General features: G+C 43.7%; 1 protein-coding gene across 1 annotated transcript; it reads left to right on the forward strand.

Moving 5' to 3' along the window:
* The first annotated feature begins 47,682 nt into the window (after window positions 1–47,682).
* On the forward strand, window positions 47,683–50,865 carry LOC148136445 (putative G protein-coupled receptor 139). The gene is made up of 2 exons (XM_087983200.1): window positions 47,683–47,752; window positions 49,958–50,865. Exons 1-2 carry the CDS (start codon window positions 47,683–47,685, stop codon window positions 50,863–50,865), a joined length of 978 nt encoding a protein of 325 aa, XP_087839326.1.
* The last annotated feature ends 21,224 nt before the right edge of the window (window positions 50,866–72,089 follow it).

The following is a 72,089-nucleotide window of genomic DNA, read 5'->3' on the forward strand; positions in this document are numbered from 1 at the left end:
GACCCCACTGCCCAGTTCTTCCGACCTTGGATTCAACTTCCTTGCATTTGTTTTCTGTGTCCCAGACCCCTGGGATCTTACCATGCCCGAATGAACTCAGAACAATAATCTGATGACATACACAAGATCCCCCGTTCCAGCCCCATGACTGAACCCCACACGGTTTTTCCCAGCAACCACCAGCAAAGGTCTCTCCACAGGCTTGACACATTAATGTGAATGTGCATGAGGCTCGCAGTGCAATCCGCAGAATGTAGCAGGAGAGGAGCTGAAGGCCATGGAACCAGCGATGCTCGCCACTGCAGGATTCAGCCAGGGAGAGCCCGTGGAGTGTTAACTCAGCGTAGGCAGGAATAGAGAGAGCACCAGCTGCATTTGCCATGTGGCTATGCACAGAGTGCACAATCAGCTTTGGTAACCTACAGCCGGTACTGCAGTAGCACCACAAAACAGGAAGATTGTCACTGAGGCAGCGGGGGAAGTCGGTGGAAATTGTGATCCCAAGATAACTCCAACCAGACAGAACAGCAGGTGACAGGGAGTATGGCCTGGGCTGGGGAGAAAGAAGTTCACGAATCTCTTCGTTTAATTTACTTTAGCATAGGAAAGGGATACGTATGTACCACAGGGCAAGAGTTAAAGCTGGGCAAAAGGCAATTACAATGTGATCAGGCAAGATTTGGGATGCATAGGGTGAGGAAGGAAACTGCAGGGGTTGGCACAATTGAAATATGCAGCTTATTCAAGGAACAGCTACTGCGTGTCCTGGATAAGTACGTACTGGTCAGGCAGGGAGAAAGTGGTCGAGTGTGGGAACTGTGGTTTACGAAGGAAATGGAATCTGTTGAGAAGGTGCAGAAAGTTAATGTTACGATGAGATGTGATTCCTCAGTTAGGGCGCTTGAGAGTTACAGATAAGACAGGCAAGACCTAAAGAGAGAGCTAAGAAGAGCCAAGAGGGGACATGAGATGTCATTGGCAGATCAAGGAAAACCCTAAGGCTTTCTATAGGTATATCAGGAATAAAAGAATGACGAGAGTAAGATTAGGGCCAATCAAGGATATTAGTGGAAAGTTGTGCATGGAGTCAGAGGAGATAGGGGAAGTGGTAACTGAATATTTTTCATTAGCATTCACATTGGAAAGAGACAATGTTGTCGAGGAGAACACTGTGATACAGGCTACGAGACTAATAGGATGGAGGTTCACAAGGTAAGGTGTTAGCAATTGTAGAAAGTGTAATAACAGACCAGTTCCCTGGGGTGGATGGAATTTATCCCAGGATTCTTTGGGACGCCAGGGAGGAGATTACCGAGCCTTTGCCTTTGATCTTTATGTCTGCAGGAATAGTGCCACAAGACTGGAGGACAGCAAATGTTGTTCCGTTATTCAAGAAGGGGAGTAGACACAATCCAGTGAGCCTTACTTTGGTAAAGTGTTGGAAAGCGTTATAATAGATAGGATTTATAATCATCTAGAAAGGAATAGGTTGCTTGGGGACAGTCAACACGATTTTGTGAAGTGGAGTTTGTGCCTCACAAATCTTACTGAGTTCTTTGAGAAGGTGGCCAAACATGTAGATGAGGTATTGCGGTTGGTGTGGTGAGTGTGGATTTCAGTGATGCGTTTGATAAAGTTCTCCATGGTAGGCTATTGTAGAAAATATAGAGGCATGGGATTGAGTGTGATTTAGTGGTTTGGATCAGACGTTGGCTAGCTAAAAGAAGATAGAGAGTGGTGGTTGATGGGAAATATTTATCCTGAAGTTCAGTTACGAGTGGTGTACCGCAAGGCTTGGGTTTGGGTCCACTGCTGTATGCTATTTTATAAATGACCTGGATGAGAAAAGCTCTCTTCCCACTCTCCCCATTAAGCACTACCAGAACAAGTCAAGCATGGGTGAGGACAGAATACAGCTTCCTTTTACATTGAAAATAAATCTCTCTCTGCTCAATTAAACCAGAAGTACAGCTCCCTCTACACTGTTGCTATCAAACGTTCCCAGGACAGGTACAACCAAGACTCAGAGACAGAGAAAGGCTCCCTCTACTGTTTTAAAGTGAAAATGATACTCCGTCAAGATTCTCCCTCAGAGATTCTCAGTGACAGGAGTGCAAAGTGACAATCCAGAGTTCGATGTGGAATAAAGCTCCCTGCACGCTGTCTCCATCAAACATTCCAAAGAAAGAGACACCACAGGGTTCGATCCAGAACAAAGCTCCCGCTACACTGGGAGGTTCGAATACTACCAGGACAGGGACAGCATGGGTCAAGATACTGAGAAAACTCGCTCTGCTCCTTTCAACTGAAAGTAAAGCTCCACTTACAGTGACCTGATCAAACACTCCCGGGGAGGTGCAGCATGAGGTAAATATGAGAGACAGCCCCTTTGTTCTGCACAAACCCTGTTTCCAAAACACCATTCTCAGACAATCTCTCTGTGGTTCTCACTGTCAGACTCCCCAGGTCAGGGTGGGCAGTAGCCAGCAGACACCCTCCTGGATCAATGAGCTGCATTTGATGATTGTAATCATGGGGCCTTCCCTATGAGATCTTGTGGAGCTCAATTCAGTCAGGTGAGAACACTGCAACTTACAGGCACTCCTATTATTCCAAATGAAATATACCCACCTGGGAGCAAACAGATTTGTTCATACATTGGTGGAATGTGTAGAGATTGGAGCTGGTTGATCGGTTCAATGTTGCTGCTTCTGGTCACATTTGTGCCAGGGGAGTTCGGGCTGTGTGTATTAAAGGAGCTGGTTGGAGACTGAGGGGACGGTTGAGTTGTTTGAAAACATGGGGGATTTTGTTCACCCCACACCCCACCCCCACCCCCACCGGTCGAGTTAGTTGGAGCTGGCTGTTGCTCTGAAATATGGTAGCAGTTTATGAGCCAGAGGTTTCCATGGGTAATAATGAGAGCCAGCCCTACTCCTGAGAGAGTCCCTCCTCACGGACGTCCCATTGGTTGTAGTGCCTGAGGGTGTGAGTGTGTCCCCACGACAGACTGTGATGGTGCAGTGTGGAGAGCACAGCCTGCTGGTCAGGGCCCAACTTGATTGATTTGGAACTGGGCACCTGTTTCAAGCTGCTGATCTGACCCTGGAGACAGCAGGTTATCAGCCAAGCAGGGTCTACCCTGAGAACCACACTGTCCTTTTTGACTATGGGCTGCGTGAGTGTGGCAGCAGATTGCAGCTAATGGGAGTTTTCCACACTTGCAGGAAGCTTGGGCTGTAGATTATTCCTGACTGTAACTCTGGCTGGGATGGCATTGATATTCAGGCAGGATGGTCTCATGCTTTATCAACCACTGACTGGGCTTTTGTAGTTAATTGAATTTTGCTTTAACTGCTCTCTGTCCCCAAACCTGTTCTGTAATCCTAACTATTCTAGAACCCTCCCTTTGGTGGCATTTGAGCTTTTTTTTTGCTTTGTGGGGATGGGTTCCATTCCCCTTGGTCTGATTCACTCAATGGAGGAGTGCAATCAGTCGAGGTCTCTCCCATGGTGGTGTGACTGGCAGATTCACAAAAAAACGCTTGAACTTATAGGTATTGGATTCCTGAAATTTCTCCTTTCCTTTCCATTTAAATAACTGTACCCCTGTGTTCAAACTTCTGTGGTAGATATCCAAAGATGTGCAGGTCAGGTGAATTGGCCATGCTAAATTGCCCATATTTTAGGTTATTAATCGGGGTAAATGTAGGGAATGGTTCTAGGTGGGTTACTCTTTGAAGGTCCAGTGTGGACTTGTTGGGCAGAAGAGCCTATTTCCACACTGTAGGGATTCTGATTCTAATCTTTAAAACGTACAGAGAATGGTCATTGGTTTATAAGTTATTGAACATAAAGCTGCCCTTTGATTGAGTTCCGTCCCCAAAAACGAATCATCTGCTCATCTCTTCCCCACTCAAATATACATCCAGCCCAGAAACATGGTACTGCCCTGTGAGCCAGTTCACTCTTTGGGAATAATGTTCCTAAACTGCTCAACAACATCCATGTTCCTGTCGCCTCAATAATTAATTATCTAAGTAGTCTGAGTGATTTCCAATGTGTTCTACTGTGCATTCCCAACTTTCTGGGATAGAGAATTTGAATGAACTATGACCTCTGGAATGATGCAGTTCCTTGACACATTGATCCTGTAATGACTAACCCCTGACTTGTGACCTATTGCCCCCTTATTGTGGTCCCTCCAGCTCTGGGTGGAAACAGCCTCCTTGCCCTGAGCCTGTCACACTCCCTAAAGAATTGTTCTAACGGGTTGATGTCATTTTGAACCCTCTGTAGACCCTTCTCAAATCAGACCAGTACCCCATTCCTTAACCTGGTGTCTTTCAAATCACTGGAGCTTTCCTGATCTACACCACCCACCTTACCCACACCCCAAACTATCCTGGATCTGTCATTGTGAGAACCAATGGGGCTGTTGTTCCCATTCAGTGTCGTTATTTGAGGTGAGAATCTTTACTTGATTGTCAATATGATCCCCAGCTGCTGATGTTGTCTGACCCTGTCCTAAAGTGGCTGCCCTGTCTCTCCCCAGGGAGGGCAATGTGAGCAGTAACCCCATCAATCCCACCTGGATCCCATTCAGCTCCACCAGGTCTGGAGAAGGCCATCTGTCATTCTCCCTACGCCTAATGAATGGTACGTGATGGGTGACTGGGGAGGGATCTCCTGGTGTCACTCACTGGGAGTTACACCCACTGTCACCAACCCTTGTCCTCCTGTACTACAGAAGACTGGCTTACAGAGCACCCGTCCACAGCCTACTCACTGGGAGACCTCATTCATATTGAGGCATCTGTTTCAATGGACAACCAGGTGCTCTGGACGCTGTACATTGATCACTGTGTAGCTACACTGAGCCCAGACAAGGAGATACAGCGTCATTGACAACAATGGGGAAGGAGCTCTCTGCTTTCTCCAGCTGCTCCATCCTCAATGGCTTCACTCGATTCACTTCATGGCTGTTCATCAATATGCACTTGCTTCCTGGACAGAAAAGCTGAGGACTCCTTTTCAACCTTTGTGTTGCCGAGAGACAGGCAGGAGCCACACAAGCTCTGGTGTGACCTGGATGCCTTCCGTTTCTATGGAGATGAGCGTTCCTTTGTAAGAGGAAGCTGCTGATTGGCTTCTCCATGGTGGGAGGGTGTCACTCAATACTGACTTGATCTGAATATGTCCCTCAGGGTTTCATCACGTGTCACCTGAAAGTTGCGGCAGTGGATCAGGAAGATTCCAGGAACAAAGCTTGTACTTTCCGGAAGCTACAGAATATGTAAGTTCCCTCTCTTTGTCCCTCAGGGACGTTGTTGTTGGGAGAGATGATGCACTGTTTGGTGGGCTGTCGTTGAGCTCTTTCTCTTGTTTATCTGGACTCCACTGGAGGAATTAAACAGTGACATTTGTGCCTGCTGCCATGTGGGGAACTGTGGGAGCACAAGGGAGATCCTGTTCCCCTCCAAAGGAAGGACGGGCCTTGGCCCTGAAGCTGGTAGGACATTGACCCTCTCGATGTTGGCGCTCCCCCTCTCCCCCATTCCTGACTGGGATGTTTGGTCTTGCAGAGAGTGAAGCTGGATTGAAGTGGGAGGGGGAACCCTCACTTTGCCCCCTGGTCATTCTGGATACTGGGCTGACCAACCTGGCAACTGAGCCCTGCCTGAGGTTGAGGGAAGGATACTGGAGGGGTCTCCATGTGGGGAGATGGCTGCCTGCTGGTTTCCCTTTCTGTCCCTGTTTTCCCTGGCTTCTCCTGGTTGTGTAGGTGTGGAGTCAGAACTGGATTCGATGGTATTCCTGACTGTGACAGCTGTCTGTCTGATCTCTGCTTCATTGCTGGCCTTGTTCCTGTACAGGATACGCAAGCATGCTCTATCCCACCCATGAAGCAATCCTTCATAAAGTTGTGCTTTCCCGTGTGTTGCATATTGTAACTGCTGTTCTTGTTTCTGCATTCACATGGAAATAATTCAAGGATTGTTTCCAAGGCTGGGTTTCCTGGGACTGCCTTCTATTACATCTGTACGCCCTCCCCCTGGAGCGAGCTTGCTGTGATGTTTGGTGTTTACTCCCTCCCTGAGTGTGAGGGTTACATTATGCTGCAAATGCAAACCAATGTGCAGAGACAATCTGGTGACCCAGTTCCCTTCACAAGTTGGGCACGATAGGAGCTGAGTCCCCCGGTCAGCATCAGACTGTGTATCAGGGAGCAGTTGCTGCTCAATATCATTCTTGTCGCTTTCAATCACTTTACTGATCAGGGATGGGTTGGATTTATCTTCTGTACAGGACATAAGGGAATTGTCCACTGTCAGGTAGATGAGTATCATAGCTCTAAAATGAAGGCTCCATTTGAAGTTACCCACTAACCAGGTCTATAGTTGGACAGAAGTTTCATATTCCCTGCACCTGAGCAGTGCTATGGTCACTGTCCCTAAAAGGTGCACCTGAACAGTGCTGTGGTCACCGTCCCTAAAAGGTGCATAGCTTTCCTTTTCGAAGATAACAATGTTGACACAAAATGCAATCATTATCGAGGAAGTAAATTCAGGTCTTTACACGATTGGAAATGTTCAGCCATGGGATGAATCAATTTGATGGGCCCATTGAGGACAGTCTGTGTTAAAGGCCTCAATGTGGCCTCTCTGGAGGAAGTACCAATCGGAAGAATCCTCAAACAGAGCTTCTGCGTTAGGATCGCCAAGCAACAGTTTTCAATTTCCTCAGCGGGATGGGGGTGGGAGTTGGTGGTTGCGGGGAGGCAATTGTTTAAAAGCTAACACAGTTGTGGTTCTTCTCCCAGTAACACATTTTTTCAGCAACAGTTTAAAGCAATGACTTCCACCTTTCTTTCTGGGTGACCTTATCGAGGCTAATAAAGCCATGAGAGGCATGGAGATGGGAAATAGTCAAGGTTTTTTCCTCAGCTGGGGGAGTGAGCAGATATATGTTTATGTTGAGAGCGGAAAGACTTAAAAAGGACCGAAAGGGCAACATTTTCATAGAGAGGAGGGTACATGTAGGAATGAGCCAAAGGAGGTGGTGATCTGGATGGGTATTTGAATTGGAAGGGTTTAGTGGGATATGGGCCAAATGCTGACAAATGGGAATGGATCAGTTTAGGATACCTGTTTGCTGCCCATGAGTTGGACTGAAGGATCTATTTCTATTCTATACAATTCTATGACTCTATAAACTATAATTATATGCACACAACTAAAAAGGCAGAGAGAACACAATTACTCATCCACAGGCAAACATACTAAATGCAAAAAGAATATATTTTATTTTAGATTAGATTACTTACAGTGTGGAAACAGGCCTTTCGGCCCAACAAGTCCACACCAACCCTACCAAGAGCAACCCACCCAGACCCATTCTCCTACATTTACCCCTTCACCTAACACTACGGGCAACTTACCATGGCCAATTCACCTGACCTGCACATCTTTGGACTGTGGGAGGAAACCAGAGCACCCGGAGGAAACTCACGCAGACACGGGGAGAATGTGCAAACTCCACACAGACAGTTTCTCGTTAATTTTTAAAAGGATATTAAATTCAATTCAAAGTGAATAGTATACCAATGTAAAGTTAATCAGTTATTATCAATCCAAAAGACACCTTCAGGTACCTCTACAGAATTACAATTTACAGAGTCTTAGCTTACGGGGTGGGCCGAGGGTGGGGGCATGTTGCACCGATGTCGTCACTAGACTATTAATCTAGAAACGCAGGTCATTTTCTGGGGACCCGGGATTGAATTCCACCAATTGGAATTCAAACCCAACTAACAAAGTGTATGAAATCAAAAGATAAACAACGATTCTTTTGGGAAAATATCAGTTTGGTTCATTAATGCTCTTTTGGGACAGAAACCATTGTCCTTATCTGGTCTGGCCGACGCGTGACTCCAAACACTTCGGGGCAATTAGGGATGGGCAATTAATCTCATATAAGCCAGTGTCGCCCATATCCAGTGAGGAATATAAAAAGGAGTTGGCTGTGCATCCCCTCGAGCCTGTTGGACCGTGGCATAACTCCACACACCAGCCGATATCCCTTTAACACCTTTGCATAACAAAATGTTATCTATCTCACATTTAACATGAACAACTGATCCAGCATCCACTGGCATTGTGGAAGAGAGTTCCAAACATCAACCTGTCTTTGTGTGTAGAAATGCTTCCTAATATCTCTCCAGTCCTTACCTGGTCTGGATCCAATTCTCAGTCAATGCTCCCTACTTCTTGAATCTCCAACCAGTGGAAATGGTTTACCTTTATCAACCCTGTCTTTTTATTTGGGTATTATGGATTCAAGCAATGTTGGTAGATACACCCAGTGAGGCATTTGCATCACGATCAGATCTGGTATCTGGGGAGTATGAGGTGAAAAGATCCGTCTTCAGTGTACATGAGCTAGTACCAGAAGTCTACAGACAACGTTTTAGGAATCTAAGGAGGGAACCTGGTCAAACATGCATTGAATGTGAAAGGATCAAACAAAGTAATTTTGATAGATGCATAATGGCATTGAAAACAGATCAAATATATAATGCTGAGAGACGTCTATTTTGGAGAATTTCAAAAATTCACTTCCTGAGGAGCTGAGAATGCAAGTGGAAGAACAGAAAGTTATCAATTGCAAGATGAGCAGCTGAAATGGCTGATGGTTATGAGTTGGTTCATGAATCAAAGATTGGTTTCCAAATTCAGTTTTAATCTGTGAGGGATAGAAATTTTTGAAAAGAGAAATCCTCGGGTGATAAGGGAACAGGAGACCTCATTAAAGATAGTAAAGATAATTTACCACAGGATAAAATGGAAAGTTCTGAGGGAGAAAGAGAATTAAAAAGCTCAGTTCCTTTCACTGTAATAAAGTAGACCACATGAAGTCACAGGATTGGTGGGTTCGAAAAAAAAGCTGTGGGGAAACAAGGTATGCCAATGAGTTTTGTTAAGTGGTAAAGGGAAGGACAGTGGAAGGTGAAAAGGACCAAAAGAATGCACAAGCTGGTCAGGGGCTGTTTGAGAAGGAAGTGCCAGATCTCTTTCAAGAATTTGCTTTTGTGGGTAAGGTAGGTCAGAAGGAGCAGTTAAAGAAATTAAATTTTAAATGTGTACGGAAGCAAGTTAGTCTTTGATGGTGAGAGATGAGAAAATAATTCAGAAGGAGTATTTTCAGAAAAAGACAGTAATATATGGAATTCATTGTGAGAGAGCAACGCTCTGTTATGTAAAGTGAGATTGGAGAGTCCGGGGAAAAGTGAAGTAGTGGTAGTAGTAATGGAGAAAAAACAGTTTATTCTTGTTAATGATAGAGCTGGATCACAGTTGAGTGTGATGGCTACTGACACCTTGATGAAGAATTTGAGAAAATTGTGTATTCATGCAGATGTGAAATGGGCAGAAGGTCACTAATTGTATTATTGGTGGGTTATAGAAAGGAAGGGTTCCAGGTAGCAGATGAACCATCAGTAGGAGGTCATTTGGGAGTAAGGAAAGCTCAATCCAAAATAAAAAAGCATCTTTATGAGCCCGAAAGTCATATGTAATTGGAAAACCTCAGGCAGTGATAATACCAGGACCCTTAATACCCATTCCCGCATTGCAGGAAATTTTCACAAGTGTCGTGAATTGGTTTTGTTGGGCCCCGACCCAAAACAAAAAGTGTGAGTCGGAATTTGATGATGACAATGGATGAATCCACGAGATTCCAGACAAAACAAAACAAACATTCACAATCCCATTAGCGGAGATAAAGTATTACTATTAGTCCTAGGGGTAGGGGAGGCTTTAAAAGCAAGCGTTAGTGGGCCTTATCAAATCGAAAGGAAACTGATTGAGGCAAGCTATTCAATAAGAATGCAAGATAGAACGAAATCTGATAAAGTATGTCATGTGAATGGGCTCAAAATTTATTTTGGTAGGATCTAAGATTCAGAAATAACCTTAGCCAAATGTAGCAGTATCTCATCGTCAGAATCCTCAATAATACCGACTCATAACATTTTTTACCAATTTAATAATGTGCATCTTCCATCTGCTTCCCCTAATTCCGTTTTAGTTGTGGATGATAGAATGCAAATGAAACTAATCATCCAATGAGATCATGGCTGATCTGTGGTCTGACCCCATACACTTGCCTTTGGCCCATATCCATGAATAACCGTGCTCACTAAAACAGTTATCTACAGTTATATTATGGCAGAAACAACTTGGTATTTAATCTACCACTATAAATTCTGAGAATCTGAACTTCAGACTTCCCAGTTCGTCTCATCCAAACATCGGCTCAAGGATATAAACAGGACACTAAATCTTTTGTAAGCAATTTCTTATGACAGTCAATTCGAAGAATTACTTCAAAAATATATCCCCTGCCTGTTGTGCCTTCGCAATGTACATTTGGAAAAAGATGCAGTGGTTGTTGCTGAGACTTACCCCGTGCAGCTCCATGCTGGAGGACTCTGAGCTCTACACTCTGCTCCTGGGAGATGAAGACAAAGACCAACCAGACTGAGAGGAGCATCAATTCAATGAAAGACGCTTTTTTGTCTGCCTGAAACTTGTTGGTCTTCCAGAACAAGAACTTGGGGGTGACTGAGTGTTGCAGGCTAGTAAATTCCAAGATCTTTGATTTAAAAAGGATGACACCTGCCTCATCAGCCTGTGCCAGAAGAAGGATATCACACGTGGGATGTGCTCTCCAAAATGGACTTTGGGAGGAGGGACTCCACACTTGGCTCTGACTGCTCTTCATGAAGAAGGGCTTGTGCCCGAAACGTCGATTCTCCTGTTCCTTGGATGCTGCCTGACCTGCTGTGCTTTTCCAGCAACACATTTTCAGATCTGATCTCCAGCATCTGCAGCCCTCACTTTCTCCTCTGACTGCTCTACACCAGCATTGTTTGTACAGTCTCACACAATGGATAGGAATCAGAAAAGCAGGCAGATCTGCCCACTTTTTCCTGCCTTGTTTAGGTACTATATAGAACCTTTTCCTAAATCCATCAGGAAAGATGTGACCCTGAACACGGTGACTATTCCAGGGAGGGAAGGGCTGCAGCTCCAAACAATCCTGTACATGGACAATGTCGATGTTTTCTATTCAGATCTTCCTTCATTGCACAAACTCATGAACATCTGTGACTAGTTCGACCGACCTCGGGAGCCAAGATAAATTGAGGCAAGAGCCATGGTCTCATGGTCAACATTAAAGTTATAATTCCAGATATTTATTACATTGACGTTCTGACATGGTAGGATTTGACCCAGCTCCACAATAAACTTCTGAAATGTCTTAATATGGAGCCGACTCAGTGTCTGGCTTCCTGGTTGATTCAGAGCAACTTGATATTTCTGTTCCACTTCCCTAAGAAATTTTGTTATTTATCATTGAATATGAATTTATCTCTATTGTTCCTGAGAAAATGGGAATACAGACAGAATAAGTGGTGGCTGTCAATGACATTATCTTGAATTGACTGGAAACAATAGTGAGACTGTGTAGTTTGCTTCTTATTGAGATGGGCTTGTGTAATTGTTTAGTGGGTGATTTGCAGGAACAATGGATGAGCAGAGTGAGTTGTTTTCTCATGCTAAGGAAAGTATGAAGTAGAAAGGCGGAAGAATAATTTACACGTGGATGACGTATACGTGAATGTGTGTAAAATGTATCAGACGTTCTTCCCCTTTATGAGTGTTTTAGTAAATCTCAGTTTGAAACGATATGTGATGTGTTAATTTGAGAAACTGGTTTTCAAAATCCATGGTTCAGGGAACATATTTTTCCCAGGCTCAGGAAGGATGGGAACAGGTTTGGGAAGGGATACCGCATAAATAAATAACCCTGCTTTCAGTCTCTCTTGAGCAGATTTATATGCGATGGGAGCAGGTATTGTAGGTTTGGTGGGCTTAAAGATGGACAAATATTGAGGTCTAGAGGAGTTGTAACCAAGGAACTGAAGGAGGAAATTACAGTGACTCTGAACCAAATGGTTAAATCCTCGCTGGCCACAGAGGATGTAATTCCACTTTACAAGAAAGGTGGCAGAGATAGACCAGGAGTAGTAGATCATTGAGTGTACCATCAGTGTTCGGGAACAAATTGGAGAAAGGTCTGAAGGAGAGAATGTTAATATCCATCTGGAAAAGCATAGTTCAATTATGAATAGTCAGAGTGGCCTTGACAGGAGACGGTCATGCCCAACAAACCTGGTGGAGTTTTTTGGGGGGAGATAACCAGGTCTATGGATGAGGGTAGGGCAAGTAAAGTTGTTTATATCCATTTCAGCAAAGCCTTTGACAAGGCCCCACATGGGAGATTGATAATGAAGGCACATGGCATCCAGAGCAAATTGGTCAGTTGGCTCCAATATTGGCCCAGTCATAAATGTTGGTAGAAGGCTGTTTGTGTAGTTAGAAGCTGGTGCCCAGTGGTGCACCACAGGGGTCAGTGCCAGATCCCTTCTTGGTTTTGATACTTATAAATGGTGTTGTAGTTTGAGTAGGTGTGTGTGTGTGGGAGAGAGAGAGAGACAGACAGACAGAGAGAGAAAGAGAGAGAGAGACTGTGTGTGTTTTAGAGTGTGTGCACATGTGTGCGTGAACATGTGTGTAAATATGTGTTAGTGTGTACATTGTATGCATACGTGTGTGCTTGTGTACATATACTGTATGATTGTGTGCACGTGTGTATATGTGATAATGTGTATGCATGTGTGTGAGAGAGAGTGTGTGTGTGTGCATGTGTGTGTGTGTGAGAGACAGAGTGTGTATCTGTGTTTGTGACGGGGTGTGTGTGTGTGAGAGAGAGAATATGTATGTTGGGGGACACAGGAGGGCATGTAGCTGGGGACGATTGGTAAGTTTGCAGGTGACACAGTGCTCAGTGAGGAATTAAGCCTGAAGTGACAGACAGATACAGACAGCTTGATTAGATGGACAGATCAGCGGGGGATGCAATTTAACCCTGATAAGTGTGAGTGATGAACGTTGCCAGAAGGAACAAGACAATGAATAGTAGGACACGAAGAAGCTCAGAAAACAGAAAGATCTTGAGGAGCTTGTTAACAGATCCCAGCAGGTGAAAAGACAGGTTAATACGGTAATTAGGAAGACAGATGGGGCAGTTGCCTTTACTAGTTGAGGTATAGATTGTAAGAGCAGGGAGGTGACGTTGGAGTTGTACAGATATTTGGTGAGGCCACAGTTGAAGTATTGTGTACAATTCTGGTCACTGCACCACAGGGTTTGTATTGGAGGATTCACCAGAACATTGCTTGGGCTGCGGGAGTTTAGCTATAAAGTGGGAGGCTGGATAAGCTCAGGCTGCTTTCTTTCGAGCAGAGGCAGGGGTATATAAAACTGGGAATGGCATGGACAGGGTGAATATAAAGCAGATGCACCACTTCGTCCAAAGGTCTATAACAAGGTGACATCATTTGAAGCTGATAGGCAGGAGGTTTTGAAGGGACCGGAGGCAAAATCTTCTCACCTGGAGGATGGTAGTGGTCTGTAATTCAGATGGAAAAGCTCAGAAAAGTACTTGGATGAATACTTGAAATGTTATGACACTGAAGGCTATGGCCCAAGTGCTGGAAAGTGGGACTGATGGAAATTCAGAGTCATTTTGGCTGGAAAAACACAATGGGCCTCAGTGCCTCTTGTGTCCTATATGATTCTATCATTCTAGTATTCTGTAGTGAAGTTTCAGAATTAGTTTCCGTTTTACTCTTTGTACGTTCCAGCTGCTGATGTGGTCAGTATCAGTTTCAGCTTTTCTATTACAGTGCTCGTTTACAGACAGAATTTCCCAAATGAGTTGGAAAACTGAATGAACAAGGAAAGCAGTGGGATAACAGTGTGTAGGAGAACAGCTCTCAAGGAGCTCGACAACATGAGGGATTGAATAACCAAACAGCTTCAGCAAAATGAAGGGTATCACGGAAAAGGATATCAAATGATATTTAGACATTGCTGGGAAGATAGTGTGTGAAATAATGTCAGGAGTGTTGTTTGAAGACAAATTGCGATTAACATTTGAGACTTAATAGGATCAGATTAATCCAGTTTTTAGTTACAGACTTAAATCTTAATAATATCATATCATTAACATAACCCTGTTGTCGTAATCTGTTTGCTGAAAATGATTTTAAAAATGCACATGTAACCATAGTTTCCCAGTGGGGATACCACACAATATAAAATAAAGTCTCTTGAACGATGTCAGCTCCAACTCCAAGAGAATTCGCCAATTCCGGCAGATTGCTAGCAGCAGTAACAGAGAGGTGGTTTCCCAAACAACAATATGCATCTTCCAAGGCAAATGGTTACCAAAGTATACTACACCATCCTTGTTGTTCCTGGTAAGTCTTGGAAGTAATCAACGTGTATAAATCTCTGTGTTGATTCATACCAATTTCCACTCGACGACTGATAAGTATTTTATTTCCTTTTAGCAAGGGAAATCCTGATGCCAGGTGACAGTGTCCTCACTTACATAGTTTAAAGTGAAGAGTTTGTCAATGAGGAGGCTCCTCAGTAATGTGCACCATTGTCTGTTTCTCTGCTCTGTGCCCAATGGGTTTGCACTGAGGCCTCATTGATGAGTTTGGCTGACCACCGGCCCTGGCTGGTGTAGAAAGTGTTTAGAAAGACCACACTCTCTGTGGGAGTTCAAAGCCTGCTATCGGTCGGATAGGTTTTGGAACAACCCACCTTTTAATGACACTTGGTGTTCCCCATTCCTTGATGTCAAGATATTGTGTTGGTGGCTCTTGCTCAGGCAGCTTGTTCCAAATGGGTGCCCAGATACAATATGGGCAATGGGTGGCTGGAGCAGGTCATTATAGAGTGATCGATAAGCATCAGCACAGAATGCTTTCACTACCATGTGTGTTTTAAAAATCAGTGGTTGGGTGGGGGCATGGTATTTGTGAGGACAGATCAGTGGGAGGGGTGTTGAGCACAGGGTTCCAATTGCGATGTGTATTGTTGAATTATTTGTCAAACAGACATGTGAGTTGTGTCATTTATGAAACGATGCACCATACTGTCGAACAGGAGAAACACTGAGATCTGGAGTGTGGGAGTAGCAGATGTCCCACAGAGAATCAAACACCTTTGTCCAACAGGAGCTTTCCCACCCTGCCTTTTTGTTGTTGTTATCCTTTGATGTTCCCTGCACGATAGTGGGCTATTTGAAGGGCCTCCCATGTGCCTTGGTTTGGGATTGTTATTTCGTATTTGGATATCAATTTGGATAATTATGTTCGATTATTATTGTCGTTATTTAGTTGACACTGACCTTTTGGAGATGAATGCCCTGGAAATATTTTGAGACCGATTCACTGTGAAGCCATCGTGCCACACCATGGAGTGCAGTACTCTGTCAGCTTTGTGAAATCTCCTTTCTTGTCCCTGGTCCACAGGGCTCTGAACACCGGAGATTGGGTGGTACAACATGATTGCTTCGCTGATGAAAGACAAGTTGGTTTGTAGTGACTGATGCGCGATTTCAGATAATTGAAATTGTGGTGCTGCTCCGGGGATCCAATCAGGATCAAGAACAGCCAACCGTATGGAGGGAAAGTCAGCCCTGTTACTGTGACCTCCAGCTGACCTGATGTTCAGTATTGAGAGATTTGGTGCGTTGGATGTCTATCAGAGTCACCAGTTGATCCATTGTCCATCAGCAACATTCAGGGAACTCACCCCATACAGGGCAGCTCAGTATGTTCAGCTCCTTCTGGATGGATGATGCTTTTCAAGTTGTACAAGTCGCTGTGTCAAGGGGAGGTAGTTTATTGGAGATCACATTTAAGGGCTGAGTAATCCCAGACTGTTTTGTGGTGATTGATGGATGGAAAGTATGTTCGGGGTGAGAGTGAGGGAGTATTGAAGGGACTTGTTGCTGCCAGCTTGCACTTGGAAGTTTATAAATGTTTGCAGTAACAGTAACACTGAGCAGACCATTTCCACAGTCCATTGCAAATGTCAGGGATGCAACACCCACACTGCTGCCTGGGACAGATCTGGCCCAGTGTGTTTTACAGCAGGGCAGTAACACTATGGATACATCTCTTTGATGCAATAATATCCTGTAGCTTCAATCCCAAAATGGTTTACTTGAAGGAAAATGCTATTGTTGGAGTAATGGGTGGCAAGATATCAAACAAATTTATTTTTATAGCTGACAGCAGCATATAAGATTCAGAGAAAATGCGTTACTCTCATAGTGCCAGAGGTTAGTACAATGCAGAACACTGAGTGTTACTCTTATAATGTATTACTGTCATAATGTGTTCCTCTCATAATGACAGAGATTAGTACAATGCAAGACGCTGAGTGTCCTGGGGCACGAGTATTCTGTGAGGGACTCTCTGATAGTTTTTTTTTATTCTTTGAGGAGAAAGTGAGGTCTGCAGATGCTGGAGATCAGAGCTGGAAATGTGTTGCTGGAAAAGCGCAGCAGGTCCGGCAGCATCCAGGGAACAGGAGAATCGACGTTTCGGACATAAGCCTGAAGAAGGGCTTATGCCCGAAACGTCGATTCTCCTGTTCCCTGGATGCTGCCTGACCTGCTGCGCTTTTCCAGAAACACATTTCCAGCTTTTTTCATTCTTGCCCTGACTCACTTCCTCAGAGGATCCTGCTCGTTGATGTTGGGTGCTGTCTGAATGCTGATTCTTTGCTGTACATGACCGACATTCATACAGATATATACATTCCAACAGTTCTAATGTGACTCGCTGTAGTTATTTCAATGCAGATTGAGATCCCACCAGCCTTAACCATTAACTTACTGCATACTGGACTGGGAAGTTACAAGATCCTCATGCGTGATATTAATGTACACAGTTAACATTTCCAAACTGACTCTGTGTGTAATTCCTCAACTGAGAGAAAAGTAAATATTTTGTCTGTAGCTCACAGGCCATCTGCATTATCCAGTGATTGACTAGAATGTTCTGTACTGTTAGATTAGATTACTTTACAGTGTGGAAACAGGCCCTTCGGCCCAACAAGTCCACACCGACCCGCCGAAGCACAACCCACCAATACCCCTACATTTACCCCTTGCCTAACACTACGGGCAATTTAGTATGGCCAATTCACCGGACCTGCACATCTTTGGACTGTGAGAGGAAACCGGAGCACACCCACGCAGACACGGGGAGATCGTGCAAACTCCACACAGTCAGTCGCCTGAGGTGGGAACTGAACCCGGGTCTCTGGCGCTGTGAGGCAGCAGTGCTAACCACTGTGCCACCGTGCCGCCGTTGATCCAGATCGCCAGGAATCAGTCTGAGTGAAGGTATTCCTGATTGTGGAATTGTATGGAATGGGGATCCCAATCCACAGGCTGGACCCTCTTCCAGCACCACTAATCCAGAATCTGGTTTCCAGCATTTGCAGTCATTGTTTTTACCTCGTTGATTTTAACCCTACTGCGAATCCTCTTGCAAGGATGCCTGCCTTGAAGAAGTTTTCCTCCTCTCTCTACAATAATCTCAGGGAGTCCCTCTCCCACTGCAACTCCCAGGTACTCTATGCTACTTTCTCCCCACCCCCACCCTCCTCTAGCTTATCTCTCCACACTCCAGGTTCACTGCCTTTATTCCTGATGAAGGGCTTTTGCCCGAAACGTCGATTTCGAAGCTCCTTGGATGCTGCCTGAACTGCTGTGCTCTTCCAGCACCACTAAACCAGAATCTGGTTTCCAGCATCTGCAGTCATTGCTTTTCCCTCTGATAGCTGTGTCCTCATGTTGTTGAGAGAATGGGTCATTGTAAAATTGTACTGAGTAGGGGGAACTGCTTCCATAGCCATTTCTGACCCAGTGCTCTGCTTTTCTTTGTGTATCTATAGATGTAGCATTGTAGTAAGTGTGGAGCACTGACAGGAGAATACCTGTGATACCAATTGCAAATTTTACTGGGAATATCTTTCACTGTAGAACTTTATTTCATGTGCAATAACCTGAAGCGAACATCAGATTCCAGTGACAATGTGATTCAGTGAGAGTCTTTCGATTTGAATTTTACTGACTGTGGGTTCCAAGCCAAAAGGGAACAACCAACCACAATCCAAGTGATACTGGGAGCATTTCTCAAATTAAAGTGTGGGTTACAAACTGCAGAGGACCAACTCCCCCCAGTTACATAAGGAGGTCTGTCCCTGACAATAGACCTTAACCATTTGTAGGGAACTGAATGAAATGGAATATCTGACCGCAGTGGGAACTAGGACCATAACAATATGAACCATGCGCTGCTTGATTTATGTTACATTCCCCATTTCTGTTCGACCCCATGATGGAGCTCTCAGTGTAGTTTGTAAATATAAAATGGATTGCAAGTGGGAAAATCCTCACAGCTAGTTGTATATGTTTGGTGCTAAGTTTACAAAGTGGAATATCCCAATGGAGATAAACAGATGTGATATTTTTCATAAAGTGAAAATGGCAGAACAAAAATGTTCATTCACTAAAGTGACCGATCAACGTATTATGTTGACACAAATAATATTTCTGGTGCTGATTAATCTTTCAGCAAGGTTAGGACAAGTTGTGGGACATGGCTACACTCATTTATTGTCCGTACATTAATAAGGATGATTAGAGAGTTGGAAGAGTTGACACTATTTATCATCTATCCCTAGTTAGATTCAGAGGAACAATGTTTGAATCTGTAATTTATAATCTTTCGACAGTTAATTTCCTAGTGATTGCTGCTCTCCACTTTGTAAGGTGTATCCTCCTTGTGAGGAGGAGGTATTGAAAAGGGCCGTACATCGATCAGATTTAAGGCAATGGATGTAGGTTTTCTCGCTGAGCTGGAAGTCATTTCCGAAATGTCTTCGATGTGGGGAGAGTGGTTCGGGTTTCTAGACGTGTTCTGTCTGCTTGTTTGGATTTGTTGCTTAGAAATCGGTGGACTGTGTTCATTGAGTACCCATTCTTTTTCAATACACTGTTTTGATGATTTTTCTCTGCTCTGCAGAGTTCCTCTGTGGTGCAGTCTGTGGTGGCTTGTTCAGATAATATTCTAATGTAGCTTTATCTGTGGGTGTTAGGATGATTGCTTCTGTAGTTCAGTATTTGGTCAATATGCATTGTTTTCCTGTAGACGCTGGTTTGAAGTTCCCCATTGGCTGGTCGCTCTACTGTGACATCTAGGATTTGCAGTTTGTTGTTGTTTTCCTCCTCTTTAGTTAACTTTATGCCAGTAAAGGTATTATTGATGGTTTTGAACGTTTCCTCTAACTTGTTTTGCTCAGTGATGGCAAAGGTGTCATCCATGTAGTGGACCTAAAGGTTGGGTTGGATGGTTGGCAGAGATGTTTGTTCGAGTGTCTCTGCTCAGAACCCTGATATCGGAGATCCCATGGATGTTCCATTGGTTTGTCTGTAGGTTTTGTTGTTGCAGATGAAGTGGGTGATAAGGCATAGGTCCACTAGCTTGACGATACTGTCGTTGCTGTTGAAGTTGGTGGTGTTTAGTGTAAGTGTCTTTGATTCTTCGAATAGTGTAGTCAGTGTTTCCTGAGCCAGGTTGATGTTGATGGATGTGAACAGGGCTGTTGCTTCAAAAGAGACCATTATTTAACCTCTTTTATCTTGGTGCCTGTGATATTCTTCAGGAGGTTTTGGGTGGAGTGGATGGAGTGGTGTAAGTCTTCTGCTAAGTGTTTTAGTCTTTGGTGTAGCTCCTTGGCCAATCTCAAAGTCAGTGTTCAAGGTCAGTGAGACTGGGTCTGAGGGAGGCTCCTAGTTTGTGAATGATGGGTAATTCGTAGAAGAGTGTGTGTGTTGGGTCCATCTGGTTTCAGTTTTTTGAAGTCGGTCTTATTTATTTCTCCAGAATTCTGAAGCTTTTTGAGTAGGGCTGTGATTCGGTGGGATTGGGTCGATCTCCACGAGTTAGGAAGTGTTGGTATCTGTTGGTATTTCAGTGTTGTCTCTAATGCTGCTAAGAAATCTTTCTTGTCTGCATCCTGGAAGTTGTAATTTAATGCACTTACTGAGACAGATTTGTCAGTGTCTGTTAAGGGTCGGTCAGATAAGTGTTATATCAATGCTTTGGTGTTGTCTGTCTTGTTATTTTGTGTAAGATCGTCTGTTTTCTTTCTGCAGGTCTAGTTTTTTTCATTTTCTGTGTTTGTCGCTGTCTAATATCTATGGCGTGTTGTACTATTTCTGTCCATTATTGATCTGTTACATTGGTGCGTAAAATTGTTTGGTGCGAAATTTCCCAGTTGTATTTACGGAGTCTGTTGTGGGCATCATTAATCATTTCTCTAAGTATTCTGTTGACGTTTTGCTCGGCCATTATTTTGGCTAGTGGGGTGTTATGGGGAGGTTTGTATTTAAGACATTTAGGTCGTATCTGTTTCCTTCGGCATTCCTGCAGTAAGTACAACTGTTCTTGGGTGGCGCTCCAATGGATGGCAATGGTTTCCAATTTTCAGGCCAGTTTTAGTGTGTTGCACCCATAGGTGTTAGCGAATTTTGAGAAGATTTGTAGCTTAGGTTGAGGTTCAGGATGTAGGTTTCAACCAAACCGCCCCGTGGCCCAACATTTCAACTCTGCCTCCCAATCTGCCGAGGAAATGGGCCTCCTCCACCGCCGCTCCCTCACCACCAGACGCATGGAGGAAGAACGCCTCATCTTCCGTCTCGGAACACTTCAACCCCAGGGCATCAATGTGGACTTCAACAGCTTCCTCATTTCCCCTTCCCCCACCTCATCCTAGTTTCAAACCTCCAGCTCAACACTGTCCCCTTATCTTGTCCGGACTTGTCCGACCTGCCCAGCTCCTTTTCCACCTATCCACTCCAACTCTCCTCCCTGTCCTATCACCTTCATCTCCTCCCCCACTGACCTATTGTACTCTATGCTACTCTCTCCCCACCCCCACCCTCCTCCAGCTTATCTCTCCACGCTTCAGGCTCTCTGCCTTTATTCCTGATGAAGGACTTTTGCCCGAAACGTCGATTTTGCTGAAGCTCCTCGGATGCTGCCTGAACTGCTGTGCTCTTCCAGCACCATTGATCCAGAATCTGGTTTCCAGCATCTGTAGTCATTGTTTTTACCTTGCTGAGCTGGAAGATTTGTTTTCAGACATTTCATCACCATACCAGGTAACCTCAACAGGGAGCCTCCGGATGAAGCACTGGAGGTATGGCCTCGTTTCCTTGGATTGCTGACATCATTCCTGTGGTGATCTCATTTCCTGTGGTGATCGCATTTCCTGTTCTTTTTCTCAGTGGTGGTAAATGTGATCTTCGTCAAAGTAATTGTTGATAGTTGTTGGAATTCCATGCTTCTTGGAATTTTCGTGTGTGCCCCTATTTGACTTGTCCTAGGATGGATCTGTTGTCCCAGTAGAAGTGGTGTCTGTGCTCATCTGTATATAAGGATATTAGTGAGACAGAGTCATCTCTTTTTGTTGCAAGTTGATGATCATGCATCCTGATGGCTAGTTTTCTGCCTGTTTGTCAAATGTCGTGTTTGTGACAGTTTTTGCCTGGTTTTTTGTCCATGACATTAGTTTTGCTTGTTGTCTGTATAGAGCCTTTCAAGTTCATTAGATGCTGTTTTAGTGTGTTGGTGGGTTTGTGGGCTACCATGATGACAAGGGGTCTGAGTAGTCTGGCAGTCACTTCTTAATGCCTTTGATGTAGGGGAGAGTGGCTTGGGTTTCTGGACGTGTTGTGTCTGCTTGTTTGGGTTTGTTGCTGAGAAATCGGTGGATTGTGTTCATTGCGTACCCATTTAAGGCAATGTATAAAAATAAAAATAAAAACAATAATAGTAATAGAATAAAAATGCCGATTTCAACAAATAACTAACATTAGTCCATGCAATATTTTGATGGTTTATAATTGAGTTGAAGAGTATGACATAGAAATAACAGTAAGAATACAGAACATTTAACATAGTATTTTAACAGACCATACAATTCTCCCCTATCATAATGTGCTCGAACCCAGAATGAGTATTCCATATTAATGCCAAAGATTCCATTGTAGTCTCTTTCATTCGGGAAATAAGATTTCCATATTTGCATCACAAAGTCCTTTATCCTCTGTATACATCTGTATATACTCGTATGTTACTAACGCATTTTACAATTTCCACTTCCAGAATGGTGGGCATTTTTCTTCATTTTATGTGATAATGACAGACATTCTGGATCTGCAGGGAGGCCAAACGCTGTTACGCGTTGCTTGGTTTTTGTACCATAGCCTCTGACGTTCCAATATAACTGTGTGTTTTTAATTTATTTAATTTTGAGATGTGGGTGTGGCTGGCTGGACTCAGCATTTACTGCCTGTCCCTCGTTGATCTTGAGAAGTGATGGTGAGCTGCCTTCTTACATCGCTCCAGTCCTCCTGCTCTGGTGTCCAAAGGAGGGAAACATAGAAACATCCATAAAAAAGTTGCAGGAGTAGTCTATTTGGCCTTTTGATCCTTCACCAACATTTCATATTTTCGTGTCTGATCGTGCAATCTCAGTCTCCCCCTTCTACTTTCTCTCCATACCCCTTGATCCCTTCCACTGAAAGAGCCATGACTCGCTCCATCTTGAATATTTCTAACAAACTTGCCCCAACAGCTTTCTGTGGCAGAGAATTCCACAAGTTTGCAACTCTCTGAGTGCAGAAATTCTTTATCATCTCAGTCCTGAATGCCTCTCCCTTGTCACCCAGGAGAAATATCCAAGGTGAATGGTTTTCAGAGCATCAGCTCTCCCCCCATCCCCGTGTATAATCTGTGTCACACCTTATTTTGCCAGGTCCAATGAGTTTCCTAACTCCTGCTGGTCTCAAAGCCAGAAGACAGGTCCTTTCACCTCGATTGTGTTAAATATTGATTGTGATGAGGATCCAATTGTGACATAGCGGTTGGATTCACTACTGAATACTTCCATGATTCAGATTGTCAGGATTCTCAGACGGAGACACTCAATGCCTGACCATTGGTTCATCCACATGGTGGAGGGCACAATGTGGAATGATTGAATGCCAATAAATTGTAGGTCATGTTGTGTGATGTATACTTCTGGAGGCAATCTCAACTATGGAAGCTTCAAAATTGTATGAATGTATTTTGCAACCAATGTCTGTGTTAGGTGTCTCCAGTACTTTGTTTACTGATTGTTGTTGTCTTGTGTTGATGTTGTGGTCTTATGGGAAAAACTATTCCATTAGAGTAACCTACAAAGCAGGTGATATCAACCACTGTCGAACCCCAAAAAATACACTGAATATATGGCAGTATTTCTGAGAATAATCTGCTGCTCATGCTCTTCTCTATGTAATTTACAAGTGAAAATGATTCATTTATAGATGATTTGTTGCTCTGGTTCTGATTGTTTAAACTTCATATGATATGGAACTACAATTTTCTGTATGTGAAAATCCATTACTCACAGTCTGGGCGCAGTCACTGAGAATGTTTGATCAGTAACTTCACGTCTCTTTTTCTCCCTCTCTCTCTTACAGTGAGTCTAGTGACGATTGTACTTTGGCTCGGGGGAACTGTGGTCTTTCTAAATGTACCACTCGCTATCTGTTGACCATGGCAACATCTGATCGACTCTTCATTATATTTTATGTCATACTTGATCAGTTTGCTTACTATTATTATCCATGGTGTTTCCTGGACATCACTCCTGTCTGTAGTGTTATCTATGCCCTGAACCGCGTGACCATTGATGGTTCTGTCTGGTTCACTGTCGCCTTTTCTTTTGATCGATTTATTGCTATTTGTTCACATCAGATGAAATCTCAGGATTGCACAGAGAAAACTGCAACGAGGGTTCTGGCAACAATCTGTATTTTGTTTTCTGTGAAGAACATTCCTATCTATTTCCGATTTAAACCTGGAAAGATCATCAACAATGTTCCATGGTACTATTATAGCAGCTATGGCTATTATAATGATAGTCGCTGAATAAATTTTAAGTGTTTTGAAAAATTTTTAACACCATTTCTTCCATTTACTTGTATTCTCTTTCTGAATGTTCTGACTGTCAGATATATCACTGAGGCCAATCAGATGCGTAAGAGACTGAGGGGTCAGAGAAAAACAGAGAATGACCCGCAGGTAGAGAGCAGGCAGAATTCTGCGACTTTACTCTTTGCTATATCCGCCAGCTTCATCCTTCTCTGGTTGGGGTATATTTTATTTTTCTTTCAAGCTGATTATTCCTTGGATTCCGCCGCTGCTGATCTCTTTAAACAAGTCGGATATATGCTGCGGAATCTAAGCTGCTGCACAAATGCAGTTATTTATGTGGTAACACAGAAAAAGTTCAGAGACCAGTTAAAGTATGCAGCGAAATATCGCATTATAAAAGTAACTCAATTGATGAATAAATCCAAGAAACTGAGAGGCAACATGAGATGCAGCAGAGATTGGAAGGAGGAGTCCAGGTGAGGAATGGACTGAAAGGAGAAGGAGGAGGAGCAACATGATAACACTCCTTTTCTAATGAGCAGGGAATTCATCCATCTGAGGATCAGAATGAAAGAGACTCTGCAGGAGTAAAGCCAGCGTAAAGTGCTGTTAGCTATGAGCTGAACAACAAAAACAGAACTGGAAGGGTAATTAAACATGCACAAAAAAGCATTCATCCCAAGCAATCATTCATCCCAGTGAGTGAGTCGGATTGTTAAAAAAGGACATGGAGGGAAGGATCATGTTTGATTGCAGGTCAATGTGGGAATAACAATGGCAGAATCCTCTCCACTCTTCCTCACGGAATTCTCTGATCCACACATCGGGACAAATGTTAAAAACAAGGTTTATATTATAAAGTATAAATAACGTACTATAATAAAACTGTATCTTTTGATTACAAATGTATTTCCAGCAATACGTTGTCGGTTCCAATTCAGTTCTTTCCCCGGCCTGATGCTGATATCCCTCCCTTTCTTTATTTGATTATTTCCACCAATCAGCTGCTGTGTTGATGGGGAATCCACGGCCCAATCAGAGGGCTCGGTGGCAGGTGGGATCCGAAGCTCGGGAATCAGGTCGAATGTGGGAGATGAGCTGACATCGTCAGTGCTTCCATGAAAATGCTTTGTGGATCTCAGTGACTCCATCGAGCTTAGCAGGAACTGACTCTGGATGAACCCTGTTTGCTTGTGGCTTGATACTGGAGCCTGAGATCAATGCAGAAAGATACTTTTTTGCATCATCACCAAGATGTATTGTTTCCATCTGGAACACAGCTCTTAAACCCATCCCTGCCTCAGCTCATAATTGCTGAATCAATCATTAATTCCATTGTTACTTCGGGCCCTTGTACTCCAGCACCACATCAGCCTGACACCAGATTATAAATTCAATACATTAACTTCGGACAAATTTCTTCCACCCTCCTGGTTTCTTTTATCAGCAAATCCCATTTCCTAACCATCCACTCACCAGAGTGACATACACAGGCATGTTGTCCTCCAAATTCTCGGTTATACATTCTCACTCGTCTGTTCGAAATGTTTCAAAGTCATCCATTGACTTATTTGGTTTCCTGGACGGGTCTAAATCTTGTTCTGTAAAACCTCTGTGCAAGTGTTAAATATTCTACTGTGGTGTAATATTATCAGCTGGTGTGATAGTCAAAGAAATTACAGATTTCATAGAATTCAGTCACAGAATTATAGAGTCATAAAGATAGACAGCACGGAAACAGATCCTTCGGTCCAACTCGTCCATGCTGACCAGTTATCCCAAACTAATCTAGTCCCATTTGCCCTCACTTGGCCCATATCCCTCCAAATCCTTCCTATTCATATATCCATCCAGATGCCTTTTAAATGCTGTAATTACACCAACCTCTACCACTTCGTCTGGCAGCTCATTCCAGACACGCACCACCCACTGTGTGAAAAAATTGCCCCGGGTCCCTTTTATATTTTTCCCGCCTAAACCTATGCCCTCTAGTTCTGGACTCCCACACCCCAAGGAAAATACCTTAGCTATTTACTCTCTCCATGCATCTTATGATTTCATAAACATCTATAGGGTCACCGCTCAGCCTCCAATGCTCCAGGGAAAACGGCCCCAGCCTATTCAGCATCTCCCTGTGGCTCAAATGTGTGAAGCCTCATCTTCTGTCTTAGGACCCTGCAACCACACGGGATCAATGCTGATTCCACCAGTTTCCTCATTTCCCCTCCCCTCACTTTATCCTATTCCCAAGCCTGCAACTCGGCACCATCCTCTTGAACTGCCCCATCTGTCCATCTTCCACTCTCCTCTCTGACCAATCACCTTATCCCCTAACTTCACCTACCTATCACATTCCCAGCTACCTTCCCCCAGCCCTACTTCCCTCCTATTTATGTCTCAGCCACACATACCCCCCACCCCCACCCCACACCCTCCGCCAATGGCCCACAAGCCTCATTCCTGATGAAGCGTTTCTGCCTGAAATGTCGAGTCTCCTGCTCCTTGGACGCCTGACCTGCTCTGCTTTTCCAGCACCACACTCCAGACAACAATATTTATTTCCCTGAGATGTCTAATATCCATTTATTTCTCAACAGTCACAGCTGATTTCAAATATTCATTTAATGTCTCTCCCATCTCTTCATCTTCAACGCAAAGACAACCGCATTGATTCTCAGATGGGCCGACTCTCTCAATTTGCTCTCTTGTTCTTTATTTGCAGAATCTGGTTTGGATAGTCTGTAACTTTGTCTGGCCAAAATGTCTCATCCTGTGTTTGCCTTCCTAGTTTCCTTCTGAAGAGTGCTGCTACGTTCTTTAAACTTGGCAAGAGATTCAGTTGATCCCAGTTGTCTCTTTCTGATACTTGATTCCTTTTTATTCTTGACAAGAGCTTCAATAACAGTATTCCTCCTTGTTTCCTAACCTTCGCAAGCTGGCCTTTCATTCTCACAGGAGCATTATGTTTTTGAATTATCATTATTACACCCAGAGCGAAGCACCCAGAAGAAACCCACGCAGACACAGGGAGAATGTGCAAACTCCACACCGACAGTCGCCCGAGGCTGGAATCGAAGCCGGGTCCCTGGCGCTGTGTCAGCAGAGCTAACCTCTGAGCCACCATGCTGTTAAGTCTTTGCTCTCTTTTTAATAGTTAAATTGCTTTCCCTTACTATTTTATGCATGCTCCATATTAAATCGATGGGGATTGAAAGGCAGTTTTGTTTTTAGATATAAGATGCTATTGAGAGCGTCTTCATTTCAGACTTAATGTCATTGGAGACATATAGGAGACACTGAGTGTGATGCCGAATAGATTTCGATAAGTGGTTACACAGCAGGACCAATCAGATAGATGATTGACCGTCAGGAAATGTCAGAGGGGAGTTCAGAAATCTCTTATGGCTATTCCTCTCTGTTTCGGATGCTGTGAAAAGAGGTAGTCTCTCAGAGGAAAATAGAAATAGTAGCCAGATCTTGGGCACTAGGAATGAATCTGATGTTTAACTGGTTTGTCAAGATTTCAAAGAATAATTGTTAACAGGGCCTCTGCTGTCAGGGGCTCAGACAGGAGATTCAGCTGCAGGGAGGGTGAATCTAGGAGAGTATGTTACTTTTCTGGGGCCAGGATAAAGGACTTCTCAAAATATGTGAAACATATTGTCAAAGGGGAGAGTGAGAAGCTGGAAGTTATTATACAAATCAATAAGAATGACAGAGTCAGGGAATGGGTTAAAGCTTTGCGGAGTGAGTATAAAAGGTTAGGGAACAGGTTAAAATATAGAACATCTCAAGTAATAATTTGTGGTTTCCTTCCAATGCCAAGTTCTAATGAGGGAAGGAGGGAAAGGACAGGACAGATAAATCCATGGCTGAAGAGGTGGTGCAGGCTGCAGGGATTCCGTTTCATGGATCATTGGGATCTCTTCTGGAACAGAAAAGACCTGAATTGGAAAGAGACCGTTAGCCTGTTCGGCTCTATTTTTAGAGCCTATACACGTTTAGAAATGGGAGTGGGAACTTCCTAAATAAGAGTGAAAATAGAAAGGAGGGTGAGGACGATTCAGAAGCAGAAAAGAATAAGTTAATTAGAAAAAACAATATAGGAGGAAGTCAGGGATCAAAATAACTGAAGAATTAAAATAAATTTCTTTCAGTGCAAGAGGTCTTACAGATATGAGCGATGAACTCACGGCATATATCTTTACATGGTACTGGGCTTTTGTAGTTATGGCATAAACCTGGCTGCGGGGACGACAAGAATAACAGCTCAATGTTCTGGGTTTTAGATGTTATGTGAAGGATAGGGAGAGAGGCAAGAGAGGAGAGGGAGGGATTTTTAATTCGAGAAAGCATCACTACTGTAATTAGAGCACATATTTCTGAGAGACCATTTAGTGAACACATATGGGTTAAAATGAGAAATAAGAGAGGGATGGTGACCTTCACGGGTTGTACAGCAGCACCCCCCATCTGCCCCACACACACACAATAGTGAGAAACAATTTGAGTAGTAAACATAGTGTGATCTCAACATCAGTAAGAATAGTAAGGTTCTAAAAGTAAGGGAGTTTAATTTTCCAAATACTGACTATGACTGCCATATTTAAAGATTTGGATGATGAATAATTTGTTAAATGAGTTCAAGAGAATTTTCGTTATCAATGCATAGATGTCACAAGTAGAGAGGGAGCAAATCCTGAACTTCATAGAATCCATACAGTGTTGAGACAGGTCATACAGCCGAGCGATTCCACACCAGCTCTTGGAAGAGGATCCCATCTGGACTAGTAGCCCAACCAATATTTCCCATGGCTAATGCCGTGGAGACAATATTGAGAATCACCAGGAGACAGTTCTTCAAGAAGCAGGTTTTTTATTTGCAAACAAAAAAATCATGACACTTCGAAAGCAGATTCTCAAATGGCCACGAACCTCAGGGTCTGTGGATTTTATATCTTTATTTATCATGTTCCTGTTACCTTATCAGCATGTCCAACTATATGAACCAAAGTACCTCACTCTGGCTACACAATAAGCCAGTGATGTTAGTTCTCATTATTTCTTTAGTTGTACATTCTACTTAAGTTATTCTTATATCATGGTTAGGTATTTATTGCTAACATTTTGCAACAATGCTCTTTCATTCCAGACGCTACTACATACTTTCCTAATGCCATGATTAGACATTTATTATCACTTCTACTACAGTGATCTTCCATTCCAGACTAACCTGCCATGACAGATATGTAGCTATTCCAGCTATTATAATAGTCTCCTGTCTCAAGCTGATCTACTAACTATTAATTAGATATTTTAATGTAATGTCCCAAATATTTATGGTCCCAATCCTATCACAATAACACTTAACGGGAAAGCTACCTCTACTAACTGTTATCTCATCTTACCATAGTGACCTTTCAGCCTTAACTTTACTCTGCTAATTGGTGTAAGAGCATTCCACTGTTCTTAGCCCATCCTGCCTTCCACAGACCACAGATTGCCAGTCGTCTTCATGCTTTAACCCTTCCCATGCTTTCATGTTCTTTATTTTCCATACCACCTCACCCAACCTACACATCCGTGGACACTATGGTGAAATTTGGCATGGTGAACACACTCAAACTACACATTCGTGGACACTATGGAGTAATTTAGTATGGCTAACACACCCATCCTACACATTCGTGGATACTATGCTGTAATTTAGCATGGACAACCAACCCACCCCCCTATGCACATCCGTGCATACATTGGTGTAATTTATCATGGCTAACACACAAAAACCTCCTCATCCATGGACACTACGGTATAATGTACCATACTGACACACTCAACATTTAATAAGATTTTCACGCCAGTCATCAACGCATAAAAGAGCTTCATTAAACTTATATTTAAGCTGCAAGTTCCCAGTTAATTAGACAGTCACGATTCACTATGCTGACTCTCTTGAGCATAGAGAACCCAAAGCGGATTCGGATGAAATCCCTTTAAGTCATGCAATGTTTTACACTTTAAAGAAGTAATTGATGTTTCAAGTATTGGTAATGTGGAAAACAGCAGGATAAAAGTAGTTGGTAATGATTAATTAGAAGAAACATCAGCAGAGAAAGATTGGCAGAAATAGGCCATTCCACCATTCTATCCTGCTTAGCCTCTCAACAGATCATGGCTGATCATTCAACGTTGGACCCTGCTCCCACGAGCTCATTTTCAAAATGTTCTGAAGGGAAGAGAGCGACATAGACAGGACCCTTTTGTAATTGTGGCCAAACGAACAATCATTCTTTTCATTTCAAAAAAGTAACGTCTGAAGAAAGGCAGGTGTTGCTGGTTGAGCCAATATTTATCGGCCATTCCTAAATACCGTGGTGCAAAGTGTTGATGTATGTTTACATGCATAGCATGTACCAATAATCAAAAAAAATTCATTCTTTCATTATCACAAATACTATGAACATGGAATTTATATATTTTGATCAAAACTTACAATGTCAATTGCAAACCGACAGAGAAATTCAGAAACATACATATTGAGACACACACACGAGACTTGTCACGTTCATAATTCTCTTGAACTTAAACGTTCCTAACTATAATGCAGCTAATAGAAAGCAATATCATATCTAAACAAAAAAAGCTTCGACAAGTAGCGATGTGCTAATTATCACTTAATCCAAAAGAAAGGACACCCAGAGATAGGTAAATTAACATGATGCCACTGATGGATTAACGTCTGTTTATTTCAACGTAAGAGGTCTTATAGGTAAAACAGATGGGAATAGAACCTGGATTAGTACGTGGGGCTATGATGTTCTGGTCATTACAGAGACCTGGTTGAGAGAGGGGATATTCAACTTGCCAGGGTATTGGCGAATTACCGGTCCAGGTGACTGACCTTTCAGTGGGAGAACAGTTTGGAAACAGTGAAGACAACACTTTTTAAGAAGTTTGAACATATCTTCAAATGAATATAATTAATGTTGGCATGTGTGTTATGACTGGTTGATTAAACAATTAATTATTAACCAAATGCTGATGGTTACAGCTTTTGAATATTGCCTCATTCATATTACTGTGTGGGTTCAGTACTGTTTGAGCTTCTGTTTCTTTTCCCAAGGACAGTATTTGGCCACCTGTGGAGGAGGATATTCTCAACCTGTGCACTTGTCTGTTCCTGGGGCAAGCTTATTTATAACCCGTGGTGTGGATTGGGGATGACCTGCTTTTTCAGCGAATGGGAGGTTTTCATCTCTCCTATGGAATGCGAATAGACAGTTCGATGCGTCATGCTGTCCTTAATCCATGACCTGAGAATGTGCACATTGGCACTCCCAATGTGTGGGAGTTTATTTTTCCTGTGGCTTGGCAAGGGGTAGATATGCATGTGGAGCAGGTGAATCCTGGCATTTTTGAATGGACTTTTTGTGGGGAGTTTGTTTTTTATTCTACAGATTGTGGCCATGTCTGTCTGAGAATATGGACCTCATCTTGTGGATTCTGAAAGGTCAGATCAGCGTGTGGATCTGATCTTTTTATTCTGTGGATTGTGCACAGTCATTTCTCCCAAGGCACCTGAGTTTTACCCTTGGATTGTGAATGGTCAGTTATGCGTGTCAGGGGTGGTGGCCAGGGATGATCTCTCCTTTTGTGGGTTAACTGTAAATAGGTATTTCTCTGGGAAATGCTGGTTTGGAACTGTGAAGTAGAAATGGGCAATGAGCTGTGGCGAGCTTATTTTTATCCTGTGGGCTTCAAATGGTCAGTTGGGAATTTGATTTTAATCAAATGGATTGGAAGTAGCCAGTTCTGTGTGGACAGAAGCTTTTGATTCTATGGAGTTTTGAATCTTCAAACACTGCACGATGTGTGCAGGTGATGTTTCATCTGCTGATACAAACACTACACTGGCATGTCTGGGTACTATTTCATCTGCTAATACAAACACTGCACTGGCATGTCTGGGTACTGTTTCATCTGCTAATACAAACACTGCACTGGCGTGTGCGGGTAATGTTTCATCTGCTGATACAAAGGAAAAATAAGAAAAAGGAGCATTGCAGCACAGGAACAGGCCCTTCAGCCCTCCTAGACTGTCCCGATCCAATCCTCTATCTAAACCTGTCACCTATTTTCTAAGGATCTGTATCCCTCTGCTCCCTGCCAATTCATGTATCTTTCTAGATACTCTTAAAATCACCGTATCGTGCCCATCACTACCACCTCTGCTGGCAGCACCTTCCAGGCACCCCCACCCTCTGAATAAAGGCCTTTCCACCTATATCTCCCTTAAATGTTTTCCCTCTCACCTTGAACTCGTGACCCCTCGTAATTGAGTTCCTCATTCTGGGAAAAGGCTTCTTGCTATCCACCCTGTCTATACGTGTCATGATTTTGTAGACCTCAATTAGGTCCCCCCCTCAACCTCCATCTTTCTAATGGAAATGATCCTCATCTACTCAATCTCTCTTCATAGCTAGCACCCTCCATACCAGTCTACATCCTGGTGAACTTCCTCTGCACCCTCTCCAAAGCATCCACATCCTTTTGGTAATGTGGCGACCAGAACTGTACGCAGTATTCCAGAAGCAGCCAAAACAAAGTCTTATACAACTGTAATATGACCTGCCATCACTTATATTCAATATCCTGTCCGATGAAGGAAAGCATGCCACATCCTTCTTGACCACTCTACCGACCTGCATTCCCACCTTGAGGGAGCAATGGACCTGAACACCATAATGCCCGGATTGAACTCCATCTGCCAATTCTTTGCCCAACTCCCCAGTCTATCTATATTCTGCTGCATTCTCTGACAGTCCACTTCACTATCTGCTACTCCACCAATCTTTGTGTCATCTGCAAACTTGCTCATCAGACCACCTCTACCTTCCTCCAGATCATTTATGTGTATCACAAACGACAGTGGTCCCAACAAGGATCACTGCAGAACACCACAAGTCATAGGTCTCCATTTTGAGAAACTTCCTTCAACTATTACTCTCTGTCTCCTATTGCTCAGTCAGTTCTTTATCCATTTAGCTAGTACACCCTGGACTCCATGTTACTTCATTTTTTTTCATCAGTCGATCATGGGGAACCTTGTCAAATGCCTTCCTGAAGTTACCTTATCAAATGCTTTCTTGAACTCACCTTATCAAAGACCTTACTGAACTCACCTTATCAAACGCCTTATTGAAGGCATGGTCAATGGTGAATGGTTGTATTTTGTAACTCTTTATTCACTTTGAGCATGTCAATTCTGAATGTACATATTGGCATTTTCTTTCTCAACCACCAGGACCGGAACTTATCAGCTTCCAGTTCATACAAAATATTTGTACCTGCAACGTTCTTGTAATCAGCTAAATCCCTGAACATCTTCTTGTTCCTGTAACTCCTCTCAATATCTAAACTTCTCGATTCCCAACAGGTTTGTTGATCTCCAGAACTATGCTCACACCTTGACTCTTCCCATCTTGATAACCTGTTTTCGGGTCCTACAATGTGTTCTCTTCCTCCCTTTGCCATTGACCCCACCTACATCTTTTAGTCAACTGTACCACATGTTGCACTCCCGATCCCTATAACCTTCCCCAACCACAGCCATTTGCACAGCTTTATGACATAATTCATTCCATTAACACATTCCATATCTCTGCCATAACTTTCAGCGCCGAAAAATGCCCATATGTAGTGTCACCGAGTCCTACAGCACAGAGACAAGCCCTTTGGCCCAAACTGGTCCATGCTGACAAAACCATCCGTCCCCACTCACCCCATTTCCCAGCACTTTGCCCATATCCTCAGAATCCTTTCCTATCCATGTAATTGTCCAAATGCCTTTTAAATGTTGTTAAGTTAACCGTCACAACCATTTCCACTGGCAGCTCATTCCATATGCGTACAACCCTCTGTGTAAAAATGTTGCCCTTCAGGTTCCATTTTATTCTGTCCATTCTAACCTTAAACTGATGGCCTCAATCCTCGATTCCCGAATCCTCGGAAAAAGACTGAGTGCATTCACCCTATCCATAACTCTCATCATTGTATACATCTCTATGAGTTCCCTCCTCAGTCTCCTATGCCCTTTGGAACAATGTACCAGCGTGTCCAACCTCTCCCAATAACGCAGACCGTTGAGACCAGGTAACATCCTTGCAAATTTCTTTTGGATGGTTCCCTGGTTAATAACATCCTTCCTATGACAAGGTAATAAAACTGAACACAATACTCCAAGTGTTGCCTCACCAATGTCCTGTATAACTGCAACATAACTTCAGAACTTCTATACTCAATGCCCTGACTGTTGATGGCCAGTGTGCCCAAAGCCCTCTTCACTGCGCTGCATTCATGTGACACCACTTTCATAGAACTGGGAACCAGAACTCCAGGATGTCTTTGTTCCACTAACCTTGTAAACAACTACCATTCACCATGTAACGCCTACCTTGATTTGACTTTTCAAGTTGCAAGAGCTCACACTTATCTGTATTGAACTCCATTTGCCACTTCCCAACCCACTTCACCAGCTGATCAAGGTCCTGCTGCAATTTCTGATAAACTTCCTCACTCTCCATGATATCACCTATTTTAGTGTCATCAGCAAACTTACTAATGATGCCATGTACATTCTCATCCAAATCATTTACATCAAAAACTAACAGTAATGGGCCCATCCAATCCCTGAGCCATTGCACTCTTCACATGTCCCAAGTCCATCAAATATCTGTCCACTATTACCCTCTGATTCCTACCATCGAGCCAATGTTGTATCCAATTTGACAGCTCCCCCTGGATTCCACGCAATCTCGCTCCTCCAGCAGCCTACCATATGCAATCATTTCAAATGTTTTACTGAAATCCATATATGCTACATCCACTGCCCTGCCCTTGTCAACCTTCCCAGTTGCTTCATCAAGCACTCTAACAAATTTGTGAGGCATGATATCCCACCCACAAAGCCATGCTGAGTACTCCGAACCAAACCCTGTCTTTCCAAATGCACGTATATCTTATTTCTCACAATGTTCACAAGTAACTTACGCACCAAGAGGTTAAACTTTCTGCTCTATCGTTCCCAGGCTTTGTCTTTACAGTCCTTCTTGAAGAATGGGACAACACTCATGACACTCCAGTCTGCTGGGAGCTCACTGGTAGCTAACAATGATGCACAATTATCAGCCAGGACCCCCTCAATTTCTTCTCTAGCGTCTTCTAGTGTCCTTGAATATATCTGATCAATACCAGGAGATTTATCCACCTTCATACTTTATAATACATCCACCAACTCCTCTACTGTGATATGAATTGTTCCCAAGGTGCCCCCACTCACTCTCCCATGTTGTAACATTTTATTGAACTCTAACAATACTTCCTACTCCTTCAGCAGCTCTTCCTATGAGGAGAACCCTTATTATCAACCTGGCAAATCTGCTTCTTCCCTTGGTTGGAAAAAAATCTCAGCAGGTCAAGCAGCATCAGAGGAGCAGGGGGTTCCTGAAGATGAGCCCTGAAGAAAGATTCCAACCTGAAAATTCGTCTCCCCTGCTCCTCTGACGCTGGTTGACCGATTGTGCTTTTTCCATCTCCAGCCTTTATAGAGTCTGCCTTTCCAGCATCTGCACTCCTCCCTATCTCAAAGCTACTTCGTCCGACACTTGACTGCAGCTCTCTGAACCCTTCAATATCCATCAGTCCTCAGAGCTCTGGGTCTCTATTTCCCTTAGACCGACATTCTTCGCCTCTGTAATGTCGTCCAGTTCCAAACAAGCTTCTTATTGTGTAATCTCCTCCAGACCTTGCAACCTTCATTGGCATCTTATGTTATAGACTTTTAATTTACATATTGTACATTTTGCAGTTTGTAAGAATGTAATCGCAGATGCTTTACCGTGAATTTAATTGAAATGTATCCATAAGATTAATATTTATTCTGTGTTATACTTATGTGGAAAGTTGTTAATATGAACGTCGATTAAAGTCATCCAAATGTAATGTTATTGTAGTTAAGTAGTAGAGAAAGAAAAATTAGCCATTTTTTCATTCTGATATTTCTTTCTTTTTTCTTAAGGGAGGTGGTGTTGTGAAGGAATACAGATACTCTACCTTGAAGAGAGTTGAAAAGCTCGCAAAACTGCCTGACATAGCACAAAGTGTTCTGAACAAGAGAAGAACATAACATATCGTCGACACAAATAGAGTAGTTGGGTTGCCATGAGACAAAAACAAATTCAAATTCAACCAATCAGTTTAAATTATGCTCCAAGATGCCAAATTCAATCAAATTTGAATTTAGTATTTTAATAATATTAAAACCAATGAATTGATCCAATGTTTTGGAGTATTGAACCAGACATTTTTAAACAGTTGAGAGACAACAGCTAAAAGCACAAAAGGTGGAGACTGCGAGTTGAAGACCTCTGTGAGAGGTACCTGGCTGTGGAAAAAGTCTGCACAGCAGTTCACAACCGAACTGGAGAGAATCTATGAAGGAATCTCGGCAAAGCTGGTTTTGAAACATGATTTATTTTTTTCGGAATTTGTAATCGGAATGTTTTATCAGACCAGTATTGTAGAATGAGAGGTAAATGATAGGTTTAAGAAAAAGAAGTTTTAAATCATTGTTAGCTAATATCCTCAGTTACACTTAAAGAATAAAGTTGTTATTTTTTACTTTAAATAGTGTTCTAGGATAGTTCTTTGCATCTCCAATTTTAACAGATTATAGCACGGGGTGAATCTTTTCTGTGTTGTTGGTTTAAATTAGCAGAGGAGTTTACCCTCTGCTGGAACACTCCCAATCACTCCAATGACTCCCAATCATTCTAATACTCCCTGTCTCTGTGACCTGCTCCAGTAAATCCAACCCACACTATCTCTGTAACCTCCCAAGTTACTCCAACCCTCACTACCACTCCAACCTCCCCGTCATGCAAACGTTCCCTATGTGTGTAAAGTTACCCATTATTCCAAACCACCCAATCACAGTAGCCTCCCCCAGTAACCCCTACCCTTCCTATCTATGTAACCTCTCCTTGACTCTTCAGGTATTTTAAAATCTTCAGGTATTTTAAAATCCTGTAGTCACTCAGCTTTCCCAATCTGTGTGAAGTCACCCATCATTCCAAACCTCCCTATCACTGTAACCTCTCAGCTCCCCCAACCCTCCCTAATTCTGTACTATCAACCATCACACCAATCCTACCTATCTCTGTATGTTCCCCTAGTATCTTCTACCCTCTTTCTCTCTGAAGCCTCTCCCGTCACTCGTCTCCTCCCTCTCACTGTAAACTCATTCTGTCATTCCATTAGCACACATCACAGTAACCTTCTCCAGTACCTCCAACCCTTCCCATTGCTGTGACATCGCCCAATCATTCCAATCCTCCCTGTCTCCATGGATTCTCCAGTCCCTCAAACCCATCCCATTGTTGTAACATCTCCCAATGACTCCAATCCTCCCTGTGTCCATGGAGTCTCCAGTCCCTCCAATTTTTCCCATTGGAGTAATATCTCCCAATCGCTCCAATCCTCCCTGTCTCAGTGGACTCTCCAGTCAATCCAACCCTCCCTATCACTATACACTCCCCCAGTGACTCCAAATCTCCATGTCTCCGTAACCTCCTCCAATCACTCCAGCCCTCTCTATCTCTGTTACTTCCATCTTCCCAACATTGTAAACTCGTACAGTTACTGGTGCACTCTCCCTATCTCTGTACCCTCCACTAGACACTCCAAATGTTCTGATTGATGTAACTTCTTCCAGTGACTCCAAATCTTCCGATATCTGGAACTATCTCCAGTCACTCCAACGCTGCATATCTTTGTACATTCCTACAGTCACTGAGACCCTCCAAAACACTCTAACCTCCTCCAGTAACTCCATTCCTTCCTATCACTAAAATCCTCCACTCACTCACAAACTCCCTAACTCTGTGATGGCCCCTCATTCATTACAACCCACACTACTTATGTAAACACTGCCAGTCACTTCAAACCTCAGAAAGCTTGTAATCACCTCAAGTCATTCCTAATGTCCAGTCTCTGTCACCATCCCCAGTCACTCTAACCCTCACTGTCTCTGTAATCTCCTGCATTCAGTCCAACCCTCAATCTCTGAAACCTCCCACAGTCACTCCAACTCACTCCGATCTCCGTAACCTCTAACAGTCATTCCAACCCTCATAGTCTCTGTACCATCTCCCAGACACTGTAATCCTCCCGAAAACTATAATCTCCTCCAGTCACTCCAATCTCCCCATCACTAAATCCCTCCAGTCAATTCCATTCTCCCTAACTCGGTGACCACTCCATTCACTCCAGCCCACATTACCTCTGTAACTTTCTCCAGTCATTCCAACCCACACTATGATTGTAACCTCCCCTGGACACTCCAACCTTCAGCAGCTCTAATCTTCCCAGTCACTCCATCTCCCCCTACATCTGGAACTTTCCACATTTAGTCAAACCATCCCGATCACTGTATACTCTCACCAGTCACTCTAACCTTCATCTCACTGTAATTTCCTGCAGCCACCCCAACCCTCCCTATCACTTTAACCTCCTCCAGTTATTCCAACCCTGCGAATATATCTAATCTGCTCCATTCACTCCAACATTCCACAACACTACAACATTGCCAGTCACTCCATCCCTCCCCATCAATATAACATTTCCCAGGCAGTCCAACCCTCTCTAACACGGTAATCTCCTCGAATCACTCCATTCAGAAGACCATAATAGACCACAAGATATAGGAACAGAAATTAGGCCATTGGATCCATCACGTCTGATCTACCATTCAATTGTGGCTGATCAGCTTTCTCAACTCTATTCTCCGACTTTCTTCCCATATACTTCGATTCCCTTGATAACCAAGAATTTAACAAGCTCAGTTTTAAATGTATTCAATGGCTTGGCCTCCACAACCTTCCGTGGCAAAGAATTCCACAGACTCACTGCTCCCTGGCTAAAGAATGTTCTCTTTATCTCCGTTCTCATTTCCTGGTCTCTCCGTGGACAATGATATCAATCTTCCTGGTTTTGTGTCTGTACTAAACAACAAGCCAGCACAGCAGGTGGGTGAGCCTGGTCGCTCTGGCAGAAGGGAAATACTGCTCCAGAGTTAGGCATGCAATACTTCTGTGAGCATTCTACTCAGCTCGAATCTCACGTGACCAGCCTCAGACCTTCAAGAGAAACCAAACCAAGTTTGTCCACTCTCTCCTTAAAGCTCATACCCTCCCAACCAGATTACATCCTGTTAAACTGTCTCTCTACTCTCCCCAAAGCATCCATATTCACTAGTGGCGTGGCAACCAGCACTGTACATAATATTCGAAATGTGGCTAAATTAATGTTCTATGAAGCTGCAATATTATTTGCCAACTTTTATATAAATGACCCAATCGATGAAGGCAAGCATGCCATGCAAATTCTTGACTGCCTTGTTCACTTGGGTTTTCACTTTCAGGAGCCTGTCGACATGTCAGCCTCGGAATCCCCAGCAGAAGTTGATGTTATGAAGAATTCTTCCATTTACTGTTTACATATTTCCTGCATGAGCCCTTCAAAAATGTATCACCTCTGAACTGTCCAGATTAAATTGCATCTGCCGTTTTTTGTATCCAAGTCCGCAGCCTATCCATGTCCTGCTATATCATCTGGCAATTGTCCTCACTATCCGCAGCTCTCTGAATTCTCAAAGATTTCTAATCAGAATACCTACTCTCTCTCTCCAGAGCATTTATATATTTTCATAAACACCAGGAGATACAGTGTTGATCTCTGTGGAACACAACTGGTCAAAGGTTTGAAGGCAAAAAAAATCCATTCAACAGTCGTCTGTCTTCAGTCACCAAATTAGTTCGATATCCACTTTACCACCTCACAACAGATCCCACTTGACTTCACCTTCTGTATCAGCCAGCCATGATGGACCTTGTCAAAGACCTTGCTTGGGTCTGTTTGGACAACATCCAGCCCCATCCAGCCCCTAATCAAGAATCTTTGTCACTCCCTGAAAAAAAACTCAGTCGTATTTGTGAGATATGACCTCCCCGCACACAATCATGCTGCCTATTGCTAGTAAGTCCATATTTTACCAAATGAGAATCAATCCTACCTCGAATAAGTTTCTCTGATAATTTCCCTCCCACTGACGCTCACTGGCCTGTAATTTCCTAATAAATCCTGTTACCCTGCTTCAACGAGTGAACAATATTGGAGATTCCACAGTTCTCCGAAATGTCTCCTGTGACTAAAGAAGATTTGAAGAACACATACAATTTCTCAGCATTTTACTCCGGCTCCTCCCTCGGTATTCTGGGATTGATCTCTTCAGGTCCTGCGCACATGTACACTTTAATATATATCAAAGTGTCCTGTACCTCCTCTATATTGTAATCAGAAACGCTCTGGACACATATCCCTTTCTATATTCACCATTCACCATGTACTTATTTTTGTGACTACAATGCAAAGGGTCTGTTCAGGATTTCATCCAATTCAGCTCCACACATAAACTCCCTGCATTTTCATTTGAGTGGACCCCTCCTTTCACTAACTTCCCTCTTGCTGATATGTTTCGATTCAGTGTGTGGGATGTGGGCCTTGCTGGCTGGTCAGCACTCATCGCCCTTTCCTAGTTGCCTAAGAGAAGATCGCGCTGAGATGTCTTCTTGAACAGCTGCAGTCCACCTGCTTTAGGTTGTCCCACAGTGCCAATTACTGAGGGAATTTCAGGATTTGGATCAAATCACGGTGAAGGGACGGCAATATATTGCCAAGTCAGAATGGAGAGAGGCTTGAAGGGGATCTTGAAGTTGGTGGTGTTCCCATATATCTGCTGCCCTTCTCCTTTCAGACAGAAGTGATCATAGTTTTGGAAGGTGCTGCCTGAGGATCTGTGGTAAAGTTCTGCATCTTTTAGATAGTACACACTATTGCTACTGAGCATCGTTTATGTAGGGATGAATGCTTGTGGATTTGTTGCTAATCAAGAGGGGTCTGCTTTGTCCTGAATGGTGTTGAGCTTCTTGAGTGTTGTTGGGGCTGCACCCATCCAGGCAAGTGGGGAGTATTCTATCATACTCCTGACCTGTGCATTATAGATGGTGGGACAGGCTTTGGGGAGTCAGGAGGTGACTTACTCATCACAGTACTGCAAGCCTCTAACCTGATCATGTAGACATTTCATGACATTTGTGTGTTCAGTCCAGTTGAGATTCTGATCAATGATAACTCCAGGATGCTGATAGTGAGGGACTCAGTAATTCCATCACACTCCTGACTTGGACATTGTAGATGGTGGACAGGCTTTGGGGAGTCAGGAGGTTAGTTACTCACCACAATATTCCTCGCCTCTCACCTGATCGTGTAGCCATTGCAATGCATTTGTGTGTTCAGTCCAGTTGAGATTCTGATCAATGATAACTCCAGGATGCTGATAGTGCTGATGATGACACCATTGAATGTCAAGGTGTTTCCATTTTAACTTATTGGAGACGGTCATAACCTTGAATTTGTGTAGCATGAATGTTATTTCCCACTTATCAGCCCAAGCCTGGATATCATCCAGATCTTTGTGCATTTAGACATGGACTGCTTTAGTGCCTGAGGAGTGGCAAATGGCACTGAACATTGTTCAATCATCAGGGAACATCCCCACTCCTGACCTTATGATGCAGGGAAGATGATTGACAACGCAACTGAAAATGGTTGAGCCTCGGTCATTACCCTGAGGAAATCCTGCAGAGATGTGCTGGAGCTCAGATGGCTGACTTCCCACAATTCTCACCATCTTCCTGTGTGTCAGGTATGACTCCAACCACCTGAGAGGTTGCCCCTTGTTACCGTTGATGCCAGTTTTAGGCAGGCTCCTTGATGCCATTTTTGATCGATTGCAGCCTTGATGTCAAGGGCTGGCATTCTCATGTCACCTCTGGAATTCAGCTCTTTTTCTCCTTGTTTGGGCCAAAGTGGCGATGACATCAGGAGCCGAGAGGCCCTGGTGGAACCCAAGCTGGGCATCACTGAGTAGGTGCTGTTTGATTGTAATGTGATGGAAGGTGTCATTAACAATACTGATGATGGGCAGTGGACTGGTGGGTTTGGGAATTGGCCGGGTTGGATTTGTCTGTTTTTTGTTTGCAAAAGACCTGGGCAATCTTCCACAATATTCGGAAGATGCATGCATTGTAACTGGTCTGGAACAGCTTGGCTAGATGAGCAAAAAGGTTTGGAACACAACTCTTCAATACTACTGCCCGAATGTTCTCATAACCTTTGCAGTGTCCAGTGTTTCCAACGTTTCCCTAATATCTCGTGGAGTGAATCGAATTGACTGAAGTCTGGTATCTGTAATGCTGGGAATCACTGGCGGAGGCTGAGATGGATCATCCACTCGGCACTTCTGGCTGAAGATTGCTGTGAAAGCTACAGCCTTATCTTTTACACTGAGGTGCTCGGCTCTTCTATCAATGAGGATGGGGATATTTGTGGAGTCTCCTCCTCCAGTGCGCTATTTAAACATTCGCTACCGCTCACGACAGAATGTGGCAAAACTGCCGAGCTTGGATCTGATCTATTGATTGTGGCATCGCTTAGCTCTGTCTAAAACTTGCTGTTTATATTGTTTGCTATGCAACTAGCCTTACTTGGTGGCTTCGCCAGCTTGGCACCTCATCTTCAGGTATGCCTGGTGCTGTTCCTGGCATGCCCTCCAGTACCCTCCATTGAACCAGTGATGATTCCCTGGTTTGATTGTGATGGCTTTGTGGGGGATATGCCGGGCCATGATGTTACACTTTGTGTAAGTACAAGTCTCCTGCTGTTGGTGTCCCACAGCGCCTCATGGATGCCCAGTCTTCAGTTGCTCGAACTTTTCAAAGTCTGTCCCATTGAGCACAGTATGAAGGGCGGCCCTTTGTCTCCAAATAAGTTCTACCAAGACCACTCATACCAATACAGTCATGGACAGATGTATTTGCAGCTGACAGATTGGTAAGGATGAGATCAGGTATATTTTTCCCTCTTGTTGGTTCCCTCACCACCTGCGGCAGACCCAGTCTAGCAGCAATGTCCTTTAGGACCCGACCAGCTCGATCAGTAGTCCTGCTGCCGAGCCACTCTTGAGGGTGATCATTAAAATCTCCCACCCAGAGAATATTTGGTGCTTTTACCATCCTCATTGTTTCCTCATCATGTTGTTCAACACGGAAGAGTACTGGTTCATCAGCTGTGGGAAGATGATACGTGGTAATCAGCAGGAGGTTTCCTTGCCCATGTTTAACCTGAAGCCATAAGTCTTCACAAGATCAAGTGTCAATGTTCAGGAATCGCAGAGAAACTCCCTTCGCCTCTGTACCACTGTACTCCCACCTCTACTAAGTCTATCCTGCGGCTGGGACAAGGCACATCCAGGAATGTGATTGTGGTGTCAGTGTCATTGCCTGTGAGGTATGATTGCATGAGCATGACTACGTCAGCCTGTTACTTATCTAGTCTGTGAGGCAGCTCTCCTCATTTTGGCACTAGCGCCCAGATCTTAGTGAGTAGACTTTTGAAAGTCCCACAAGGCTGTTTCTGCCATTTCCTTTTCCGGTGCCGAGTGTGATGTTTGCTGATCCATCCAGTTTCATTTGTTTGAGATTTTGTAGCGAATGGTACATCTGAATGGCTTGTTAGGTTATTTTGAGAGTGCAATTGAGAGTCAACCATATTGCTATGGATCTGAAGTCACACATAGGCCAAACCAGGTGGAGATAGTAGATTGTCTTCCCTGAAGCATATGGTCTTTTCTGACAATCTACAATGGAAACAATGGCATTAGCAGATTCTTAATTTCAGATGTTTTTAAAGTTATTGATTTCAAAAGTTCGCCATTTGCCATGGTGAGATTCGAACCTGGGTGCCAGGACATTAACTGAGTTTATGGATTAACTGTCACGTGGAGGCCAATCAAGATGAAGATGGCAGATTTAATTTCCTGAAGGTCACTGAGGAAGTTGATGTGTTTTTCTGACAATCCACAATGGTTTCATTATCACTATTAGGTCCTTACTTCTAGATTTATTGAATTCAAATTCCACCATCTGCCGCAGGATTCAAAGCTGTGTCCCCAGATCATTTTCTGAGTCTCTGCATTAATAGTCAAGCGATAATACCAGTAGGCCATCGCCTTCCCTGACAGTTTATCCAGGTCAGCTCATGCAATAATGAAAAAATTTCTTTCCTACTGTCTATCCCTGCACTGTTGCACTATTTAGCCTCGAGATAATAAGCTTCAGTTTACGGGCTCAAAAGTGAGCTGAAATCTATAATTCACTTCACCAAAACGCAATTTCCCTAAATGAAGTTAATAATTTTGAGCAGGTAGAGTTCTTTTTTGTTTTCTCATTAATTTGCTTTATTTTAATCTAGTTAACAACATTCATGGATGCTTAACCATTTTCTCGAATGCAGATCTGAATTTGCTCTGAGCTACTGCGGTAACAAATTTGTTGCTGCATGCGCACAATTGCCTTCACATATTGTTTTCTTTTTGATGGACATTTTGCAGATTGCTGAAGTCTGTCACTTTATAATCATCTATGAATCGTTCTTAAGAAGAAATAGGCAAGAAAATCATTCATGATTTGCTGATGGTGCCAGAGACAGAACATGATAAATTGATTTCGTTTGTGTGGCCTTCCATCTATTCAGTGGAGTGGGGACATTTTGGAATATTGCTATGTATTGCTGGTATACCAGTTTCATCTGGAGAGTTTAATGCCATACCGTTTGTTGGAAACCTCTCCAGGAACTTCCAAGATGGTGACAAATGTTATGATAGGCACCTCTTCATTTCATTAAACATTATCCTTTCCTTGTGAGTTTCATCAAATTGAAATGTGTAGATCTGTTAGTCACAAGAAAGATCATAGAGGTTATGAAGATAATATGAGATGTTTCTCTTTCCTTTGTTGATATTATGGTTTCTGATAGCTTGGATAAGTATATAATGGTGAGACCACGATAATACTTTTGGGAATGTAAAGTCACTATACTCCCACAGGAGCACAGAATTGATCTCTCACCAGAGAGATGTAACTGGTGTATGGTACAACCTGAGGGTGATCACCTCTCAGTCAAGGGGAGTGGTTGATAGCTTCCTTGGTTCGTCGGCTGATTTACTGTGCAGAATGAGACTAACAGCATCGGTTTATTTCCTGCACTAGCTGAGGTTATCAGGATGGCTCTACCTTCTCAATCTCATCCCTCGCTGATAGTGTGGTGAGTCTCAGATTAAACTCACCACCAGTGCTTTTTCTCTCTGTCTCTCTCTCTCTCTCTCTCTCTCTCTCTATATATATATATATATATATATATATAGAACATTGAACGTTACAGCGAAATACAGGCCCTTTGACTTTCGATGTTGCATCGATCTGTCATACCAATCTGAAGCCCATCTAACCTACACTATTCCATGTACGTCCATATGCTTGTCCAATGACAACTTAAATGAACTTAAAGTTGGCGAATCTACTACCGTTGCAGGCAAAGCATTCCATACCCTTACTACTCTCTGAGTAAAGAAACTACCTCTGACACCTGTCCTATAACTATGCCCCCTCGTCCTTGCCGTCACCATACTTGGAAAAAGGTTCTTCCTGTCCACCCTCTCTAACCCTCTGATTATCTTATGTGTCTCTATTAAGTCACCTCTCAACCTTCTTCTCTCCAACGAAAACAGCCTCAAGTCCCTCAGCCTTTCCTCGTAAGACCTTCTCTCCATACCAGGCAACATCCTAGTCAATCTCCTCTGCACCCTTTCCAAAATTTTCACATCCTTCTTATAATGTGGTGACCAGAACTGTACACGGTACTCCAAGTGCAGCCAAACCAGAGTTTTGTTCAGCTTTAGCATAACCTCATGGTTCCGGAACTGGATCCCTCGATTAATAAAAGCTAAAACACTGCATACCTTCTTAACAACCCTGTCAACATGGGTGGCAACTTTCAAGGATCTGTGTACTTGGACACCAAGATCTCTCTGCTCATCTACACTACCAAGAATCTTACAATTAGCCCAGTACTTTGCATTCCGGCTACTCCGACCAAAGTGAATCACCTCACACTTGTCCACATTAAACACCATTTGCCACCTCTCAGCCCAGCTCTGCAGCTTATCTATGTCTCTCTGTAACCTACAAAATCCTTCGTCACTATCCACAGCTCCACCGATCTTAGTGTCATCTGCAAATTTACTAACCCACCCTTCTACACCCTCATCCAGGTCGTTTATAAAAATGTCGAGCAGCAGTGGACCCAACACCAACCTTTGTGGTACACCAATGATAACTGGACTTCAGGATTAACATTTCCCATGAACCACCACCCTCTGTCTTCTTTCAGCAAGCTAATTACTGATCCAAACTGCTATATCTCCCACAATCCCATTCTTCCGCATTTTGTACAATAGCCTACTGTGAGGAATCTTATCGAATGCCTTGCTGAAATCCATATACCCACATCAACCCGGTTTACTCTCATCTACCTGTACACTAGCTTTCGGAGCACTGTTTCTTTATCAGTACATGGCGTAGTGTCTGCCAAACTCTATAATCTTTCTTGTGACTTACAGATCTAGACATTTCAATGTGATGAAACTCACAAGGAAAGGTTAATGACCACCTGATGCAGGAGCAGTGCCCCGAAAGCTAGTGCTTCCAAATAAACCTGTTGGACTATAAACTGGTGTTGAGTGATTTTTAACTTTGTACACCCCAGTCCAACACTGGCATCTCTAAATCTCTCTCTATGACAGTGCAGAATGTGGCGACTTTATCTTTGTAATATTGTCTCTTTTTAGGTCAGTGTTTGGAAAGCCCTTAAATAAATAAACATTGATGCTGTGATACCTCAACCTGTGAAATGCTATTTGGAGTTTCCTGTTTGTTAAATCAATATCATGCAGGTATAACAAGTCCTGAATGATTATGCGAAAAAGTGACATCCAGTTCAGTAGCACGTTGCATTTTAAAGCAAGCACTTCTTGACAAGGGGCATCAGTTAAAGGAGAGTAGCTGAAGCTGACTGGCAAATTTTTCACCAGTAGTGAAGTGAAAGCGGTAAGCTGGTGAGCTGAAACCTTATGGTTATCGCCTCTATGAAGTCTGCTGAATATCGACTCACTGATCATTCCCAGAATGGAGTTGGATAATTTAAAGCAAAGTGAACAATTATTTGGTTATCCAGCACGTGGATAGAAATATTTGGAGCACCTACAAGCGAAAATGTGGATAGAGACAACAGAGCAGCTGGTCACTTCGTGCTCAGTATCAGTTTTGTAATCTATTACTTATTTCTGTTGTAAAGAACAAGCTGAATTAATCATCATCAAAGTGTTCTAATTTGATGTAAAATTCAGATTCTGTTGCAGATGATTAACAGCGTGTTTTTTAAAACTATTTGTTCCATTTGACAGTATGGAAAAGAAATGTTTGATGAAATGCAACATTACATTTGCTTAATGACTACAGTCTTTGTTCATTGTGATGTAACCTAACCAGTGTATTGGAAGATACCTCCTGCTGCTCCCTAATTGCATCTCTAAGGATTCAACATCAGCTATAAACATGGAGAGGTGGAAATAATGCATGTGGGATACAAACAGACATCAGTGCTCCGAGGAAATAATGCATCTTCCACCAAGAGGCCTGATCTATGCAATTTACTACACAGCCCTTGCAGGTATCGCAGTCCCAGGTAAAGTCCTCCGAATTTTAAGCATTTTGAAAAGCACTAGTTAAGTGGATTATCGTGGTAAAGATCTGTTGATGATAATTTTAACAACGAGATTCCAGCTGAGTTTTCTGAACAAGCTCTATCAGTTGGATTGATGTTCCAAGCTGAATGAACTTTTAAATGTTTTTCTTTAACTCAGTTAGAGTCTCGTTCTGATGTACATTCGGAGTGTCACTCGGTATAAAAATGGTAAAGGCATCCACCTGGACCACTGTCCCAAGAATATTTCTAAACTGTGTTAATTCTCACCGATCAGCCACTTGGTCATTGTCTGACTACGCCTTTGCCTTCACTGTTCCTGGCTTGGGCAACACTGACCTTCTATCTATAAATAGCCGGGAGAAGGTGACGGCAACCAATGATACAAAAATGCTCAAATCCATATGCCTTCACTCAGAGGAGCAGCTCAGCTTCTGTCCAGCTCCGCCTCCCAACTCTGGCCCTTTGTCTGGTAAATGACACTGTTTCTCCACAGATCTCATTGATTTTTTTTGTACACACGTGCAATTCCAATCTTTGCCTCTGATCCACTTTCCATTCCAGTTTTGACCTCCCATCATGCTTTTACTGCTCGCTCATCTTGCGTAAATGACATTAATTTGTTCCAAATCAGTTTGCCAGCTTTAAAATCAAATGCATCAGTTCCTTGTTTAACTTGTCTAGAGATTATGTAGCAAAGAGTTAACTCCAACCAGCATTTTGCAAGTTTCCATAATCGAGAAACAATGCTAATTAATGCAAGGGCTCCAAACACTGACGTGAAAAGTTCGTATTCCAACAATGATGTCACCATAGTCAATGCTCTCATTACAAAGAAAGCCGACTGACAGAGTGGGTTGCTTCTGAGGGTCACCATATACCGCCAAATGCTAACTTTGAAAAGGCAGACCCACCACGCAAACTTCAGTCGGTACAGGAATTGAACCCACACTTTGAAGGGAATCTTGCAGGGCAAATCAGACAACTGTCTAATAGAGCTAACAGTTCTCCGTTATCCCCTCCCCTGAGGTGTGGTGTCGCTCAGGTTATACCACCGCCAATCATCTCTCGCTGTTGAGAGAGCAGCACATTCTTCCTGTCGGGCTATGACGACTTCACCTTTATCTGGAAGTATTATCGCAGTATTACCATCACATCCCATGCTATGATTTGCAATAAATTAGAAAGCAAAAGAAGACATTTGCCTGATTTCGGATATGATCAGGAATTATTTATCACCATGAGGACGGAACATAGTGTCACAGACGTCGACTGCATGGAAAAGAGTGATTTGAGCCAATGCATCTGTGCTGTTCCAAACACAACCTCACTTTTCTAATCCTATTTTCCAGCGCTTGCTCCATAACCGTGGATGCATTGGCTTACCAATCACACATCTATCTATTTCTGAAATGTTATGAAGGTTTCTGGATCTCCTAACGTTAAGTAGTGAATTCCACTTGCCCCCCGCATGCTGTGTGATTTATTGTTTCCTCCCATCTCCTCTTATGGAGACAGACCAGTGTGGACTCTTCTGTTTAAAAGAGTGCTACAGATTGCCTAAGACAAAATGGAGCTTGGATTTAATACCTTTCAGATGAAACTAAAAGTGTTTTATTCCTTGAAATGTTTGATTAACAATTCCAAGCCAAATTCTGACAGTTGCATCATTTATTTTCAAGCAGTTGCTAAAGTATTGCTTTGATTTAATATACATTGGTTGAATTCAAACAAGGTGTAGAACACATTCTTCGGGTTTGCACGCAATTTAAAATCACGAAAGCTGTTGTGTCAGTTGAAGGTTACTTACATAGTTTGGTCCTGGACTTGTACTTGGTCGATGCAACCATTTTTCATTCCAACAATGTCTATGTCCTCTTGAAATTCTCTGGACATACCAGCTCAGGCTGTGTTACTTCACTTGTGCGGTGGATCATTTTTGTTTATTTAAATTGTACATAGGTATTAATATCGTGCCCATTTCTGTGTAGACTCCAAGTATTTCTATTATTATAATGATAAAACAATAACTGACATCCTATCAAGTTCTCATTTATCCCACCTTATCTTTAGATGCTAAAATATATTTGCTTACTTCAAATGTCAAACCTCCAACTTTGCATTATGATAAGTGTAATATTTTCGTCACTCTTAACTGACACTGGTCATTTCATTTTGTTTGAACAGTTAATTTACTGGCGATTGCAATTTTGTCCCGAGGAAAATGCGGACTATCGAGATGTATCACAAGGTACTTGGTGTCCATGGCAGTAACGGACCTCCTGGTTATCATTACTGCTGTGCTTCTAAACCGTATTCCTGGGATTTATTTTCCAGGTTCTGTCCTATCGATTACTCCCGTCTGCAGTCTCACCATTGTTTTAATTTACGCGGCCAGAAATACTTCTGTCTGGTTAACTGTTGCATTCACTGTGGACCGGTTTGTTGCTATTTGTTGTCAGAAATTTAACGTCAAATATTGTACTGATACAATGTCTGCTGTGGTAATCGGAACAGTTTGCTCATTGGGATGTCTAAAGAGCGTCCCATGGTACTTTCTACATGAACCCATCTACATAAATAATAACATACCATGGTATTGCAGGTTGAAGAAAATCCGTTATACTTCCCTTTTGTGGATAACATTTGAATGGGTTGAGCATATTTTAACGCCATGTTTTCCATTCTTTCTGATTCTTCTGCTAAATGCTCTGACTGTCAGAAACATTTTGGTGGCCAATGAGGCCCGCAGAAGACTCCGATCCCAACACAATGAAGAGAATAAGGCTGACCCGGAAATGGAGGGCCGGAAAAAATCTATCATTTTGCTATTTGCTGTATCCGGCAGTTTCATCCTTCTATGGCTGACGTTTCTTATCTACTTCCTTTATGAACGATTTACAAATGATTATCAAATCACAGGTTTCAGCGATCCACAATTTATTCTTCGAGAATGTGGTAACATGTTGCAGCTACTCAGTGCATGCACCAACACGTTTATCTATGCCATAACTCAGAGCAAATTTAGAGAGGAGCTGAAGAACATTGTCAGGAATCCACTAATCGCTTGTGCAATTATAAGGAAAAACAAATGAAATAGAAACTACACAAGGGGTTACCTGCCGCCAACTAGTGGGCGGCACGGTGGCACAGTGGTTAGCACTGCTGCCTCGCAGCGCCAGAGACCCGGGTTCAATTCCCGACTCAGGCGACTGACTGTGTGGAGTTGCACGTTCTCCCCGTGTCTGCGTGGGTTTCCTCCGGGTGCTCCGGTTTCCTCCCACAGTCACAAAGATGTGCAGGTTAGGTGAATTGGCCATACTAAATTGCCCGTAGTGTTAGGTAAGGGGTAAATGTAGGGGTATGGGTGGGTTTCGCTTCGGCGGGTCGGTGTGGACTTGTTGGGCCGAAGGGCCTGTTTCCACACTGTAATCTAATCTAATCTAAAAAAAAACTAGTGACATGATCTGGTGAAAATTATACGGTTGTGAAGTGACTTTAATTATTCAATTCACTTTTGATCCAGTAAAAGGACATTTGGTGACTTGGTGCTAAATACATTTCCTCCCGTTTGTGCAGCCTGGTTTAGGTGAAGTCTGGTTTGAAATGGCAGGGAGAACTGGTTTCCGCAGCTCTATTAGGTACGACCAGTAATTGTTTCTTCTGCAATGTCAGACACATTAAAAGAAAACGTATGCAGCAATTTGTGAGTTTAAAAAGGATGTGTCAGCTATTTTGTAAAAAGATTAATCTTGCAATCTGAGATTAACTTCTGTAGTGTGATGTGGGTGGAAAAAAATAAAGTGCTTTGAACGTCTTCCTTCTTCCTCAACCAATGATTTCTCTCTCCCTCTCAAATGAGGATAGGTTTGACAAGGTCAATGTGTCTGAGACATGTTTGGAGTTTCTGCATTCACTTCTTTCCTTCCTCTCAGAATTAGATATAATTCCACATTTCGGCTTCGTTTTCAGGGAACTCATTCACAGCTATCTCCAAATGAAAATTGATCCCTTCAGAAAAGGTACATTGACCACGTCCTGAAAATTTATTTTCACAGTCTTTTTATTTTCTCTGCATGTGTTATGAATTCACACATCTGTATATGAAATATTACACCTTTCAGACATAATGTGGGCCAATGCTATGTTCATTCCTTCCCAACTGGAAGGGAACAGAAATGTCTAATCCGAATACATAAACCTGTTGCTAATTAGTATGGGACAGCTTTCGTTTCGGATTGACGTTGTTACCATTGAGTCATTGAATCCCACAGCATGGAAACAGGCCCCTTTGCCTCTAACTGGCCCATGTCAAATAAACTGTTCATCCACGCTAAACCCATTTCCCTGCACTTGGACCATATTCTTCTAAACCTTTGGCATCAATGCATTTGTCCAAACTCCTTTCAAATGTTGTTGATGTGTCTGCTTCAATCACTTCCCCTGGCAGCTCATTCAACATGCGTATTACTGTCTGTGTAAAAGAAAGTTGTTCCTCATCTTCTCTTTTATTCTTTCCCCTCTAACCTTAAACTGATGCCCTCTATTCCTCGATTCCCCCACTCTGGGAAAAAGGCTGCGTGCATTCGCCTGATCAATGCCTCTCATGATCTTATACATTTCTATAACAGTCTCCTATGCTCTAAAGAAAAAGGTCTAGCTTGTCCAACTTCTTCCTATAACTCAGATCCTTGGTTCCTGGCAATGTTGTTGTAAATTCTTCTGCACTCTTGCCAGTTTACTAACATCATTCCTATAACAAGTTGACCAAAACTGAACACAGTACTCCAAGTGCAGTCTCACCAATGTCCTGTCCAACCGCAACCTAACTTCCCAACTTCTATACTCAGTTCCTTGACTGATGAAGGCCAGTGTGCCAAAAGCCTTTTTCATTGCCCTGTTTATATGTGACAACAATTTCAGAGAAATGTACACCAGAACTCCAAGGTCCCTCTGTACATCTATACTCCTCAATGTCCGACAGTTCAACATGAAACTCCTATCTTGATTTCACTCTATAAAATGCAATACTTCACACTTATCTACATTAAACACCTTTTGCCATTTCTCGACCCAATTCTCCAGCTGATCAAGGTCCTCCTGCATTTTCTAATACTCTTCCTCGTTTTCCACGATAACACATATTCATCTGCAAACTTACTGTACATTCTCATCCAAATCATTGATATAAATAACAAACAGCAATGGGCCCAGCACCGACCCCTGAGTCCATTAGTCACAGACCTCCAGTCTGACAAGTACCCTTTCACTATTACCCTCTGCTTCCTACCATCAAGCCAAGTGTGCATTCAATTTGGCAGCTCGCCCTGGATTCCATGCGATCTAACCTGCCAGAGCAGCCTACACTGTGGAATCTTATGAAAGAACTTATTGAAATCCAAGTAGACAAAATCTACCACCCTGCCCATGTCAGACTTTCTGGTCACTTCATTAAAGAACTCAAACACATTTGTCAGGCATGATCTCCTACATACAAATCCATGCTGACTATCCCTAACCAAGTGCATGTATGTCTTATCTCTCAGAATCTCTCAAGTAACTGACCTTCCACAGATGTTAGGTTTACTAGTCTACAGTTCCCACTTCTTCTTGAATAAGGGCATAAAACTCGCTTTTCACCAGTCGTTCAGGAGCAAACCCATAGCTAACGATGAATCAAAAATATAAATGAGGGCCCCCGCAATTTCTTCTCCAGCCTCTTGAAATGTTCTTGGATGTATCTGTTCAGGACAAGAGAATTTACCCACCTTCACATATTCTAATAGATCCAACACCTCCCGTACAGTGACATGGACTGTCCCCAAGATATCACCACTAACTTGCCCAAGTTGCTAAGCCTTCATGCCTTTCTCCGTGGTAAACATAGTGGAGCAATATCCATTGAGAACCTCATCCATCTCCAGCAGTTCTATACACGCATGCCCACTTTGGACCTTGAGGAGCCCTATTCTCTCTCTGGTTATTCTTGTTCCTTTAATATTAAAGTGAACAGACAGGTCAGGCTGGAACATGACGGGAAGCAAGGAATGCCTGTTGAATTAAATTGCATCTATCACAATGCAAGAGGGATGGTATCTGAAAATGTGTTGCTGGAAAAGCGCAGCAGGTCAGGCAGCATCCAAGGAACAGGAGAATCGACGTTTCGGGCATAAGCCCTTCTTCAGGAATGAGGAAAGTGTGTCCAGCAGGCTAAGATAAAAGGTAGGGAGGAGGGATTTGGGGGAGGGGCGTTGGAAATTAATAGGTGGAGGGAGGTCAAGGTGAGGGTGATAGGCCGGAGTGGGGTGGGGGCGGAGAGGTCAGGAAGATGATAGCAGGTTAGGAAGGCGGTGCTGAGTTCGAGGGATTTGACTGAGACAAGGTGGGGGGAGGGGAAATGAGGAAACTGGAGAAATCTGAGTTCATCCCTTGTGGTTGGAGAGTGCCTAGGCGGAAGATGAGGCGCTCTTCCTCCAACCGTCGTGTTGCCATGGTCTGGCGATGGAGGAGTCCAAGGACCTGCATGTCCGTGGCAGAGTGGGAGGGGGAGTTAAAGTGTTTGGCTATGGGGTGGTTGGGTTGGTTGGTCCGGGTGTCCCAGAGGTGTTCTCTGAAACGTTCCGCAAGTAGGCGGCCTGTCTCCCCAATAAAGAGGCGGCCACATCGGGTGCAGCGAAAGCAATAGATGATGTGTGTGGAGATGCAGGTGAATTTGTGGCGGATATGGAAGTGTCCCTTGGGGCCTTGGAGGGAAGTAAGGGGGGAGGTGTGGGCGCAAGTTTTGCATTTCTTGCGGTTGCAGAGGAAGGTGCCGGGAGTGGAGGTTGGGTTGGTGGGGGGTGTGGACCTGACGAGGGAGTCACGGAGGGAGTGGTCTTTCTGCTGACCTCTCCGCCCCCACCCCACTCCGGCCTATCACCCTCACCTTGACCTCCCTCCACCTATCGCATTTCCAAGGCCCCTCCCCAAGTCCCTCCTCCCTACCTTTTATCTTAGCCTGCTGGACAGACTTTCCGCATTCCTGAAGAAGGGCGTATGCCCGAAACGTCGATTCTCCTGTTCCTTGGATGCTGCCTGACCTGCTGCGCTTTTCCAGCAACACATTTTCAGTTCTGATCTCCAGCATCTGCAGCCCTCACTTTCTCTCAAAGAGGGCTGATAGGTAAGGCTGATGAACTCAGGGCGTGGTTAGATACGTGGGCTGAGATATTATAGCCATTATAGAAACATGACTAAGGGAACGACAGGACAAGCAGCTTGATGTGTCAGGGTATAGATGTTTTAGGCAGGACAGAGGTGGTGGAAGGAAGGGAGGGGGAGATGTTTTTTGTACAAGGCATGTTCCATAACAATAATCAGAAATGAAATAACTGAATAATCATCCAATGAGGCTTTGTGTGTCGAGCTCAGGAATAAGGAGGGATGATGACGTTATTGGGTTGTACTGTAGGCCCTCACATTCTCAATTGGAATTAGAGGAACAAATTTGCAGGGAGATTGGTGAGACTTGCAGGAGCAACAGAGGGAGCATCCTGTGAATGCCCCATTGCAACCAACAACAGCCCTCCACACTATGTCCCACTCCACAAGCCTTCGCTAAGGTGTTTGATAAGACTCCACACTGTATGCTATTGCACAAAGTTTGGACGTTTGGGACTGAAGGTGATTTGGAGGTATGGATCAGAAATTGGCGAGCTGACAAAAGACAGGTGGTGGTTGATGGGAAATGTTCATCCTGGAGCTCAGTTACCAGTGGTGTGCCACAACGATCTGTTTTGGGGCCACCGGTACTTTTCAGTTTTATAAATGATTTGGAATGGGCTTAGAAGGATGAGTGATTAAATTTGTGGATGACACTAAGGTAGGCACAGTTGTGGATAGTGCCAACGGATGTTGCAGGTTATAGAGGGACATAGATAAGACACAGATCTGGGCTCAAAAGTGATGAATGGAGTTTAAAACGGAAAGGTATGAGGTAGTTCACTTCAGAAGAAGTAATAGGAATGCAGAATACTGGGCTAATGGTAAGGTTCTTGGTAGTGCAGATGAATAGAGAGATCTCGGTGTCCAGGTGCATAAATCCCTGAAAGTTGCCGCCCAGATTGATCGGGTTGTTAAGAAGGAATATGTTGTGTTGATGTTTATTGGTAGGGGGATTGAGTTTCGGAGCCACAAGGTCATGCTTCAGCTGTACAAGACACTGATAAGGCCGAACCTGGAGTATTATATACAGTTCTGGTAACCTCATTATAGGAAGGATGTGGAAGCTTTGGAAAGGATTCAGAGAAGATTTACTTGGATGATGCCTGGTATGGAAGGAAGGTCTTACAAGGAAAGGCTGAGGAAACTGAGCCTGTTTTCATTGGAAAGAATACGGTGGAGAGGTGGCTTAATCGAGACATATAAGATAATCAGAGGGTTAGAAGTGTGGACAGTGAGAGCCTTTTTTCTCAGATGGTGAAGGCTAAAATGAGGGGCCATAGCTTAAATTGAGGGGTGATAGATTTAGGACAGATGCCACAGGTAGTTTCTTTAATCAGAGAGTAGTAGGAGCGTGGAATGCCCTGCCCGCAACGATAGTAGATCACTGATGTTAAGGGCATTTAAATGGGCATTGTACATGAACATGGATAAGAATGGAATGGTGTAGTTTAGATTGGCATCAGATTAATTTCACAGGTTGACACAACATCGAGTGCTGAAGGGCCTGGACTGCACTGTAATATTCTATGTTCTCTGTTCTATGTTCAACTGTCACTTTGCAAAGAAAAACAATAAGATGAAGACAATACCTGAATCATTTAATGTAAGATTCGCTTTTACAATCATACAGATGGCATCCCTTATTTGGAGAGCTCCCGCACCTCCTTTTCCATCTTGTGTAATAATCTCAGCTGTAAAATATCCTGGATATTCAGTTCCCAACATTGGTTACCCTGTCACCATGTCTGTCTCACCTTGTTAAATCATATCCTTATACCTCGGTTTATGCAATGAATTCCTCAATCCTTTTTGAGAAAGCAACACACATCCAGACAGAGTGCCTTTCATTCATCTTTTTAACCCATTATTCCCTATTCCAATGTCACTTTTATTGCTCACATTTACCGCTCAGAAAACAGTCAGACATCATCATACTCACAGAATCAGACCTAATGGGTAATGTTGCATGAAGGAACATTACCATCCCTGGGTCTACCCTGTCTGACCGGTAGGACAGACCCACTAGTGGTGGTGGCACCGTGGTATAGTCAGGAAATGAATTACGCTGGGATTCTCCAGCATTATTCTAGAACCCAAGAAATCTCACGTTTAATGATGGTCAAGGAAACCGCTTGCTGATGGACATCTACTATCCTCCATATTATCCCTCAGTAATGATTCTGTTCCCCTTGATATTGAAAACAAATGGGACGAAGCGCTAGGGTGACAAGGACACTGAACGTACTCTGGGTGTGGTACTTCAATGTCCAAAGATGGAATGTCTCCACAGACCCATCACTGACTTGTGCAGGACTAGGCCTCAATTGCACAGAAGCTAGAATCTGAACTGATGAGAGAACCAACAAGGCAGAAACATTCTCAGCAAATGACTTTGCCCAGATGTCTGTGCAATAACAGTGTCTGTAAGAGCTCGCAGTACATATTCCTGGTAAAGTCTCAGCCTCATTTAAAGATATGGCCCAAGGTGTTATATAACACTACCTCCTGCGAAATAGGACATAGTTCTAAAGGACCTAGCAAATGGAAACTGGGCATCAATGAGGCACTGTCGGCTCTCAGCAGCTGCAGCATCAATGGCCTTCCCTCCATCATCAACTCAGAAGTGGGTTGTTCACTGATGGGGGTTCCACAATGTTCAGCCCTATTCACAGGTAAACTGGTACTGAAGCAGCTATTCAGACCACCAAACAGGAACAGAAGAGGAAATTCGGCCATTGGAGCCTGATACTCAGCAATTAGAGCACTTTTTTAACTCTAATGTCTGTTACACAGGAAACGGAAGGAAACATTCAGCCTTTCAAAGCTGCTACATAGGAATATGGGGATAGAACATAGAACATAGAACAATACAGCACAGAACAGGCCCTTCGGCCCACGATGTTGTGCCGAACATTTGTCCGAGCTTAAGCACCCATTCATGTACCTATCCAATTGCCGCTTAAAGTTACCCAATGATTCTGACACTGCCACTCCCACAGGCAGCGCATTCCATGCCCCCACCACTCTCTGGGTAAAGAACCTACCCCTGACATCCCCCCTATACCTTCCATTCTTCACGTTAAATTTATGTCCCTTGTAACACTCTGTTGTACCCGGGGAAAAAGTTTCTGACTGTCTGTTCTATCTATTCCCCTGATCATCTTATACACCTCTATCAAGTCACCCCTCATCCTTCTCCGTTCCAATGAGAAAAGGCCTAGCACTCTCAACCTATCCTCGTACGACCTATTCTCCATTCCAGGGAACATCCTGGTAAATCTTCTCTGCACCCTCTCCATAGCTTCCAAATCTTTCCTAAAGTGAGGCGACTAAAGCTGCACACAGTACTCCAAATGTGGCCTAACCAAAGTCCTGTACAGCTGTAACATCACTTCACAACTCTTGAATTTAATCCCTCTGCTAATAAACGCTAATACACCATAGGCCTTCTTACAAGTTCTATGCACCTGAGTGGTAACTTTCAAAGATCTCTGAACATAGATCCCAAGATCCCCCTGCTCCTCCACCTTACTAAGATCCCTACCGTTAACCCTGTATTCTGCGTTTTTATTTGTCCTTCCAAAATGGACAACCTCACACTTGGCAGGGTTGAACTCCATCTGCCACTCCTCAGCCCAGCTCTGCATCATATCTAAGTCCCTTTGCAGCCGACAACAGCCCTCCTCACTATCCACAACTCCACCAATCTTCGTATCATCTGCAAATTTACTGACCCACCCTTCGACTCCCTCTTCCAAGTCATTAATAAAGATTACAAACAGCAGAGGACCCAGAACTGATCCCTGCGGAACTCCACTTGTAACCGGGCTCCAGGCTGAATATTTACCATCTACCACCACTCTCTGACTTCGACCGGTTAGCCAGTTTTAGATCCAACTGGCCAAATTCCCCTCTATCCCATGCCTCCTGACTTTCCGCATAAGCCTACCATGGGGAAACTTATCAAATGCCTTACTAAAATCCATGTACACTACATCCACTGCTCTACCCTCATCCATATGCTTGGTCACCTCCTCAAAGAATTCAATAAGACTTGTAAGGCAAGACCTACCCTTCACAAATCCGTGCTGGCTGTCCCTAATCAAGCAGTGTCTTTCCAGATACTCATAAATCCTATCCCTCAGTACCCTTTCCATTACTTTGCCTACCACCGAAGTAAGACTAACTGGCCTGTAATTCCCGGGGTTATCCCTATTCTCTTTTTTGAACAGTGGCACAACATCACCACTCTCCAGTCCCCTGGTACCACCCCTGTTGACAGTGAAAACGAAAAGATCATTGCCAATGGCTCTGCAATTTCCTCTCTTGCTTCCCACATAATCCTAGGATACATCCCGTCAGGCCTGGGGGACTTGTCTATCCTCAAGTTATTCAAAATGTCCAACACATCTTCCTTCCTAACAAGTATCTCCTCTAGCTTACCAGTCCATTTCACAATCTCCTCTTCAACAATACAGTCCCTCTCATTTGTAAATACTGAAGAAAAGTACTCATTCAAGACCTCACTTATCTCTGCCGACTCAATACACAGTCTCCAACTACTGTCCTTGATCGGACCTACCCTCATTCTCTTCATTCTCATGTTTCTCACATACGCATAAAATGCCTTGGGGTTATCCTTGATCCTATCCGCCAAAGATTTTTCATGCCCTCTCTTAGTTCTCCTCATCGCTTTCTTCAGCTCCGTTCTGGCTATCCTGTATCCCTCCAATGCTCTGTCTGAACCTTGTTTCCTCAACCTTATGTAAGCCCCGTTCTTCCTCTTTACAAGACATTCAACCTCCCTCGTCAACCAAGGTTCCCTCACACGACCATCCCTTTCCTGCCTGACAGGTACATACTTATCAAAGACACGCCGTATCTGTTCCTTGAAAAAGTTGCACATATCCACGACATCCTTCCCTGACAGCCTGTGCTCCCAACTTATGCTCCTCAGATCCTGTCTTACAGCATCGTATTTACCCTTCCCCCAACTGTAAAACCTACCCTGTTGCACGCACCTATCTCTCTCCATAACCAAGGTGAAAGTCACAGAATTGTGGTCACCATCACCAAAATGTTAACCCACGAACAAGCCCATCACTTGTCCCGGTTCGTTACCAAGTATCAAATCCAATATGGCCTCCCCTCTGGTCGGGCAATCTACATACTGAGTTAAAAAAAGCTTCCTGTACACACTGCACAAACACCGCCCCATCCAATCTACTTGATCTAAAGAGCTTCCAATCAATGTTTGGGAAGTTGAAATCACCCATGACTACTACCCTGTGGCTTCTGCACCTTTCCAAAATCTATTTCCCAATCTGTTTCTTCACATCTCTGCTGCTATTTGGGGGGTTTTAGTAAACACCCAACAAGGTGACTGTACCTTTCCTATTTCTGACTTCAGCCCATACTACCTCCAAAGGCAGATCCCCCTCGAACTGCCTTTCTGCAGCCGTTATACTATTTCTAATTAGCAACGCCACCCCCCCCCCCCTCCTTTTTTATCACCCTCCCTAATTTTACTAAAGCATCTGTAACCAGGAACCTCCAACAACCATTCCTGTCCCTTTTCTATCCACGTTTCCGTGATGGCCATAACATCGTAATCCCAGGTACCGATCCACGCCTTACGTTCACCCACCTTATTTCTGATACTCCTTGCATTGAAGTATACATACATCTCTGTGTCCGCAAGTACTCCCTGTCAGTGCTACCTTCTCCACAGCCTCCCTACATTCTTGGACATCCTGACAAACAGCTAGCCTACTTGCATGACTACAAGTCCCGATCCCATCCCCCTGCCAAATTAGTTTAACCCCACCCCCGCCCCGAAGAGTGCTAGCAAACCTCCCTCCCAGGATATTGGTGCCCTTCTGGTTCAGGTGCAACCCGCCCTGCTTGTACAGGTCCCACCTTCCCCAGAATGCAGTCCAACTATCCAAATACCTGAAGCCCTACCTCCTAAACCATCCTTGCAGCCACGTGTTCAACTGCACTCTCTCCCTATTCCTTGCCTCACTGTCACGTGGCACCGGCAACAACCCAGAGATGGCGACTCTGTCTGTCCGAGCTTTTAGCTTCCAGCCTAACTCCCTCAGCTCCTGAATGACCTCCCCACCCCTCTTCCTACCTATGTCGTTGGTGCCAACGTGCACCACGACTTCTGGCTGCACACCCTCCCCCTTAAGGATTCTGAAGACACGGTCCGAGACGTCTCGGACCCTGGCACCCAGGAGGCAACAAACCATTCGAGAGCCTCACCCATGTCCACAGAACCGCCTGATTTAAAATCTATTTTGAAATGAGTATAATGACATATGTAAGAATCAGATGGGTAGGATTAATGCAATTGTATATGAAGCAAACGTAGGGAATATTGCTCTGGTAAAACAATACCCTTATTGGCTTAATCCTTTCAAGGCTAGACAAGTCCAGATGGAGATGGAGGCTATGCTCGATGAGAACATCATCAAACCAAGCCAGAGCGAGTTGAGTTCGCCGATCGTCTTAGTTCCCAAACAGGACGGGACTCAACGATTCTCTGTGGATTATTGGAAGGTCAGTGCCGTTACACAATCAGACTCATATCCAATTCCTAGATTGGAGGACTGTACTGAGAAAGTCGGACAAGCCAGTTATGTCACCAAGTTGAACTTAATGCGTGGTTAGTGTCATTAAACTTATCAGAGATGGCAAAAGAAATTTCTGCATTTGTAACCCCAAATGGGCTGCATCAGTTTAAAGTGATGCCCTTTGAAATGAAGAATGTACTCATCACATTCCAAACACACATGAATAGAGTTGTGGCTGGGTTAACAAGCTGTGCACTCCATTGAGATGATGTAATGATCTTTAGTAGTAAGTCCTGGAAAGACCTTATGGTACAGATGGCAGAGCTCCTTGAACTACTCCGACAAGCAAAACTGGTGATAAACGTAAGAGTACTCTTTCTTTCAGTATTAGATTCCGTCGAATGTAAGGAATGCAGTCCCCATAACAGTTATGGAAATGCTCCGTCAGTACAACCCAATTTTCACAGAGGCCTTTTTTCACTCTCGTGGTGGAACAGGACTCGATCTCCTCCCTAACTGTACCTAAGGGACCTAATCCTTCATCTATCCCTTCCAGCTCATGGGTGACATTATCCACCAACTCTGTCTCCTCACGCAGGATGGAACTGTTGGGGAAAGACTATCAATTCCATTGTCGCGGATACCTGCCTTTGTAACAGTCACGGCTGCTGCTTGTTCACAGATTTTTGGCTGACATGCTTGGATTTTGCCAAACCATGGGAGAAGTCTATTTCATCATCTGTTTTAACATCAATATCCAATTTGTTCAGTCACAGAAGAGGGTCTTCCTTCAGCTTTTTCCTCATATTACACATGATGAGTATACAGGTGGTTCCTCAATAATGCTCATTTAATAAAAGCAATTTCTCTGGAATGCGATACATGAATTGACCACAGTTTCTTTTATGGAGTGAGTTCCCGTTCGCTGTTACCCGATTCCCATCCCCCACACAAGGTGTCACGGTGCACGAAGGATTATACTCTGCACCAGCATTACATGGTCAGTCAGTTCATGCGATTTTTTCGTGAAGAACATTGTGAAACATATTGTGAAATGTTTGTGCTAGTGAACCTGGAAAAGCATCGTGAAAATGTCTCTACACTCTGAGGCCAAGAAATTAGGAGCAATCTGTTAATTTAAAAACTTAAAGAATTGAGATAAAAGTGAAATTTCACTGGAACTGACTCACAGTGAAAGGAATATGATGAGGATCAGTTTAAAATTTGGCCTTGTTGTTTGTATTAAAGCTTTTTTTTCTCTTTTTTCCTTAAAACGTACGTTTAGATGTTGAAGAATATCTGCAGACTCACATGAATCTGTTTCAGTGACTCATCACTATGGAAACAAACTGCAAAACAATACCATTACATGGGCTTGGACATGGTCAGTCAGCTGCTCAAGGTGATCAGAGTTGGCAACTCTGCACCCAGTGGGTGAAGGAGAGAAAGGTTTGAAACACACTGTTACTTTCAGTGCATCTGTGGAGATGTCCTGAGGGGGTGAGTAGGCTGTGCAGAAGAGATTCAGGGTTATTCAGGGTCAGATGTTAGTGAGGGTGAGAGTGAGGAGGGAAGGTGTTGGAGGAAATGGTGGGTACAGTAACAGAGGTAGAGGGAGTGTGAGGTATCAATGAGAAGGTGGTGGCCCTTTCCCTGGCAGAGTGGAGAAGGTCACTGCTCTTCTCTCATTATTCTGTGCATTCTTTCAGATGGTTGGGGCTACACTGGCCTGAATGGTAACCCAGGTTGGCATGGTTCCAGTAGAATGGCATCCTCTGCTGGCCTGGGTGAAAAGGATGCCCTGCCTCTGCATCAACGCATCCCCATCAGCGGCAAGTCCATGTCCCTGCACACAAGGAGAGGCACAGAATTTCCAGTGTCTGAGACGTCTAGGGCCAGTGTCAGGAACTATGTAGGGCAGCTCCAGACTGACAACCCTTTGTCTGGGTGCACAGTATCTTTCTAATGGTGGTGCTGCACCATGGGTCTTGGACAGTTCTGGATATCCAGGAAGGGATGAGTTGTTTTGGTATGATGGTGCCAGAATGTGACAGAGGGGTACCAAAGGGTGGCGTCGGGGTGTTTTTTTTTCTCTCGAGCAGCACATTATTTAACAAAACCTGCCTCAATTAGTACCTACCCCACCCTTTGGGGACACTGCTGAATGGCAGATTGAGTAATGTGTCACAATTGCAGTATTTAGGGATTCACGGGATACTGGCATACATTTGGATCAAACCTGTTTGTGTTACGTGTTTGAAGTTCAATCGGTTTCGGAACCGGGTTTATGAGTTGGAGGCTGCACATTAGGCTATTTGACACATCGTGGAGTTGGAGGGGGGAAAGGTGGTGGTCCCTGGTGTCAGTCACAGCTCATGGGATTGGATCTTCTGATTTCGTCAGTGTTCAAGGAAAGAGAGTGTGACTGTGATTTAGACAGGTGGGGAGAGCAGGGGACAGCACTGCAGGAGTTTGCAACCTTCCATCAGATTGCTGCTTGTCTGGATGTGGGGAGACAGAGGAAGAGGGCACTGAACATGGCACCCTGTTACAGGTAGTCACTGATGAGGAGGAGTAATAAAGAGTGAAGTGGCTGTAAGCGAAGGTATAGTGAGCGGGATTGACATTGCATTTTGCAGCAAACTGCATGAGTCCAAATGGCTGTGTTAGCTGTTGGGTGCCTGGGTTTCTGGGTAACTGCATGTGTCCAAATGGCTGTGTAAGCTGCTGGGTGCCTGGGTTTCTGGGCAACTGCTCAGGGCTGGAAAGGAACCTGGAGTTAGAAAGAAGGATCCAGTTGTTATGGTCCACGCAGATCATAATGACATAGGCTGGACAAATAGAGCATATCTGCTCTATAAAGGTGGGCCTTTATCTCTTGACTAACTGTCACAAACAGTTTGGCGTAAGATATCCTTATTGAATATAACAGCCCCTCTGCTAATATACTTTTAACCTCTCCAACCATGCAGGTCAAATCCCCTGTGAACTCCAGGATACTGGGACCTGCCCAACTGAGGCACAATTCAACCCTTTTGAATGGTCCCTGACCCATCTGTGTTTAAGCGCCCCCAGGAACAGTAGCGTTCCATTCTGCACCATGTCTCAGATCACAATGTTCTCTCACGTGGTCCACCTTTATTACAAATGTGGTTCATTAACTGAAGTGTTTGACCTCACATCAATGGTTGTTATCCCCAGCCACTGATTGACATGTCCATGGTCCGATGCTCAGTGATTAGCACTTCTGCCAGACAGCAGCAGGGACCCGGGTTTGATTCTTCCTCAGGTGACAGTCTGTGTGGAGTTTTCACATTCTCCTTGTGTCTGCTTGAGTTTCCTCCCACAGTCCAACGATGTGCAGGTTGGATGGATTGGCCATGATCAATTACCCATAGTGTTTTGGGATATGCAGACGAGGTGGATTGGCCATAGTAAATTACCCATAGTGTTCAGGGAGGTGCAGGTTAGGTGGATTGGCCATGCTAAATAACCCAAAATGCTCAGGGATGTGTAGGTTAGCTGGATTGGCCATGGTAAATTACCCATCGTGTTCAGGGATGTGCAGGTTAGATGGATTGATCAATGTAAATTACCCATTGTGCGCAGGGATGTGCAGGTTGGTGGACAAGCCATGGGAAATATAGGATAGGGGGATGGGTCAGGGGGCGATTCTCTTCAGAATGTTGGTGCAGACTGGTTAGCCTGAATGGCCTGTTTCCACTCTGATGGGATTCTATGATCATGCATACTCATGAACTGTACGTTCTATTTGTATGTTTGGCAGATCAGCTCAGTAGACAGAGCATACTAAGACTTGGAGAGAGGCCAAACCACAGAACGCTGTGACTTAAAGCTGAAGGAGTGTCAATTGAGTCAATCTGTTCACTGGATTCACTGTCACACAGAAGGGAAAGGGATTAAGAGGAGATTCTGGCCCTTTGCACTATTATAAGGAAAGCAAAAGCTTCGCATCCTGCTTCAGGAACTTCTCCCGACTCATTATCACAGCCTGATCCTGTGAAATTCTTTGCAGAAGATGAAGAAGGGAATGCTGTTGGTTATTGGTGTCTTGCTGCTTATTCAGTGCACTTCTGCTCTCGGAGGGTTCCAGGGACATTTCGCAGGTACATTCTTGCGTTGTCTCACCCGGCTGTTTGCAGACAGTTTTTAGATTAGCTCTGTTTAATGCCTGATTGAAGCTGATTCTGATAAAGACTAAAAAATGCGATTCGTACCAACCCCATGTACATTTGTTTATTGGTTGCTCAGCCTGGAGAGGGAATGGATTTGAGCTGGTTCAAGCTGATCAGTACGAAAAAGCAAATTCCTTTCTCGTGGGAAGTTGGAGTACTGTGTTGCACTCAGTGCACTGACACAGTTTGTACACAGCGCTAATGTATTAGACAGTGGGAGAATTCCTCCCGCAGAATGCTCACTTGTCCTGACCGTGAAGAGTGAATTGGAAATTCATTTTATTCTCTTGTCTCGTTTCACAGATTTAGGAAGGGTGAATTCGGAATAATACTGGAAATATTTAAAGAACTAGTCAACATATGTGGGTCAGATTTTCAAAACACGAGTGAAGTCAGGATTGTGAGAAATTTTAATCAGTTTAAATTATCTTTAAGCTTTTAACGAATGGAATGTCAGCAACACTGGCAAGGACAGTATTTTTTGTTTATGTCTACTTGCCCTTGAAAGGGCTGTCCTGCTGTGCTGTTTCCTCGTTCAGATCACAGCCAGTTACATTGCTGTCGGTCTGGAGTCATTTGGAGACCAGACTGGGTAAGGGTAGGAGATTTTCTTCCCTGAAGATAGTTAGTGAAGCAGATGTGAAGCAGATCCACCGTGGGAGAGCTGCATTGTTGATGATTTGGGTTTTTGGATGAGACATTGAATGTGATCTACTAATTCCCAGGGCCAGAAATTTCCAGTGCTGCTGTTTGAAGGGTTGAGAATTTGACTGATGTCTTGGAGAACATCATTCTGTCTGGAGGCCCGAACATGGACACCCCAGCCTCTCAGGAGGCCCAAATATTTCGGTTGACATGGAGCAGTTTGGGCTGAAGTGCCTGTCTCTCTGTTTTAGGACTCTATGTTTCTAATTGAAGTGTGGTGCTGGAAATGCACAGCCGGTTAGGCAGCATCTGAGCAGCAGGAGAATCGACATTTTGGGCATAGGGCATGTGGTGGGGTGTGGTTTTCTGACTGTGTTCAGAACCAGTCTGTGACTGTCAAACCCTCTGGTGAATCTGAGAAGGATTCAAGCTCATTGTCAAACTTTTGTCTCTGGTCTAAAGCTGTGGTTTGTAAACTTCTCTGTTGGTTGTTATATTTCTTGCATTTGAAACATCGGAACAATTTGGAACATAGACCATTCATTCCTCAATCCCACTTCACCATTTAACAAGAGCATGATTGACTCGTTTTCGATCTTAAATCCACATTATTGCCTTCTCCTGATGACTTTTCATTCCCCTGACTGGGGTGGGAGAGCTCAATCCTAGTTCAGGGGCCACTGGCACCAGGAGAGGGAGAAGTGGGTGGGCCTGGGGTCTCTATACTGAAAGGGGGACAGCTTACTCCAGAACCATCTTACAAACTGCAAAACTGGAGAAGCACACAGGGGCGTATCTCTCACAGATCAGTTGTGATAAGATGTGGTAGATCAAAGAGCCAAATTGAGAGAGAAAGAAAATAATATGTGAATCAATGGTTCGAGAAAGAGACAGAGATGGACAGAGGAAATTCAATATAGATGTTTTGACCTTAAAAAAGCAAAAGTAAAGGTGCATGTGGTATTCATAACAAGCATACCGATTCAACAAGAATGGCCGCTCTTCAGTGATAGGGTTGGAGAATATTTTTCCTTCAGGCAGTTGTGTGACTTTGGACCACTGCCTTAGAAGGTGGTGGAGACAGGGTCATTGGATATGTTGAAGGCAGAGATGGATAGATTCTTGTTAGGCAGGGGAATCAAGGGTTATAACCCTTGGTTATGTAGGCGTTAGATGGGAATATGGAGTTCATAACACAACTAGATAGTATCCCATATGCAGGTCAAAACTGGTTGTTAGCGTCCTGTGGTCTGTCCACAGCACAAACTGCCTGCGGGAAAGGAAATGGGAAAACTTCACAATGTTAAACTCCATGTCCAATCCTTCCCTTTCCACTTTGGTATACCTTCCCCCCATCTTTGTTAGTGAACTTGATGGGCTTTTCCTTTCCATTCAGTAAGGTGTGTGACAGTACAGTACCAGACCCATAAGGTAGGGTGTACTAACTGTACTGACCTGTTCGAACGTGCTAACTGTACTGGAATTGCATTAACATACTGACTGTACTGGAAATGTATTAACATGCTAACTGTACTGGAACTATATTAACATGTTGACTGTACTGGAAGTGTACAAACATGCTGACTGTACTGGAACTGTATTAACATGTTGACTGTAATGGAACTGTACAAATATGCTAACTGTACTGGAACTGTATTAACATGCTAACTGCACAGGAACTTTATTAACATGTTGACTGTACTGGAACTTTACAAACATGCTGACTGTACTGGAACTGTATTAACATGCTAACTGTACTGGAACTGTATTAACATGTTGACTGCACTGGAAGTGTACAAACATGCTGACTGGACTGGCAACATTGACTCAAAATGGGTCAACAGTTCTGATCTTTTTAAAGTGTGCATCACTTCCTGGTAAGCTCCCTCACATTCCTGGGCCCATTTCCACTGCTGCCCTTCCCCAGCAGGGGCTTTAGCACGATAGTCAGATGCACACAAACTTTCCATAGTAATTTACACGGCCCACGATCGATCTCAGTTGGGACACATTCTTGTCTTGGGGCCTTCCTGATAGCTTCCAACTTCTTGGGGCCCTTGTGTATTTCCATGGATTATATGGCACAGGCACTCTGTGGTGTCTTTACGAAACTCCCATTTCTCCCTTTTTACATGTCGGCTGTGGTCCCAGAACCTTTTGAAAGTTTCTTCTAGCTTGTTCAAATGTTCCTCTTTGGCGGATCCAGTGAACGGAATATCATCCAGGAAGCAGCAGACACCAGGAAATCCACCCAAAATTTAATCTACTATCCTCTGTGAGTGCAGAAGTCCCCTGGTGTCCCATTCACTCACCAGGATTCAATGTTGGAAGCTGATGAGGATGCTGACTTCTCAGAGGAATGCAGTCTGATCCAAGCCGTCTGGCACCACGAGCAGCTTGACTACACAAGATGGGGAGGAAGAAGGAAAGAAGAGCAACAGTGATCGGGGATTCGTTAGTCGGGAAAGCAGCCGGGTGTTTCTGCAGCCGAAGACGTTACTCCAGGATGCTGCATTGCCTCCCTGGTGCCAGTGTCAGGGATGTCACTGAATGGCTGCGGGGCATCCTGAAAGGGAAGGGTGATGAGTTAAAGGTCGTTGGTAGCAACATGTACAATGGTATGGCCAGAGTGAGGAATGAGGCCTTGCATCAAGAATTAAGGGAGCGAGGTGGAGGATTAAAAAGCAGGACCTCAACGGTTGTAATCTCTGGACTATTCCCAGTGCCATGTGCTGGCAAGTTTCGAAACTGGAAAATAAAGTAGATAGATGTATGGATCAAGAGTTTGTGCAAGAGGGAGGGTTTTAAATTCCTGGATTACTGGGATTGTTTCTGGGGAGGTGGGACATGGACAAACAGAACAGTCTGCACCTGAACCACATTGGGACCAACATCCTGGCAGGGAGGCTTGCTGGTGCTGTTGGGAGGAGTTTAAACTAGTCTGACAGAGGGAGGGGACCACAGAATATTGATGCAACAGCGACACATCATGCTACAGGAACGGAAGCAAGTCACAGTGAGTTCAATGATATTGAGTGTCAAAAGACAAAGGCAAAGCTGAATGGTCTTTAATGCTCGGAATGTAACAGGTTAGACTGATGGGTTAATGGCATGGATTGACACATGCAAGCATGATATTGTTACCATCACAGAAACAAGATTGAGAGAAGGGATGGACAGGCAACTAAACCTTCCAGGGTTACAGGTTCTTTCGGTGAAACAGAAGAGGCTGTCAATAGTGTCACACTATTAATTAAGGAATCAATTCCTGCATTAGCGAGAAATGATATCTTGGCAGGATACTCAAACAAGGCTTTGTGGGTAGACTGTAGGAATGTTACGGAGAGAGCTACTTTACTGAAAGCGTATTATAGGCCCCCAAAGAATCTGTGGGAAATAGAACAGCAAATATGTAGACAGTTCACAGAAGGGAGTAAGGGTAATAATCGGCTAATAATACAAGATGATTTCAACCTCCCCAGTACAAGTTGGGCTAGCTATAGGGTAAAGGATTTAAAGGGGCTGAACTTATTGAAATGTATCCAGGTGGGTTTCTGTATCAATGTGTCGAAGGGCCAATGCTGGAACTGGTTCTGGGGAAAGAAGCTGGATAAGTGATCGATGTGGCAGTGGGGGGACATTTTAGCGATAGTGACCATGATACAATCTGGGTAAAAAATGTGCTAGACAAGGAGAAAATGGTCTGTAGAGGTCGGCTTTGGATTGGGGAAGCCTAATTGTATTAGAATAAAGCAGTATCTAGCCACAGTACATTGGGAACAGCTCCGTTTGCGTACGTCTACAGGAGAGCAATGGGGGAAGAGGGTCATTCAGAAAGGAGCTGGGAAGAGTACATGGACAACACGGCACCTTTCGAGGGAAATATAGGAGCAATAAATTCAGGGAATACTGGATGTCCCGGAAAATTCAACTCTGGATAAACAGAGGAGTAGAGTTTTTAGCAATCCAAAGAGAATAATTCAGTTGCAGCCTTAGAGGAATATTGGAAATGCAGAAGGGAGGTTAAGAAAGCAATTAGAAGAGCAAATAGTGGGAATGAGAAAGGATTTGGGAACAGGATTAGGGAGAATCCTAAAGATATTTTAGAAATAAATTTAAGGGAAGAGGTTAATGGGCGAAAGTGTAGGGCCCATTAGGGACCAAGGGGACAACTCTGAAGACGTAAGATATTAGAAGGGTGTTGAATGATTGTTCGGTCTTCAATCGGGAAAATGAGAATATAGGTATAGAATTCAGGAAAAGGGATTGTGAGAGACTTTTACAGTTTGACATGGGAAATGGGGAGATGTCGGAGGGTCTGTTGTGCTTAAAGACTGACAGCTTCCATTGCATCACGGGTTGCTGTGGGAGGTGAGGCAGGAAATTGTGGGAGATCTGACACAAATTTTTAATTCCTCTCTAGCCATTTTGGAAGTGCCAGAGGACTAGGGGGTGGCTAATGTGGCTTCACTTTTTAAGCAGGTTGATAGAGATGAACTAGGAAAATAGAGAGCGATGAGTCTCATGTCAGTGGTCAGGAAACTGTTGGAGAAAATTCTGAAGGAGTGAAGTAATACCCACTTGTCCAGGCATGTTAATTAAAGATAGTCGGCAGATGTTTGTCAGAAGAAAGTCATATCTGAAAATTTGTGAGAATTGTTTGAAAATGTGATCAACTGTATGGATATGGGAAGTTCAGTTGATGGAGTTTATTTGGATTTTAGCAAACCGTTTGACAAGGTTCCAGGTGGGAGACTGATTGAGAGGGTTAAAGCACATGGAATTGTGGGACATTTGGTGAGATAGATCAGAAACCGGGGTAGTAATAGGATAGAAAGGGTCATGGTAGCTTGGAAACTGGTGTCCAGTGGTATCCCACAAGGATGAGTACTGGGACGCTAATTGTTTGTCATGTACATCGATGATGCAGATGGAAGTGTGAGGGGAATGTTAACCAATTTGCAGATTACACCATAGTTGATGGAGTAGTTAATAGTGAAGGAGACGTTTGAACATTATAGGAACGTAGGGGTGGGTCGGTCAGATGGGTAGACCAATGGCAGATGGTATTTAATCCAGACAAGTGCGAGGTAATGCACTTTGGAAGAAGAAACAAGATGAGGAAGTATTTAATGAATGTCAGGAGACTGGGTAGCTCGGAGGAAGAAAGGAATCTTGTAATTATTCACAGATCCATGAAGTAGAGCATGTAATAGGATCATTTAGAAGGAAGATGGGACACTTGTTGTGACATGGAGTATAAGAGCAAGGAGATAATGTTGGGGTCGTGCAGAACTTTGGTTAGGCAAAAGCTGAAGTACTGTTTACAGCTCTGATCACTTCACTACAGGAAGGATGTGATAGCACTGGAGGGGACACAGATGAGATTGTCCAGGGTGTTGCCGAGGATGGAGAAATTGAGTGATACAAGAGACTGGATAGGCTTGGAGTCTCTTTTTTTCATGCAGAGATGGTTGATGGGAGACAAGATTGCGGTATTTCATGTTGAGGGTTATGGACAGGGTGAATAGAGAGCTGCTGTCCCCTTTGGTTGAGGGGTCAGTTACAATTAGGCATAGTCTTAGGGCAAGGGGCAGGAGTTAGAGGAGATTTGAGGAAACAAACTTTCCTCAGCGGGTAGTTGGAATCTGGAATGGATTGCCTGGGAAGCTAGTGGAGGCTGGAAACCATAAAAAA

This window comes from Chiloscyllium plagiosum, unplaced genomic scaffold (assembly GCF_037043375.1).
Source record: "Chiloscyllium plagiosum isolate Xiang-an unplaced genomic scaffold, Cpla_swu_hap1 HiC_scaffold_45, whole genome shotgun sequence".
Taxonomy (NCBI): domain Eukaryota; kingdom Metazoa; phylum Chordata; class Chondrichthyes; order Orectolobiformes; family Hemiscylliidae; genus Chiloscyllium; species Chiloscyllium plagiosum.

Bases quoted from the DNA above. Each gene is read 5' to 3' on its own strand.
- LOC148136445 (XM_087983200.1), top strand. From the start codon at position 47,683: ATGCATCTTCCACCAAGAGGCCTGATCTATGCAATTTACTACACAGCC. The intron at 47,753-49,957 runs GTAAAGTCCTCC...TTGTTTGAACAG, and splicing joins TGCAGGTATCGCAGTCCCAG to TTAATTTACTGGCGATTGCA.